Source organism: Schistocerca nitens, chromosome 3 (genome assembly GCF_023898315.1).
Source record: "Schistocerca nitens isolate TAMUIC-IGC-003100 chromosome 3, iqSchNite1.1, whole genome shotgun sequence".
Taxonomy (NCBI): Eukaryota; Metazoa; Arthropoda; class Insecta; order Orthoptera; family Acrididae; genus Schistocerca; species Schistocerca nitens.
In genome coordinates, this window is record NC_064616.1 from 268200268 (window position 1) to 268272356 (window position 72089).

At 41.8% G+C, this 72089-nt stretch overlaps 1 protein-coding gene across 1 annotated transcript; it reads left to right on the forward strand.

The window, feature by feature from the left end:
• The first annotated feature begins 1412 nt into the window (after positions 1 to 1412).
• LOC126249173 (uncharacterized) lies at positions 1413 to 59745 on the forward strand. Its single transcript, XM_049950829.1, has 2 exons — positions 1413 to 1476; positions 58531 to 59745. Exon 2 carries the CDS (start codon positions 58540 to 58542, stop codon positions 59743 to 59745), a length of 1206 nt encoding a protein of 401 aa, XP_049806786.1. The 5' UTR covers positions 1413 to 1476; positions 58531 to 58539.
• The last annotated feature ends 12344 nt before the right edge of the window (positions 59746 to 72089 follow it).

Sequence of the window (72089 nt, forward strand, 5' to 3'; positions counted from 1 at the left end):
ACCGCGCGACCGCTACGGTCGCAGGTTCGAATCCTGCCTCGGGCATGGATGTGTGTGATGTCCTTAGGTTTGTTAGGTTTAAGTAGTTCTAAGTTCTAGGGGACTGATGACCTCAGAAGTTAAGTCCCATAGTGCTCAGAGCCATTTTTGGAGAGGGAGAGTGTCGGTAAAAGGAATCAATTATTAATTTATTCATGTTGTTAATCATAACCTCTACCTATAGTAACTCTTAGGAAACGTCTATTTCATTTCCACTACAAGGTAAACAACAACTAATGGCAATGGACACTATATCACTACCCTTTCAGAACACTGTTAGGTCCGCTGTAAAAAAATCGGCTGAAGCTTTAGCTAGATTTCAGTACTTAAAACGATTTAAATTTCAATGCTTTCTGTTAGCGCTCGGACGTCTGGTACTTTATCAACAGAGCTACGACAGTTTACAAGTACAATACTGGTTGTTGGTAGGTCTACTCTCGTCCTGTGTTTTCCCACCACCGTTGTAGACTGATGTTCGTTCTATAATTTCCTGAGACCGTCTAACCGTAAAAGCCTCCCAAGTGGTTCAAATGGCTCTGATCACCATGGGACTTAACATCTATGGTCATCAGTCCCCTAGAACTTAGAACTACTTAAATCTAACTAACCTAAGGACATCACACAACACCCAGTCATCACGAGACAGAGAAAATCCCTGACCCCGCCTGGAATCGAACCCGGGAACCCGGGCGCGGGAGAAAGCCTCCCAGTCCATCCCACTCGGCCCCTGCAACCCGTGTAGTCTGCTACTGTGTGTAGTGGACTCCTTACCAATGAAACGGAACCCGAAAGCCCACCATCCTACTGCGCAAGTCAAAAATCTGCAACCTACGCTGTAGCAGAACCGTCTGAGCCTCTGATGCGGACTCTGCACTCAACTCTGCACCAAAGGTCCGCAGTCGGCCATGTCGACGATGAAGCAGATGATGAGCTCTCTGCCTTCATCTCGCGAGCAAGACAGGCAGTCTTTACCACCTGAGATAGCCACCCGAAAACAGGGAGAATCTCCTCTGATCCAAAGCGGAGCACAGCGGTAGCACCGACAGGAGCCACTGGCTGCAGGTGGCTGCACCCTGTGCTCTTCGCGGCACCGGGAAGCATCCGTTCCACTTCTGGTACGACTCCCACGGTACGCAGACAGAGCGCACACTAGACTTCTTCCCCTCCTCCTTCTCAGCTTATGGCACGTGCGGAAGTGGCGCATTTCTGGGACGCTCGTGTCCAGTGCCCTACGAGGCGCGCAGATTGGTTTTGGTGTCGTGTGAGCAGGTGTCGCGTGGTGGCGCCTTCGTGCGCGCTCGGCGCCGCTCGGGCGCGCTCGGTGGTCGTAGCCGGCACGCGTCGCCGCGCCAACGTTAGTCCGACGGCCGCGCCCGGCGTGAATCGCGCGCGAGTCAGTCCCACGTCCCGCGTCTCGCCCGCCACCGCTGCGCACCGGTCAGTACGCAGGCGACTGCCCGCATTGCTCTCTCTTTCTTTCTCCCTTCTACTAACACTACCTCCGCGTATTTCTCTACTTTTTCTTATCTTTTTTGGTTCCGACAATACTCCGCCCGCCAGTTAAGGCAGACGGAAATCCTACCACTAAGAGAAAAACTTCTCTAAAAAGCTGGCAGTTATTTGAAAAAAAAAAAAAAAAAACAAAAGGCCAGTATAAGCTACTGTTCGTACTAACTAGAGAAATAAACATGTTCTCAAAATTTTAAAATCCTTTTCATTAGGGCGAAAGTAGTTTCGGCCTCTATGTATTAAAAACAACTGTGGTCGGTCGCCGTCAAAGCCCGTAATTTTGTCGAAATATCTTTTTGTACCTTATATCCCATTTGTTTTTTACATTTTTTGCTATAAATTGTTTGCCGATCTCGAAGGTGATCATTTAATTGCTCAATTGGGCAGACTGTAGCACTTCGTAAATGTACACAAATAATTCGTCATATTTTAAATACTGACTCGTCTTGTAAGCCTATTCAGTAATTAGAAAACTATACATCACGCTGAAAATTTGTAAAATCGTCGGATCAAATAATTAATGTCAAAAAAAGGCAAATGATTTCGTTTGCTGTGGTATCGAGTAATTTATTACTTACAAAGACGCTCTTGTCGTATCATTCGCATTTGTGTGACTACTCTTAAAACATTTATTCTTCGGTTTGCTTCATTAAGAGTGTACTCGTCCCTGCCAGCTTGTACCTAAGTTCTCAGCTTGGTGCAACTTGGCGCCCTGGGAAGAGGGACAGTGCCGTACTGAGCGGCCGCTCATAAGCGGTCGGCTAAGGAGGCGGGCAAGTGAGGCGCGCTTTGACGGCTCTCGCCACGGGGGGGCCAATTTCCTGGCGCGGGAGCAGTGTCGGAACGCAGATGTCAAAGACTAGCGTTGGCTCTTATCGGCTTTACGCGACCCCTCATCTGCAGAGTTTGCCGCCCTGGGAACACGACCTGTCGTCCTTCCTTCCGGCTCCTTTTCTTTCTGGCTTCTCCGATTATCGGACCGTTCACCGCTGTTCCTGCAGCGGAAATAGTAGCACAGGGGATCTGCTTGTGACAGATTTCTCATTACGACCTACAACACATCTAAGGCAAAGTTATCAGTGTCAGGGTCTCTCCATCCTTCATTCACTCTTCCGACGTCTGACAGCCCGTTAATCGGAGTACTTGATTAAATTCTAAAATGTAAATTTCTCAAAGTATTTGCGTTAGTAACTGTGTATAACTCGATGTTCAGTTTTACAGATATTGTAATTCTTATATTTCTACAGTATATGTTTTATTAGCAAAACTGCGCCAGTTTGTATTTCTGTTTTTACTGGACCTACAGGTATTTCAGAGCGAATGTTCCATCCGTAAGCTCCACAGCTTTTAATGAAGGGCTAGTGAAACAGCCAAACCTGAGTGGGCCATATTAATAGATAAATAACAGTTTATTGTGACAACATGTGTGTACTAAAGACTAATACAAAAAAGAAGCAGTCATTCTTATAATAGCGTTTAATGGTATTGTAGCATATTTTTCATAATTATATTCTTAGCTTTTATTTATCGACGTAATCTCTCTCACATTTGACTGCTTCACTATGCTATTACGATGGAGAGGCTCAAAATCCGTGAAACATGAAGGTGAAGCATTCACTCTGACACGTACATTTTTTAAAAAGCTGAATTGCAGATGATTAACGTTGTTTCCAAATATACACACATGCTCAGCTGGATGTTAGCCAAGTGAAACCAATATGCATTCTTTAAAGAAAAGAAAAAAAGAAAGAAAAAGGCAATTCTACCTTACTCGGGATATTTTCTAGTTAATCGATAAAATTTTCGAATATCGCATTTTGACCAGCCTGTGGGTTTACTCAGGAATAACGATACGAAAACATCGTCGATAAGAATTTCCCAGTAGACCCCTTACCGTCAATTTTAATAACTTTTTGGCTCTGGAAGATTCAAATAACACAAATTCTACAAATGTATAGTACCAAACAAAATGCAGTGTTGCTAATCTAGTTTAAGATGAGACGGTGTTTTTTTATGAGAGGTGTACTGAATACGTACTGGTATGAAAGTAGTGATATAAGTGAAAAAATTGTAGAAAAAAATTTGTGTTATTGATTTTTCAGTTTCTATTTGCTAAAACAGTCTGCGTAAGGAAAGCACACCCTGTTTAACTAAAAACATGCTTAAATACAATTTGGCTTGGAATAGAAGTTTCTGCTTTATCGTAGTGTACAGATTTAATGAAATGAAACCAAAATCTATGTGATATGAATCAACAGAATATTTTTGTATGTATTTTTAAGTGTAATCAGGTTACCTATAATGTAGTAGCGGTAAAGTAATATGAAGCTAAATGGCAGTGAAAATAAAGTTTAAACTTTTTGGTCCTGCCAAAACTGTAGGAGAGTTCCGTATAGAGTATGAAGACTGAAGTCTGTACAGAACCACTGTATATTTCCTGAGCGGTATGTCGGTATATAGTGCCAGAACAAATATTTTCGAGAGCTGTAGGATACAACTATGTTTTCTGTCAGTCTGAAAGTAAATAAGACCGTCTATGGGAACCACTAAGGATTTTCGAAGCAATTTGCAAGATTTAGCTTCACTCCGCAATGATTTGCAACAAAGTTTGTGGATGTCTTGAAGTCATAATTGTTTTTCGTCTCGGTGTAAACATAAACGAGGCCGCTGGCTAAGGTATTATTTAATCAGATATAAAATTATTAGTACCTTAAACCTTTCTATAAAGCTTTTTAAAATTTTCACTAATTTTCTATATATTGTTCCCTCGCATTTAACATTAATTTTTTTTCATATTACAAACAAAGCGATGACCAGTTTAGGTAGCCTAAATACCATCTTCAGATCTGAGAACAGACAAACCAAAAGAAAAATTTTCTTAAGTAACAACTTATGAAAAAATTACTGTTGACTTACTTTTAAAAATCTACAGGGAAATAACATATGTAGCATTATAAACTCAAGTAGTAGCGTACATCACCGTTGCATCGCTCAGAACTTTCTAATATAAAATCATCAGGTAGAATCTCTCATGTATAGCCGAAAACGAACCTAAGGGCAAATATATTATATTCTGGCACATAATTAAGAATAATACATAATTATTTAGACGAAAGACCAATTCGCTGAACGTACCACGCTGTCTGTGACAGCAATGAAACAAAGAGCAAGTGCAGCGTCGTAAAAATTTTATACACTGAAACGCATGTGTAGTTATTATCGTTACGGCCAGTAATTGCAAACAGAGATTTGCCTAAGAAAAAGAAGAACTGAGTAAACAATATTTGCTTTCAGTTACCTGAGTGCAAAAGTAATATCATTATTCAGCATAGCAAAATTTTAATAGTGAAACACACCATATACACTTCGGTTACACGATAAGTCAGTCAGATCTAAAGGCCGTAAATTCAACTAAATACCTACGAATTACAATTACAAGCAACTTAAATTGGAAGAACACACATAAAATGTTGTGGGGAATGCAAACAGACCTACTAAAGAGACGGCCTACACTAAGATCGTCCGCCCTCTTCTGGAGTACTGATTACCAGATAGGATTAACCGAGTACATTGAGAAAGTTCAAAGAAGAGCAGCACGTTTTGTATTTTCGCGAAATATGGGAAAGAGTGACATTGATATGATACCGCATTTGGGGTGGACATCATTAAAGCAAAGGCATTTTTCGTTGCTGCGGAATATTCTCACGAAATTTCAATCACCAACTTTCTCCTCCGACTGCAGAAATATTTTGTTCACGCCCTCCTACGTAGGGAGAAACGATAATCTTAAAAATAAAGGGAAGGGTGTTCGTTTTTTCCACGCCCTGTTCACGATTCGAATAATAGAAAATTATTGTAGAGGTACTTCGATGAACCCTCTGCCAGGTGTGATTTGTGGAGTATCCATGAAGATGTAGATGTACTTGAAATCAGAAGTAAAATATGAAATACATATTCAACATCGTCACACTTGGTAACTTGTCGAAACAGTAAAGGTGTATGTACACTGGATAACACAAGACCCACACGTACTCACAGTTACAGCTGTAATGACATGAAACTGGCACGTTAACAATTACAGGAAGTGCCCGTAGTTGGCGTTATGGCATGTAAGCGATAAGTGTGAGAAAAGATTTTTCGTTTCCTTCTATTTTAAAACAAAGTAATTAAATTAAAATTATTTTAAAGCATACTGCAATGGATAAAGAATAGAGAACTACATCACAAGATTTGCGCTTAATCAAGTATATAAATTTCGTGTAAATAAAGTAGATGAAGTAAACATGGGCTATAATTTACCCGCACTTCTTGCAACTTCTGACTTGCCATTTTCATGTAAACACAACGTTCAGTATTGTTGTAACTATGAGTGAGTGGGGGTCCCGTGTCACCCAGCGTGCATAATTGTATCTTTACTGTTTTGACAAGTTAACCAAAGTGATGATGTTGTGTATATATTTTATGTTTTAGTTTTGACTTCAAGTTCAACTTACATGGCATTTCCACTACGAATATTTTACTATTTTGAATAACCATGTTACTTTTATGCCCTGTTAACTCAAAGCAAACAGGTAGTTGCTTCTTCTTTTTCGTAGACAAACCTCTGTTTGCAGTTACTGACTGTAACGAAAATAATTACACAGGCGTTCCGATTTATAAAAATTTTACGACCTTGTACTGAGTCGTGGTTCCAATTGCTGTCATAGTTATAGCGTGGTACGTTCAACGAACTAGTTTTTCTTCTAAATAGGTGTTGCTTATTCTTATGTTTTTGCCAGTACATAATATATTTGCCTATATGTTCGTTTTCGGCTGTAATAAGATATTTTGCTAATGATTTTAAATGTTCTGAACAATGCAAAAGTGTTGTACGCTGCGCCCGCATCTCGTGGTCGTGCAGTAGCGTTCTCGCTTCCCACTCCCGGGTTCCCGGGTTCGATTCCCGGCGGGGTCAGGGATTTTCTCTGCCTCGTAATGGCTGGGTGTTGTGTGCTGTCCTAAGGTTAGTTATGTTTACGTAGTTCTAAGTTCTAGGGGACTTATGACCACAGCAGTTGAGTCCCATAGTGCTCAGAGCCATTTGAACCATTTTTTATTTGTTGTACGCTGCTAGTTGCACTTAGGACACCGCATGTGGTATGTTAATACACTGGAAAATTTTAAAAGTAAACCGATATCTACGTTTACATAACTTGTTACTTTAGGCATTTTTTCGTTTTGTTTGCCTGTGCTCAGATCTAAAGATGGTAGTTAAGCTACCTACACGGGTCATCAATTTGAAAAAAAAAATTAATTTTAAATGCGATTGAGACAATATATAGAAAACGTGTGAAAATTTTAAAACGTTTTGTAGAAGGTCTTCAAAATTTTTATAATTTTGTATTTCATTATCTGCTTAAGATCGCCTCCTCCTTTTCTGACAATGTCAAATATATTCTTTATTGAGGTGTTAATGTCGTGTCGTCATTATTAAGTGCCATCGGAAAACTAGCGTACTGTATTTGTAGATACTTGTGTGCCTGGAAGAGTCAAAGCGGAGGAATTTATATGAGGGCGATCTGAAGAGTAATGCCTCTGAATTTTTGTCTGAAAACTCTTAGAGTTTTTAAAATAAAATAAATGTTACTATCATTTTACATTTTTATTTTTGATATCTAGATATTTATTTCTCATCATAGTCAGCCTGGCGACGAACAAATTTCTCCCAACGAGAGACCACTTCGTTGATATCGTGACTGTAGAATGTATGAATTTGTTGACGGAGCCACAACCTTACCTCTGCCTGCACCGTTTCGACACAATCCAAGTGAAATCCTCGAAGATGTTCTTTAAGTTTTGGAAACAGACGAAAATTGGTTGGGAACAGGTCGTGACTGTATGGAGAGTGACCAATGACAGTGAATCCAAAGCGTCGGACTGTTGCAAACGACGCAGCGCTCAGGTGTGGTCTGACATTGTCATGCTGAAGGACAGGGTGTTCCATATGTGGACGAACTCTTTGAATTCGAAACTCGATTACAGCACGCTGTTTGCACGCACAGACATAGTACTTTACAAGCAGCTATGTCGTACGGTACAATTCGGAGCACTCTACAGCACAGAGCTGCAAATTTATAGATTTGAAGAATAAACATGTAGAACATTGGTAACGGTTGTTATATCTAAAGAGCTTTACGAGTTTTCACACACAGAATTCGGAGGCATCGTTATTTTTTCAGCATGCCCTCGTACAAATCGCCAGTTCCACGCAGTTCGTGCCGTATACTGTCCAAGTGATTTACACAACTCCTGAAAGCTGATACACATCACTGTTACGGACACACATAACGGTGACATTTAAGACCAGACAGAGCTGATTTCCCAAAAGTAAAATAATTGTGAAATAGTAGTTACACATTTGCAACAGGGAAGGTAGTGCACAGCTTGACTCCTGCGAGTATGGAGGGAAAAAAAAGCCGTTTCAGAGCCTGACCGAAGACTACAGCATGCTAATTCGTACATAGAGGGCATGCGGCGCTTTGAGCTGCGGATTTCTCTTTGATGTAGCATTAGGCTGCCTGTGACCCAAGCGCAACGCGGTCCGCGCCACGTAGCAGACATGTGTCATAACCCGGTAAGCTTAAGGAGCTCTCACCGAAACAATTCACTCACAGTGCCGTACGTTCGTACCCTGCTGTTGCCGTGTTTCATAATGTATTAAACTCATGTGATCATCCGTTGTGCAACTGAAATTCGTGACATATATTTTCGCCAGATATTTTTCTATTTCTACTCTGAAAACAGTCAGCAGCGACTCTGAATTTCACTGTATTCCACAAATTGCCTATTGGCTCCCGTCTTAGGTTCCTCCACGCAAGTTCGATTGACAATTTTTCCGACGTTCGATCAGCGCGACTGACGGGCATTGTCAAAGCTTCATCGTCCATTACTAGTGGTGGGCTGGAGCCGAGCCCGCGGCCGCAGATTAGGTGCACCCGTAGCGCTAATGCCAGCTCGAAGGTCTACCGAAATACACGTTGTTTTCCGAGTACGGACTGTAACCGCACGGGCAGATGCCGACTACTACCCATTGGAATGAAAATGTGGTCCTAAAATGAAGATGTGCTCCCACGTCCCATCTAATTAAGAAAACGGCTCATAGAAATGATCAATTTTTTAAACAAATCTTCCTGTATATTGCTGTTAATTTAGTTTTCACATTTGCTTTTGATCAACGTTCAGGAAATGACACCCATCTTCTACAAACCTCCCATCATATTCAGTTAATTATGCAAAATGGACTGTTCCTGTGATAAGTCTTTGGAATCGTCTGTTTTATTAAAGACAGATATCATGCACGTTCTGTACGTCAGGTACCTCATAAAATCAGTGGCAAGCAACCATTAGGTGAAAATTCTTCAGCTTGTCAAACGCACTTTTAAATTAAAGAAGTCGAGAAAACTCCTCATGATACTGGCAGGTGCTTGACTATTATTTAGAAATTGAGCTACATTCTACTGCGGACAAAGTAATTCAAACTTGACTTAAACACAAAAAGAAAGCCCAGAATGCGAAGTAAACGCGAAGAACGTCACAGGAAGATAACTAACGTGCTCAGATCACACAGTGTGGAATCTAAATGGTAATGCTGCATCATTTTAAGTTGGATGATAACTACAAATTAAAATACGTGATCTCTTCTCGAGCGTTGTAGTTAGTTTCCGAATATAAGTTGCGACCACATTTATTAAATGTTACACAGAATTTCACTGCAACTCCACATATTGGAGATTACTGTAGAAAATAAATTTTTGTATGCTTGTGAGATATCTATTGATTATCTGTTCAAGGATATACATGAATCTGCAACGTCCTGAATAAGTTAACAAATTGTATTGAAATAAGTGCCGCCTAATCTAAGAGTGATGGAAAAAAATAATTTTCGGCCCAACAACCTGTTACACGCGCAGGTGACAAAAGTCATGTGATAACGATATGCACAGAAAACGATGGCGGTAATATTACTTACACGGTTTGTAAAGGGGCAGTGCATTGTCAGAGCTCTCATTTCCACTCAGGTGATTCATTTGAAAGGTTTCCGACGTGATTATGGCTGCACGACGGTAATTGACAGACAACGAACGCGGGATAATAGTTGTAGCTAGGCACAATATTGTGCACCACGTCATATTAAGAAAGTGCACCGTCTGTCTCTCTGTGTTTGCATTTCAGAACACAATATATGCGTCGTCATTTCAATGGCTCTGGGTTGTAGATGCGGCGTTTGTGTCTGTATTACAACACTATAGCATGGGACATATCATTTCGGATATCTTTAGGGAGCGTCACGATTGTGCCGAGAATATCAAATTTCATGCATTACCTCTCACTACGGACAACGCAGTGGTCGACGGGTTTCACTTAACGACCGAGAGCAGCGGCGTTAGCGTAGAGATGTTAGTGCTAACAGACAAGCAGAACTGCACGAAAACCCCGCAGAAATCAATGTGTGACGTATGATGAACGTATCTATTAGACCAGTGCGGTGAAATTTTGCGTTAATGGGCTATGGCAGCAGACGACCGACACAAGTGCCTTTGCTAACAGCAAGACATCGCCTGCAGCTCCTCTCCTGGGCTCGTGACCATATCTGTAGGACCCAAGAGAACCGGATAACCGTGGCCTGATCAGATGAGTCCCAGTTTCAGTTGGTAAAGAGCTGATGGTAGGGTAGACCACACGAAGACATGGACCCAAGTTGTGAACAAGGTACTGTGCAAGCTGATGGTAGCTCCGTAGCTGTGAGGGCTGTGTTTGCATGGAATGGACGGGGTCCTGGCTACTTTCAGCCACTTGGAGACCGTTTTCAGCCCAAAGAAAAATGAAATTTTTATGGATGACAGTGCCCATGTCGCCAGGCGACAGTTGACCGTCATTGGTCTGAAGAACGTTCTGGGCATTTCGAGAGTATGATTTCGTCACCAAGATCGTTCAACATGGATGCCATCGAACATTTATGGGACGTAATCGAGAGGTCAGTTTGTGCACATCCTGCACTCGGAACACTTTCGCATTTATGGACGGATGTAGAGGCAGCATGGCTCAATATTTCTGCAGGTGACTTTGAACGACTTGTTGAGTCCATTCCCCGTCGAGTTGTTGAACTACGCGGGGGAAAATGAGACCTGACACGATACTGGAAGGTATCCAGTTATTTTCATCACCTCAGTGTATAGGAATAAATATTTGGCAGTATCACCTAGTGACCAATACAGCCAGTAGAGAAGCTCTAACGCCAGGGTTGTGTGGGTTGAGGAAGACATCTGTTTGAAAGATGTTCAACAAGAGAAAAATGTTATAACGTACATCTTACTGTTGGAGGACGGAATCCACGAACAGCTAGTCAGTCACATAAACATCCAGTCACCGCTAGTAAAGTTGTGTGTCATGGAGTGGTTTCGTGTATCGCTTAGAGCAGCTATGATATTGGGCTCACCAGAGGCACAGTATTTTGGCACCACAACATATTAAGAAAGTACACCGTCTGTCTTGCTCTCTCTCTGTGTTTTGCCGGCCGCGGTGGTCTAGCGGTTCTAGGCGCTCAGTCCGGAACCGCGGGACTGCTACGGTCGCAGGTTCGAATCCTGCCTCGGGCATGGATGTGTGCGATGTCCTTAGGTTAGTTAGGTTTAAGTAGTTCTAAGTTCTAGGGGACTGATGACCACAGATGTTAGTCCCATAGTGCTCAGAGCCATTTCTCTCTGTGTTATCATTTCATAACACAATACATGCGTCGTCATTTCAATTTCTCTGGGCAGTAGGTGCGGCGTTTGTGTCTTATTACAACGCTTTGCCGATATTTTACTCGTCATCAGGATGCAGGAGTGTCTTCTCTGCTGAGGTACTCTTCAGCCTTAATGGAATAAGTTTAGAGTTGCAAAGCTAGCCCAACAGTCGCTAACTAGGCCTACATCTGGGTCACTTGTCACACATTAGTTTTAGATTTGGAGACACCAAGGCGACAACTGAAGGAAAATCCGCTGCCTCTTTTGATGAACTGATAAACAATAAATTAACCCTATTTTAAAACAAGATAGAGTTCATCTGTCTTAAAACACGCTTAAGTTTCTACACATCCTGTAAACTATTGTTAAGCATTCCCTCAACTCCTGTGTCTGGTGTTCGTTGTTTCTAACAAGTTCATTTTCGCAAGTTCATATCCTGTTAGCAAGTAGATGTACTTCGATGTGAAGTGTAAGAGCCCCCTCGCTCGTTATACACCGGCCGAAGTGAGCTTCGTGAGATAACATAACGTATGGCGCAGATATATTACTTTGAGCCTAAAAATATTGTGTGTGTCTGAAATGATCTTCTCCACTGTATTATCTCATAAGACATCAAGGAACCACAACACGTAATCAAAGAAACACAGGCATCTTCTTTCTGCATATTCTGCATTCTCGGCTATGTGATAGCGGTCCCAGGGTGGAAGTACCTGGGAAAAAAGTTTCGTATTAGTAAACACAGTTTAAGATTTAAACGTAGTCAAGTCGGTCTTCCCGCAGCTGAATACAAGCGGGACGGAACAGCGTCGTCTTCACTGGCAAACTCTTTCACGAACGTTCAAAGATGTAATATTCGTGACAAGAGAGAAGTGTGATGGGACCTGGTTTTCGTTGATATTAGTACTATTTCCGTTAAGCTATACGAGCACCCTGCTCATTATTTCCACTTGCCTTTAGCGGGAGCCACCTCTTTCAGTCTCTTCTGCAAACCGTCTGTGAAAGACAGTGTCTGCGTTCAGTTTTCGCTCATGCAAGCAGATGTAAACTATCACGAATGTTGCACGCAGATAACATCGTGATAGCAAATAAGAATCTAAATCCCTTACGCTAGTGGATAAACTGATATTGCAGAAAAATTTTTCTGTAGGAAACTCTATCCTCATATTCTATCGCGCTACACCTGTACCCTTCGCACTCGTACTGAACTCGTTGACCGAGGTATCGGATTGACTAACAACTAACTTAAATTAACGACATCTTTTTGTTTATTTTCTGTATGGTCATTGCCGCACTATTCAGTAAAATACAGAGTACGAACATAAGATATCACCACAATGAATATCTAATTTTAAAATATAATTGACAGATGTCTCATTTGTCACGAGGAAGTCCACTGACCAGCAGAACATGATGTTACAGACCACTCCTCTACAATATGTTTGATGTTCTGGTTTGGAGCGCCACATCTGCATCGCTCTCAGCTTAGTCCACATCCGCCACCCCGTCCCCCTCCGCAATTCGAGATATAAATAAAGAACTTGTCCAACAGATGTTGTGTCATGCATCTAACACGTCTCACAATTAAACGTAAAGGGGGTTAAATTTATAAACGTGAATGACGTTTGTTTTAATGGAAGCACACATCGCTGGTGTATCTGCGATATTACTCGAAGTTCCCTTCAGTGTGCGCGCTTGGGAAGCCTTGGTAATTATTATCAGAAGGGCAATTAAACAGTGATACAATGCTTGGAAGGCTACTGATAACTTACTTCTTTTCAAAAAATGAAGGCTAGAGTTATCAGATACAAAAAATGGAAGTGTTTAGAACATAATTTTTCTATTATGGACAACTTATTTTCGGTTTAATTTATCTTCTCGCATGCTTTTACAAAGTTACGTGACACTATCAAACACTGGAATCAGTTTTTCGTGGGAGCAACGATAACAGTGTACGGATAGTTAATTTTTCTAAAATATCTCCTATGTTTGGATTTACGGCCATCGATTTGGTAGGCGGTCAAACTGTGCACTGGACCGACAGAGAGTTCGCAGTAGAGACGCTGCATCCGCTATTGTTGTAAATCAAATATGTATTCCGTATTTCGCCGTCCGGTGTGGCATGGCGGTTCTAGGCGCTTCAGTCCGGAACCGCGCCACCGCTACGGTCGCAGGTTCCAATCCTGCTTCAAGCATGGATGTGTGTGATGTCCTTAGGTTAGTTAGGTTTAAGTAGTTCTAAGTTCTAGGGGACTGATGACAGATGTTAAGTCCCATAGTGGTCAGAGCCATTATTATTCAATATTTCTTTTCCAGAATCTACCGCTTTCATTTGGACCCATGACAACCGGTCACTACAACCTAAAAATTCGATGATTTTTTTTCACAAATTACAGAGACGTGGAACCAATAGCAGTTCGTGATTGATTTTTTCGTAAGACAGATTAGCCCTAAAGTGAAAATCAAACTCTGCTAGGTACCTGTCAGAGTGTAGCCATTCTCTTCCGGGCCAATGAGCAATTCTAGAAACCAACTGAGACCGGACTTGAGGCTGTGTTTGTGTAGTAGTCACCTGGCATAATCTGTCAGGCCGCGACAACTCAAGTGAACAATGCATATTAATGTAACGAATCCTCTTAACGAGGGCTGTTAGCGCTTGCCAGTAACGCAGAAACCAGTAAGCAGCCCCTCATTTAGCCGTTACACTGCAGTGAACACCGCATCAACAGCCTTGTAGCGTCGTAGTAATCTCAGTTCACCTCTGACCTTTTGGTAATGGTGCATGGTTATGCTCCTGAACTGATTCTCGCAGATGTTTTTGGATTGGTTTTTAACGCTCGCGAACAAGAGCTGTTCCCAGATAAAGCTGCACGCTTTTAACAGCTTAGTGCTGTGTGTCGCAGTGAGGCGTTTGACGATGCATAGAAAAACACTGTGGCGCCGAGCCTCTAGGAAAGTGTTTGGTGCCTACCGCTACTCCTCCTTTCATTTTTGTTCGATCCTCGTGAAAGAAATGAAGGCTAGCCGGACTGATCCCGAACTATTTGTCATCGCGTGTTAGTGCGCTAATGTTCTTCGACCTCGAGCTGTGTACTTCATTTGGAACAGATCATATCAAAATCTATTAACTACGTGCGACTTAACTACAGATTTGTTTGTGCACTACGGCGAAAAATATCGTGTACTAGTTCAGAGAAAGAGAGACGCACGCTTCAGATAGTTGTAGTTGTTAAATTCATTGATGAGCCTAAACATTAATGCATAAGAGAATGTCGGTCCATCTATGCAAAGCAATACAACAGACGTTTTCGTGGCACTGATGTGAAAGCAAAGGGACCTTCACTGCCAAGTTTAAGCGTAGCCGTAACCTCAAAAACATAACTGAAAGAAGCCACAAATAGCTTAAGGAGAGCCACGCCTGAAGTGTTGAAATAATTATAAAGTGAAATTCTGTCTATCAGCTTCACAGTAGATATTGCGGATTTTCTCAAAACTAGACGTATTCGTTTTCGCTGAATTACTGCATTCGTTACTTACAAAAAAGTGTCCAATTTCAAGCTCCGGATTGCTTTTCTGTATTTCAGTACGACCGGTTTCGGGCCAGCTGGTCATCTTCAGATCTGTACTTTTTATAATCACAATTGGTTCAAATTACAAATGGTTTATAATTTAAGTTTGTAAATTTTAGCCGGTCGGTGTGGCCGAGCGGTTCTAGGCGCTTCAGTCTGGAACCGTGCGACCGCTTCGGTCGCAGCTTCGAATCCTGCCTCGGGCATGGATGTGTGTGATGTCCTTAGGTTAGTTAGGTTTTAGTGGTTCTAAGTTCTAGGGGACTGATGACGTCAGATGTTAAGTCCCATAGTGCTCAGAGCCATTTGAACAATTTTTGTAAATTTTAAAGATTCCGAAGAAATTAGTTAAAATACAAATTTGTGCAATAAACAATTTCTTACAGTTACAGACTAAACTGTCGATTATGGAACTGGAAGTTCACTGTCATAACTAGACGTACACCAGCTTGTGCGGCTTTATAAATAAATTTTTAAGAAACTTGATTGATGCAACAAATGCAGCGCTGAAAAGCGCCCTCTCTAAATAGAGTGGACTCACGTAATTCATAATTAATGCTCCTAAGTATAGCATGAAACGCTGATGTGAAATTTAATAGCATTAAAATCTTTTAAAAGGACTTTATGAAACAATTATCCAAATTTTTTTTAAATATTTTTATATAAGGATCTTAATTGGTGCGAAGTTTGTAGCGCTCGGAAGTGTTCTCTATGGGCTGATTAATCCATAAAGTATGTTCCTTAATGTAACAAACGAAACAACGATGGGGACTATTATTATTATTATTATTATTATTATTATTGTTATTATTATTATTATTATTACTAAAAACTTTAAAAGAGCGTTAAAACATTGCAAAAAACTTTCTCTTGGTTTCGTTTGGCAATTGTAGAATCTGCAGCGCTCATTGACTGTGGACTAAAATAATTCATGCATAAAAATGTCCCCAAGCATAACATATAAAAAATTCAGGGCATTATTATCATTAATCAGGTATCCAATTACGCCTATCGGCTGAGGCTGACACGGAGGTCAGTCAGTATAGTTGGGCCATCCGAGACCTGTTCGAGAATGGTTCAAATGGCTCTAAGCACTACCGGACTTAAAATCTGAGGTTCAAAATGGTTCATGTGGCTCTGTTCACTATGAGACTTAACATCTGAGGTCATCAGTCCCCTAGAACTTAGAACTACTGAAACCTAACTAACCTAAGGACATCACACACATCCATGCCCGAGGCAGAATTCTAACCTGCGACAGTGGCGGTCGCGCGGTTCCAGACTGAAGCGCCTAGAACCGCTCGGTCACAGCGGCCGGTGAGGCCTGTTCGGACGGAGTTTTAGCGCAATTACAAATGTTAAAAATAGACGTAGAAACGTCAAAAGTTGTCTTCTCCTCCTCTTCTTTGGCGGTCGTACTAATGCTCGAGGCCAAACACGGCGCCACGCTGAAGTTCCCTCATTTAACAGACGCCAGGGTGCCGAGGACCGCCGCATCTGATGTTTGGTAGAGCGTCCCACCTCATCCCAAGGCAGTGCTGCAACAAGTCTTTGAAAATTTCATGTTAGCTACTATGCATGAAGTCACTTTGCTCATTAAGTAGTTTCTCTCGGTCTTTCACCTGGTGGGCGTAAATTTCTGTTCCTGAAGCACATTCAAATAAAAACTCATCTGAGCACTGTGCAACACTTCCATTTCCTCGCTTATTGCGCAGACCTATCTTTGAAATGCGCTCCAAATCCTGTCCGATTACCGTGACTCCAGTGTTCCTTGTATCGGATTTCGAAGTTTCGGCACGTCTGTCCTATGCAATTCCTGTCACAGTCCTTGCATTTGATTTTGTATACTACAGAGTTGCAGTGTTTAGTTTGCTTCGTAGATGTTGGTTTATGGTTTAATCTACGCGCCATTTCTGAAATGCCACTTGCCCTTAATTTTTAAATGCCACGGATATGTTTCTTTTCGGAAAAACTTTAGCTGTTCTCTCCGACACACACCCTTGGCAAGTGAAAGTGTCGAATTTCTTTTTCATCTTTAATATTGCCATTCTCTTCACTTAAATCAAAAACAAGTTTTCCTGTAAAAGTGAGGATAATCGTAAGTTTAAAGTTAAGAAGAAATTCGGCACTGACATTAAAAATGCGTGGGTCAGAGAGAACCTCTGAAGTTTTTCCAAATAAACCTGGCCGTGGCATTTAATAATCAAGGGCAAATGGTGCAGAGATTAAACCATATGTCAGCTGCGACGAAGCAAACTAAATGCTGCAACTCCGGAGTATGTAAGACCAAATGCGTGGACTGTTACAGTTATTACATACGTCAGACGGAGCGAAATTTCGAAATCCGATACAAGGAACGTTACAGTGACAGTAACTGAAGAGCATTTCGAACCCATGTGAAAGATAGAAAGCGTGAGGTTAGCGCAATAAGAGAGCAACTGAAAGTGCTACACAGAGCCGAGAAGAAGTTTTTATTTGAATGTGTTGGAGGAACTAGAAATTTACGCCCACCAAGTGAGAGACCGAGAGAAATACTTAACGAGCAAAGTGACTTCAGGCATAATAACTACTACGAAATTTTCAAAGACTTGCTGTTGCCTTCCTTTGGGACGAGATGGGATGCTTTACCAATCATCAGCTTTAGCGGCCGTCAGCACAATGGCAAATTGAAAACGGCAAAGGAAAGTTCAGCGTGGCCTAATGTTCTGCTGGAGCAGTGCTAACTCTACGACCACCACATTAGAGAAAGCGAAGAGTACTTTGGGACTTTCTGTGCTTCTTTTAAAGTTTTAATGATATTAAAATTCAGTCCGAAGAGGCGTCGAAAGACCTAACGGCACCGACCGACCGACCGCCGCATAATCCTAAGATGATAGGTGTCACTGGTGCGGTTACGGAGAGGCATGTTGTCAACACACTGCTGTTCGGGCCGTATTCCGATTTGGTGACCGGATTAATGATACTAAAGCCCTGATTTTATGTATATTATATACAGGGACTTGTTATGTATGAATTATTGCATGGCATAGAGGGGACTCTTGTGCATTATAAGTTCTGCGATCGCCAAATGAAAGCAGGAGATTTTTTTGGAACGTTTTAAAGCACCTTTAAAGTTTTTAATACTAATAATGTCCTCATCAGTGTTTCATTTGTTACATTTAGAAACATCTCTTATATAATACATCAGTTCACAGAGGTTACTTTCGAGCGCTTCAAACTTTTCACCAGTTATGATTCTTATATAAATATATTTTAAAAATTATGGATCAATGTTTTCTAAAGCCCTTTTAAAAGATATCAGAGCTATTAAATTTCATATCAGTGTTTCGTGCTGCTCTTAGGACCATCTCTTATGAATGCTACAAATACAGGGTGTTACAAAAAGGTACGGTCAAATTTTCAGGAAACATTCCTCACACACAAATAAAGAAAAGATTTTATGTGGACATGTGTCCGGAAACACTTAATTTCCATGTTGGAGCTCATTTTAGTTTCGTCAGTATGTACTGTACTTCCTCGATTCACCGCCAGTTGGCCCAATTGAAGGAAGGTAATGTTGACTTCGGTGCTTGTGTTGACATGCGACTCATTGCTCTACAGTACTAGCATCAAGCACATCAGTACGTAGCATCAACAGGTTAGTGTTCATCACGAACGTGGTTTTGCAGTAAGTGCAATGTTTACAAATGCGAAGTTGGCAGATGCCCATTTGATGTATGGATTAGCACGGGGCAATAGCCGTGGCGCGGTACGTTTGTATCGAGACAGATTTCCAGAACGAAGGAAGACATTCGAAGCAATTTATCGGCGTCTTAGGGAGCACGGAACATTCCAGCCTATGACTCGCGACTGGGGAAGACCTAGAACGACGAGGACACCTGCAATGGAAAGGCAATTCTTCGTTCATTTGACGATAACCCTAATGTCAGCGTCAGAGAAGTTGGTGCTGTACAATGTAACGTTGACCACTTCACTGTATGGATAGTGCTACTGGAGAACCAGTTGTTTCCATACCATGTACAGCGTGTGCAAGCACTATCAGCAGCTGATTCGCCTCCACGGGTACACTTCTGCGAATGGTTCATCCAACAATGTGTCAGTCCTCATTTCAGTGCAACGTGTGAACGTTTGGGCAGGCATTGTTGGTGATGTCTTGATTGGCCCCATGTTCTTCCACCTACGCTCAATGGAGCACGTTATCATGATTTCGTACGGGATACTCTACCTGTGCTGCTAGAACATGTGCCTTTACAAGTACGACACAACATGTGGTTCTTGCACGATGGAGCTCCTGCACATTTCGGTCGAAGTGTTCGTACGCTTCTCAACAATAGATTCGGTGACCGATAGATTGGTAGAGGCGGACAAATTCCATGGCCTCCACGCTCTCCTGATCTCAACCCTCTTGACTTTCATTTATGGGGGCATTTGAAAGCTCTTGTCTATGCAACCCCGGTACCAAATGTAGAGATTCTTCGTGCTCGTATTGTGGACGGCTGTATTACAATACGCCATTCTCCAGGGCTGCATCAGCGCATCAGGGATTCCATGCGACGGAGGGTGGATGCATGTATCCTCGCTAACCAAGGACATTTTGAACATTTCCTGTAACAAAGTGTTTGAAGTCACGCTGGTACGTTCTGTTGCTGTGTGTTTCCATTCCATGATTAATGTGATTTGAAGAGAAGTAATAAAATGAGCTCTAACATGGAAAGTAAGCGTTTCCGGACACATGTCCACATAACATATTTTCTTTCTTTGTGTGTGAGGAATGTTTCCTGAAAGTTTGGCGGTACCTTTTTGTAACACCCTGTAGAGGGTGCTTTTCAGCGCTTTATGGGTTGCACCAATCAGGTTTTTTTCAAAATTTGTTAGTAAAGCCACAGCAAGCTGGGATATAGCTAGTTACGACAGTGATCCGTAGACGTGCAACGCGTTTCGTTGGAAGTTCATTTAGTAAGCACGAAAACGTCAGTCCGTGCGGTTATTGGCTTTGGGGTTACCTGAAGTCGCAAGTGTATCGTGATCGACCGACATCTCTAGGGATGCTGAAAGACAACATCCGACGCCAATGCCTCACCATAACCCTTGACATACTTTACTGTGCTGCTGACAACATTATTCCTCGACTACAGCTAATGTTGAGGAATGATGGTGGACATATTGAGCATTTCCTGTAAAGAACATCATCGTTGCTTTGTCTTACTTTGTTATGCTAATTATTGCTATTCTGATCAGATGAAGCGCCATCTGTCGGACATTTTTTGAACTTTGTATTTTTTTGGTTCTAATAAAACATCATGTCATTCCAAGCATGTGTGTCAATTTGTACCTCTCTGTCTACATTATTCCGTGATTTATTCAGTTTTCAAATTTATACTGAATTTTTGATTACCCGGTACATAAATTTACGAAAACACGTTGAGTAAGTTAGAAATCACTAGTGTGCACAACAAAATATGCTCATAGAAGTCACTTTTTTGCAGAAGAGCTTGATCAACGGAAACTAAACTAAATACTGTGTATTAACACTGTGTACTATGACAGTACTGGGAACCGAAAATCTCCTGTGTGGGAAGCAACATGAGTTCCAAAAACAACGATCATATGAAACCGGCGCCCAGGTAGATGTCGTGGTGCTCGACTTCCGTAAGGCGTTCGGTTCAGTTCCACACTGCCGCCTAATGAACAAAATACGAGCATACGGAATATCAGCTGCTACTCCGAGTATACGAGCGTTGTATCCGACGGTTACGAGACTTTGCTTCACAGAGCAGGCAAGCCTCTAACTTCCACTTTCTGTGACGAGGCGTTGACGTCAACACTGAGGCGCCTATTCGTGGCCTCACCGTCCTTCAAGCACTAACCACAGATACTCGGACACCAGCACGCGAAAAGCCGACCAGATTCGCCGTTTGCGAGGTTCTTGTTCTCACTCGCCGGGCCATAACAGTCTGCCCTTTATCAGCGTTGCGTTTTCGCCATTTACGGCCTGTGTCGTCGCTATAATGATTCCGTATTCGTTTCTAGTCACCACACCTACTTCCCATACCACATTTTGTGTCCACAACATAACCAGGTGGCATTCATTCTCACGGTGGACCGTATTCGTATTGTTTTGGCTGACGAGTGGATGCTTAATTGTTAAAGTCTCCTCAAAATAGGACCCCTTTTTTGTGTTGTCAAAAAACTTTACTAATCAATAACGATTGAGCAGTCTTTTCGCGTGTGACCATCATTATACCTCTGACAGAACGACAGAAACGAGAGATGATGTAGAAAAATTAGGAAACAATGATTGTATCTTGCATTATAGGCGAAAACTCTTGTTTTATTGTACTTATCGAGCTTCGTTAGTGGGTCGCTGATGGTGATAATACATGAACTACACTGATCAGCCAGAATATTAGACCACCTACCTAATGGCTGGTATGTGCACGGGTGGCAGTGGCGACGCATCGTGGCATGGAAACAATGAGGCCTTGGAAAGTCGCTGGAGGGAGTTGGCACCACATCTGCACGCACGAGTCACCTAATTCCTATAAATTCCGGGGAGGGTAGCGATGAGCTCTGACGCCATGTTCAATCTTTTCCCAGATGTGTTCGATCAGGTTCAGATCAGGTTGTGACTTACAGCGCCATCTATCACAAAGAGAAAAAAGTGGTCCAACTAAAACATTCATATTTCTTTACGTACTACACCAATATGTAATAAAAAATGGGGGTTCCTATTTTTAAAAAAACGCAGTTGATATCCGTTTGACCTATGACTACGCCATCTAGCGGGCCACCCATAGCGCCATCTGGTTTCCCCCTTTAAGCTAGACAAGTTTCGTTCTTTGTAGTTTTATCGTTTGACTCTCATTTCGTGAGATAGTTGGCCTCGTCACGATCAATGGACCACCCTATATACAGGGTGTTACAAAACCGTACGGCCAAACTTTCAGTAAACATTCCTCACACACAAAGAAAGAAAATATGTTATGTGGACATGTGTCCGGAAACGCTTACTTACCATGTTAGAGCTCATTTTATTACTTCTCTTCAAATCACATTAATCATGGAATGGAAACACACAGCAACAGAACGTACCAGCGTAACTTCAAAAACTTTGTTACAGGAAATGTTCAAAATGTCCTCCGTTAGCGAGGATACATGCATCCACCCTCCGTCGCATGGAATCCCTGATGCGCTGATGCAGCCCTGGAGAATGGCTTATTGTATCATAGCCGTCCACAATACTAGCACGAAGAGTCTCTACATTTGGTACCGGGGTTGCGTAGACAAGAGGTTACAAATGCCCCCATATATGAAAGTCAAGAGGATTGAGATCAGGAGAGCGTGGAGGCCATGGAATTTGTCCGCCGCTACCAATCCATCGGTCACCGAATCTGTTGTTGAGAAGCGTACGAACACTTCGACTGAAATGTGCAGGAGCTCCATCGTGCATGAACCACATGTTGTGTCGTACTTGCAAAGGCACATGTTCTAGCAGCACAGGTAGAGTATCCCGTATGAAATCATGATAACGTGCTCCATTGAGCGTAGGTGGAAGAACATGGGGCCCAATCAAGACATCACCAACAATGCCTGCCCAAACGTTCACACGTTGCACTGAAATGAGGACTGACACATTGTTGGATGAACCATTCGCAGAAGTGTAACCGTGGAGGCGAATCAGCTGCTGATAGTGCCTGCACACGCTGTACATGGTATGGAAACAACTGGTTCTCCAGTAGCACTCTCCATACAGTGACGTGGTCAACGTTACATTGTACAGCACCAACTTCTCTGACGCTGACATTAGGGTTATCGTCAACTTCACGAAGAATTGCCTCGTCCATTGCAGGTGTCCTCGTCGTTCTAGGTTTTCCCCAGTCGCGAGTCATAGGCTGGAATGTTCCATGCTCCCTAAGACGCCGATAAATTGCTTCGAATGTCTTCCTTCGTTCTGGAAACCTGTCTCGATACAAACGTACCGCGCCACGGCTATTGCTCCGTGCTCATCCATACATCAAATGGGCATCTGCCAACTTCGCATTTGCAAACATTGCACTGACTACAAAACCACGTTCGTGATGAACACTAACCTGTCGATGCTACGTACTGATGTGCTTGATGCTAGTACTGTAGAGCAATGAGTCGCATGTCAACACAAGCACTGAAGTCAACATTACCTTCCTTCAATTGGGCAACTGGCGGTGAATCGAGGAAGTACAGTACATACTGACGAAACTAAAATTAGCTCTAACATGGAAATTAAGTGTTTCCGGACACATGTCCACATAAAATCTTTTCTTTATTTCTGTATGAGGAATGATTCCTGAAAGTTTGACCGTACCTTTATATATATATATATATATATATATATATATATATATATATATAATATGTGTGTGTGTGTGTGTGTGTGTTACAAAAAGGTACGGCCAAACTTTCAGGAAACATTCCTCACACACAAATAAAGAAAAGATGTTACATAGACATGTGTCCGGAAACGCTTAATTTCCATGTTACAGCTCATTTTAGTTTCTTCCACCTACGCTCAATGGAGCACGTTATCATGATTTCGTATGGGATACTCTACCTGTGATGCTAGAACATGTGCCTTTACAAGTACGACACAACATGTGGTTCATGCACGATGGAGCTCCTGCACATTTCGGTCGAAGTGTTCGTACGCTTCTCAACAACAGATTCGGTGACCGATGGATTGGTATAGGCGAACCAATTCCGTGGCCTCCACGCTCTCCTCACCTCAACCCTCGTGACTTTCATTTATGGGGGCATTTGAAAGCTCTTGTCTACGCAACCCCGGTACCAAATGTAGAGACTCTTCTTGCTCGTATAGTGGACGGCTGTAATACAATACGCCATTCTCCAGGGCTGCATCAGCGCATCAGGGATTTCATGCGACGGAGGGTGTATGCATGTATCCTCGCTAACCGAGGACATTTTGAACATTTCCTGTAACAAAGTGTTTGAAGTCACGCTGGTACGTTCTGTTGCTGTGTGTTTCCATTCCATGATTAATGTGATTTGAAGAGAAGTAATAAAATGAGCTCTAACATGGTAAGTAAGCGTTTCCGGACACATGTCCACATAACATATTTTCTTTCTTTGTGTGTGAGGAATGTTTCCTGAAAGTTTGGCCGTACCTTTTCGTAACGCCCTGTATATATATATCTCCATGACCCATGGACCTTGCCGTTGGTGGGGAGGCTTGCGTGCCTCAGCAGCCTTTTCAGTAGTTGCAGGGGCAACAGTCTGGATGATTGACTGATCTGGCCTTGTAACACTAACCAAAACGGCCTTGCTGTGCTGGTACTGCGAACGGCTGAAAGCAAGGGGAAACTACAGCCGTAATTTTTCCCTAGGGCATGCAGCTTTACTGTATGGTTAAATGATGATGGTGTCATCTTGGGTAAAATATTCCGGAGGTAAAATAGTCCCCCATTCGGATCTCCGGGCGGGGACTACTCAAGAGGACGTCGTTATCAAGAGAAAGAAAACTGGCATTCTGCACGAATCGGTGCGTGGAATGTCAGATCCCTTAATCGGGCAGGTAGGTTAGAAAACTTAAAGAGGGAAATGGATAGGTTAAATTTAGATATAGTGGGAATTAGTGAAGTTCGGGGCAGGAGGAACAAGACTTTTGGTCTGGTGAATACAGGTTTATAAATACAAAACCAAATAGGGGTAATGCAGGAATAGTTTTAATAATGAATAAAAAAAAGTGCGGGTAAGCTACTACAAACAGCATAGTGAACGCATTATGGTGGCCAAGATAGACACGAAGCCCACGCCTACTACAGTAGTACAGGTTTATATGCCAACTAGCTTTGCAGATGATGAAGAAATTGATGAAATGTATGATGAGATAAAAGAAATTATTCAGGTAGTGAAGGGAGACGAAAATTTAATAGTGATGGGTGACTGGAATTCGAGAGTAGGAGAAGGGAGAGAAGGAAACATAGTAGGTGAATATGGATTGGGGGAAAGAAATGAAAGAGGAAGCCGTCTGGTAGAATTTTGCACAGAGCATAACTTAATCATAGCTAACACTTGGTTCAAGAATCATAAAAGAAGGTTGTACACATGGAAGAATCCTGGAAATACTAGAAGGTATCAGATAGATTATATAATGGTAAGACAGAGATTTGGGAACCAGGTATTAAATTGTAAGAGATTTCCAGGGGCAGATGTGGACTCTGACCACAATCTATTGGTTATGAACTGTAGATTAAAACTGAAGAAACTGCAAAAAGGTGGCAACTTAAGGAGATGGGACCTGGACAAACTGATTAAACCAGAGGTTGTACAGAGTTTCAGGGAGAGCATAAGGGAACAATTGTCACAAATGGGGGAAAGAAATACAGTAGAAGAAGAATGGGTAGGTTTGAGGGATGAAGTAGTGAAGGCAGCAGAGGATCAAGTAGGTAAAAAGACGAGGGGTAGTAGAAATCCTTGGGGAACAGAAGAAGTATTGAATTAAATTGATGAAAGGAGAAAATATAAAAATGCAGTAAATGAAGCAGGCAAAAAGGAATATAAAGGTCTCAAAAATGAGATCGAAAAGAAGTGCAAAATGGCTAAGCAGGGATGGCTAGAGGACAAATGTAAGGATGTAGAGGCTTATCTCACTATGGGCAAGATAGATACTGCCTACAGAAAAATTAAAGAGACCTTTGGAGGAAAGAGAAACACTTGTATGAATATCAAGAACTCAGATGGAAACCCAGTTCTAAGCAAAGAAGGGAAAGCAGAAAGGTAGAAGGAGTATATAGAGGGTCTATACAAGGGCGACGTACTTGAGGACAATATTCTGGAAATAGAAGAGAATGTAGATGAAGACGAAATGGGAGATAAGATACTGCGTGAAGAGTTTGACAGAGCACTGAAAGACCTGAGTCGAAACAAGGCCCCGGGAGTAGACAACATTCCATTAGAACTCCTGACGGCCTTGGGAGAGCCAGTCCTGACAAAACTCTACCATCTGGTGAGCAAGATGTATGAGACAGGCGAAATACCCTCAGACTTCAAGAAGAATATAATAATTCCAATCCCAAAGAAATCAGGTCTTTGACAGATGTGAAAATTGCCGAACAATCAGTTTAATAAGCCACAGCTGCAAAATACTAACGCGAATTCTTTACAGACGAATGGAAAAACTAGTAGAAGCCGACCTCGGGGAAGATCAGATTGGATTCCGTAGAAATATTGGAACACGTGAGGCAATACTGACCTTACGACTTATCTTAGGAGAAAGATTAAGGAAAGGCAAACCTACATTTCTAGCATTTGTAGCCTTAGAGAAAGCTTTTGACAATGTTGACTGGAATACTCTCTTTCAAATTCTAAAGGTGGCAGGGGTAAAATACAGGGAGCGAAAGGCTATTTACAATTTGTACAGAAAGCAGATGGCAGTTATAAGAGTCGAGGGACATGAAAGGGAAGCAGCGGTTGGGAAGGGAGTGAGACAGGGTTGTAGCCTCTCCCCGATGTTATTCAATCTGTATATCGAGCAAGCAGTAGAGGAAACAAAAGAAAAATTCGGACTAGGTATTAAAATCCATGGAGAAGAAATAAAAACTTTGAAGTTCGCCGATGACATTTTAATTCTATCAGAGACAGCAAAGAGCAGTTGAACGGAATGGACAGTGTCTTGAAAGGAGGATTTAAGATGAACATCAACAAAAGTAAAAGGAGGATAATGGAAATGGAATGTAGTCGAATTAAGTCGGGTGATGCTGAGGGAATTAGATTAGGAAATGTGACACTTAAAGTAGTAAAGGAGTTTTGCTATTTGGGGAGCAAAATAACTGATGATGGTCGAAGTAGTGATGATATAAAATGTAGACTGGCAATGGCAAGGAAAGCGTTTCTGAAGAAGAGAAATTTGTTAACATCGAATATAGATGTGTCAGGAAGTCGTTTCTGAAAATATTTGTATGGAGTGTAGCCATGTATGGAAGTGAAACTTGGACGATAAATAGTTTGGACAAGAAGAGAATAGAAGCTTTCGAAATGTGGTGCTACAGAAGAATTCTGAAGATCAGATGGGTAGATCACATAACTAATGAGGAGGTATTGAATAGAATTGGGGAGAAGAGGAGTTTGTGGCACAACTTGACAAGAAGAAGGGACCGGTTGGTAGGACATATTCTGAGGCATCAAGGGATGACCAATTTAGTATTGGAGGGCAGCGTGGAGGGTAAAAATCGTAGAGGGAGACGAAGAGATGAATACACTAAGCAGATTCAGAAGGATGTAGGTGCAGAAGGTACTGGGAGATGAAGAAGCTTGCACGGGATATAGTAGCATGGAGAGCTGCATCAAACCAGTCTCAGGACTGAAGACCACAACAACAACAACACACACACACATATATAAGCTTGTGAGGCAAATGTTGCATGTGACAACGATCGCCATAATATGACGTTGGTTTTTTGTTGCTAAGTGGGGTCGCGTCAGAGATATGAAGGTCTACATTTTTTTTTCAGTGGGATGCTATAGTTTGGTAGTTATTTTCTGATAGCTGCTACCGAGACGAATCCAATGATGTGTAATAGTAAGATCTTTGACGGTAAAAAAGGTGGCATCAACGTCCAACTACAGAAGGTGTTCCAAGTGATGAGCATTGGTATCAATGCAGTGCTGCAATCTTCTTACCATGGATGAGTGATATTCCTTATCACTTCGGCACTTACTTAAGCACATGCTCTGATAATTATCTCTCGTATATCGTGCAAGTAGTAAATACTCGCCGAATACGGCGTATCCATCTAACGTGCCATTGACATGTAAACACCATTCGATGGTTTCGCGATACAACTCTGATAGCACGGATAAGACTAGTATCAATGAAGCGAATGTGAATGATGTATTCCTTTGAACAACAAGTCGATATGTTTCTCATTTACGGAGAATCCCAACGAAATTCATTGAAAGCTAGAGACTTATACACTGAAAGCTATCCTCAACGTATTCACTCAACACGTCGTACATTTAAATGTGTATGATAAACTGAGAACAACTGGATCTTTAACGCATCGGAAACATATCCGACAAAGGAAAGTCACTAAAGAGGAGACGGGAATTGCTACTCTTGCCCCTGTGGTTCTTGATCCTTGTATTAGTTCGCGTCAAATCGCAATGGAATCTGCCATGAGCCAGAGTAGTGTTGCTCGTGTTCTGCATCGCCATAAATATCATCCTTACCATATCAGTCTCCACCAAGAATTAACTGGTACGGATTGTATGCGTCGCATTGAATGCTGCCTTGGGCTCAACTTCAGATTCAAAGGGATAACGCATTTATTAATTTGATTTTATTTACTGACGAGGCTACATTCACGAACAATGGAAATGTTAATTTGCCTAACATGCATTATTGGACAACTGAAAATCCATGTTGGCTGCGGCAAGTTGCACACCAAAAATCGTGGTTGGTGAATGTATGGTGTGGGATTCTGGAGGACAGAATTTAGGCCCCTATTTCATCGAAGGAAATCTTAATGGTAGGAAGTACACCACATTCCTGCAAGAAACCTTTGGTCTGTTAACGGAAGAAATATCTTTAGGAACAAGGAACAGAACGTGGTATCAACACGATGGGTGTCCGGCACATTTTTTCACTGATGGCTAGAAATGAGTTCAGAGACAATTCCCAAATCGTTGGATTGGACGCGAAGGAGATGTGTAGTGGCCGGCTCGTTCGCGAGACTTGACGCCTCTGGATTTTTCTTGTGGGGATTCGTAAAAGACGTTGTTTATAAAGACGTTCCAACTACTCTTGAAGAAATGCGAGAGAGAATTGTAAGATCATGTGCTTCGATAAGTGCCGATGTGATAAGGAATACTACTCAGTCAGTAAGAAGAAGATTGCAGCACTGCATTGATACCATTGGTCATCACTTCGAACACCTTGTGTAAATGGACGTTCATGCCACCTTTCTGATCTTCATTGACCTGTTACACATCACTGGATTCGTCTCGATAGCCGCTATCAGAAAATAAATACCAAACTATAGCATCCCATTACAAAAAAAAAGTTGACCTTCATATCTCTGAAGCGACCCCAACTAGCAACAAAAAACTAACGTCATATTATGGCCCCCGTTGTCCCATGCAATTTTTGTCCCACAAGCTTTTCAGCTCCTATCATACTTTCGGAGTTATCGGTCTCATAGTCAAAATAACTGCTGCAGACAAAATGTGGAAATGAAAAGTGGTGGGAGATCATGCGTTTTACGCCCGTTCGACGGCGGAGTACTGCACAAGGGAAGTACACACAGTGTATGTAAGTTACTATGACGCATTTAAAGTGTTCTGGGGAGAAATGAATAAGTAGGAACTCCTTCCCATAAACGTATCGTTTCCGTGGTTCGGCCGGCCAGTGTGGCCGAGCGGTTCTAGGCACATCAGTCGGGAACCGCGCGACCGCTACGGTCGCAGGTTCAAATCCTGCTTCGGGCATGGATGTGTGTGATGTCCTTAGGTTAGTTAGGTTTAAGTAGTTCTAAGTTATAGGAGACTGATGACCTCAGATGTTAAGTCCCATGGTGCTCAGAGCCATTTGAACTTTTTTTTTCCCGTGGTTCAAGAACGAACATGTAATACAATGTAGGTCACTCTGGCATATTTGTCCGCAGCTCGTGGTCATGCTGTAGCGTTCTCGCTTCCCACGCCCGGGTTCCCGGGTTCGATTCCCGGCGGGGTCAGGGATTTTCTCTGCCTCGTGATGACTGGGTGTTGTGTGCTGTCCTCAGGTTAGTTAGGTTTAAGTAGTTCTAAGTTCTAGGGGATTGATGACCATAGATGTTTAGTCCCTTAGTGCTCAGAGCCATTTGAACCATTTGTCTGGCATATTGACTAATTGGGGAAGAATACTCAATATTATCCGCTTGCGCTGTGACCACATTAGTTAGTATTAACTATCGGATGCATAGTTGTTAAATACCAATCTTTCACCAAGCAGACGTGGAAGTCTGAAACATAGAAGAGGCAGTGAAAGAAGACGAGAGATATGGGAGAGGGCATAAGTAAACTCTTTATTTCAAAAGTTATCGCTGTAACTGTTATTTCGTTTATCCCAATGCAAGGCAAGACGGCTAATGCCTTTACGGAAAAACGTTTTCGGTCGCGTACGAAAACATGATTGCACCCAGGTGTGCACCTCTTCGTCCGAAGCAACCGAAGGCCACGAAAAATATGGATATCGAGTGGAGAGAGATTGGGACTGTATAGAGGATGTGTAAGGGCTTCCCAGCGAAACTTCTGCAGCGAACCCGAAACAACCAGGGCAATATGGAGCAGTTGTTTTGGAGCCGTGAAGAAAGTCATTAGTGTCCGTCGATTTGCTTCGGACAATCCTGATTCCGTAGGCAAACGCAAACATTTTCCCTGAAAGCTTTCACCGTCATGTCTCATAGTGGGTTAAATGTATTAACAGTTGTTACGATTATTTTTGAGATAATAAACAGTTTACTTACTTTTTTCCATTTGTCTCGTTTTAATTTGACTGTCCCTTGTATTTCATTTATTATATTTGTTCATGTGAACTGTACACTTCCAGGTACGATTTCCTATTTGTAATGACATCTACAATATCCCAGCGACAAGTCATCATATTATCGACTGAGAATTTAGAAATATACTATATGTTTGGGGATATACCGTTCGCGAGCAATGGACTTCCCAATCATTCTGAATGTGTCGAACAGTTTCATAGTGATGAGATAGAAAAATTGTATCGAAAAGAGTGTTGAAACTGAAATATCACCGTCATAGTTTAATATTACCACCAAAAGCAGGCATCTCAAGAAAAAAAAATTAATGAACAGTTTTTGTCAACTGAAAGGATGACGTTCGTCTTAACCCCGCAAGGAAAAGTTCCCAGATTCTAATGGTGCCCTTACAAGAACAGCTGATCGACAAGAACATTGTTTCTGCATATAACACAATATATTTTAAATTGGTGATACAATCTTTATTAATAGGAAAGTTGCTTTCTGTGCGATTAGAATGGTCCTTTTAAACAAGCTGGGGTCAGGGAAAAATTAAAATCACAAATGACTGATAAGGAGAACGGCCAGGATAAGACCTTAGATTACCGTTCGGTTCCTTTATGACCCTATCGATAGATATTTGTCGCTAAAATTGAGGCACATGTTCGGTGAATTGTATGTGTAGACACGGTTGGCAGATAATTGTTGCCAGTGTAATTGAGCAGGCTGTTAGAGGGCAGGAAGGCGCAGTGGCGGCGGCGGCAGCGGCGTCTGCTGGATACGCGAGGTAAGGCTATCCGGCCACCAGCAGTCCAGTTGTGGCACAATCTGCGCTCTCGAACCCAGGACACGTACGGAGGCGAGTCTCTGCTGATGACGCTGCGCTCCGCCGGAGTTTCACAACGGTTGCGGTCAGGCGTATCTTCTCCCATGCTTGGCTGCTGCCCGTATTGAATGGCGCGTTGTTTCCGAGAACTGCCCGCCAGGCCAATGCGTCTTACTGCCGCAGCTCTCCCTCTGAGAACATTTCGTTTCCTCTGCCCAAGTCGATTACGCATACTTCTCTTTCTTTTGCCAGTATCGAAAACATCCGTCTCTGAGACTACTCACATGACTTCCGGGTGAAGTGCTATAGTGCCTGTCGGTGAAAGACTACGTTTTTCAGCAAATGTCGCAGTTGCGAGTGTTTTTGACATCAGTTATATTACGCGTGGAAATCATACCTACTAAAGACACATGAAAATTTCTGTCGGACCAGGACTCGAAACCGGATTTCAGTCAGGAACAGACGTAATAATATACACTACAAAAAAATGGTTCAAATGGCTCTGAGCACTATGGGACTTAACATCTGTGGCCATCAGTCCCCTAGAACTTAGAACTACTTAAACCTAACTAACCTAATGACATCACAAACATCCATGCCCGAGGCAGGATTCGAACCTGCGACCGTAGCGGTCACGCGGTTCCAGACTGTAGCGCCTATAACCGCACGGCCACTCCGGCCGGCAATAAACACTACAGTCTAGAAGGGCAAAATGGGGAGAATACAAATTCTGAATACGTTTGTTTCATTAACTTTGTTGCGAGAATCCATTAAGTTGTGAGCAGTGGGGGCCTAAACACTGTGGCATATGAAGGTTTGGATTTGTGCCCGGATTTTAGGCAGGAACAGACATTGTCATAATAAATATTACATCTTAGACGGACAGAACGACGATAGTACAAATTTACTGGAAGCGTGCACGGATAGAAGTGCTCGCGATAAGCAGAAAATCCAGGTTCGAGACCCGGTCTGGTAATGTCATTTATAGGTAGCATATCTAAATCTAACACGGCTGACGGAAGATATTCGCAATTAAGTTATTAAATCATATGCCCGGACCAAAGCGCTGAATTAAATACGACTGAGCATCGCTGGATGGATTTGTGTTACAGGTTAATTACCAGCCAATCTATATCATTTTGCTCTGCTAGCATTACACTAATGCGAAATATACAATGGAGGAGGTAAAATTATTTTACAGTCTGTATCGACTATCGGTTCTCTAAATTTAACCAGCAGGGTTTCGCGAAAACAACACTACCATTATTCAAAAGATAAAGATTTAATTTATCTCTGTGAAACCTCCATTTCGCTATACCAATCTGGTACGATCCTAACAGTGCGTCACTTATTTTTGTTTAACGGTTGTTCTCTGGAATACTGCATATGGACACCGAAAACACTAGAGCAGGTAGCACTTCCGTCTTGCTTGTGGCTTCCTAAACAGGTGCACTACACTGCCTTCGAATACACCCAACAAATCACGCTCTTCATTCATCTCTTCTACTGCGGGTTTCATGTGCTCGTTCATTCTCATCTCACTTTCTAGTATTAGTTCTAGTTACTTAAAAGATAATAAATTGGCTACTGTCTGAGTTTTTTCCCGTATAATGATTCTAGTTTATAGATCGCACCATGTTGTAAATCGAGGAACCGTTGTTGTAAGTGGCTTTCACTGGGGTATGTAATTATTTCTCTTATTTATGGGCATTATTTTGCAGCTGTCCACATTTAGAAAGAGGTATCATGCACTAAAAAACGGTCATAACCGAAAGGGCCTACAGAATGTTTCTTTTGTTTTATTTTTCAATTGCTTATGGATATTTGGTAACATAGCCAACACATCTTTGAGAATACTCTTTACGTATTACATTATATTTAGAAAGTTTCTTCGATTCAGTGATACAGTCGAAAAAACTGCCCAACGTTTAACGAAAGAAACAAAAATTCTTTATTATCAAGGAGCTGTAGGCTCATGGTCATGAAACGGGTCTATAGCCTGAATGGTATTCTTGAAATTAGTAGAACAAACATTGTGACCAGAGGAACAGTACAGTATAACACTGACGTTGTCATTTTATTTTATACTTCGTAGAAATTTGAAACGAAATTTCTGTAATCCATCATACCTTAAGTTCCAAATCTTTTTCTAGTAAGCGATATAAACGATTTTTTCCTGACAAAATGATGGACGAAAGGAACAGTGAACCTCACGGCGCATATTATCTGTTAGAAACTGAAGGAGATGAGTTTTACTACAAAACATCCAATGATAAGGTGATTAGTTTAGTAACGTGTTCAGCGATTTATATGCATAGGTTCAATGAAATGAATATAATTATTTTGACACTGACGTGTTGAGTAACGCTCAAGAAAAGAAAAACATTTTGTACGATAATGAATATGCTCAAAAATTAATTTTTAGTGTTACTGTGAAGAAAAACATTCTTACAACTACTATTTCAAGTAAATGCATTATTTCCAATTTAATGTTAAAGTATTTATAATTTTCATTTAACAGTTAATCTCTTCGTTTCCAAACTAGTAGAAAATAACTTCTTCCTATCATGAAAATGGTATCCCTTGCTCATTGTTCCCTTGTTACGCATAGTACGTGGAAATGAATTTTTTTCCGGTCGATGAACAAGAAAAGAAACGTGAGAGGGGAGGGAGAAGGGGCGGTGGGCTTAACTTTTCTAGGTTTTATATTTTGAGGGAAGTTATCAAAGACACTATGACTTGCAAAATTCAGATGTTATTTTCGTCAGTCATTCATATATTAACAACCACAGACTAGGACTCGTCCCCGGTATTTAATTAAACTGCTGTAGAAACTATTATGTACGCTTGATAATGTTAATTAGGTGAAACAGTAAATGCAAGCACTAACATTTTTTGATAGCCGTTAACGGAAATTATCATATTCGAAAGTTATGTAAGCTCTTCCTTCATCTAACTACAAGAGCTGAAGCATTTGTAACTGAACGAGGTAGCACAATAGATAAGGCTACAGACTCGCATAGGGGATGATTGGGGTCATATTCACGTCTGTGCATCCCATCTGTGTTTACTGTGAATTCCGCGAACAATCTAAGGCAAACGCAGGGACTGTTCCTTTGGAACAACACGCAGCCAGAAGAGTAAGTAAATAAAAGTTCCTGTCGCAGGCAGACACTCTCGCCCTGTGTTGGTTTCCTCGCCATTTTGCTTTCACGTAAACGAAATCCTCTGAATCTTTTTCACGTCAAATTCCCCACCCCTTTGCAGTGACACCGTATTAAAGCTTACGTGCCATGTGTCGCAATAGATATATATCCCAAATACGGTGCGTCGTTTATCACGCCACGGAATGAGCTAGCTGCAGCCGCGTGGTAATATTTCTTTTTCAGAAGCAATTCATCTGTCTCGAAGTTTCACAATATCCGATAAGGAAACGTAGAGTCGAAACCTAGAATCGCAGAAAAATGTCCAGAATTTACCCGTCATTCTCGATGTCTTATTTGAAATTTACTAGGGACATCTCCATCTTGTCTTCCCGAAGATATTATTTATTCACAATCTTACGCTGACATTTCAATGTCACATTGGTACTTCAGTAGCAGTCGAATGTTTGTCTGAAACGCTGTGGAGGTCCTGCTGGTGCTGGGAGTCGCTCAAGTGCCGAGTGGGTGTTACAGTGATTACGTTGGACTAGAATTCGGGAGGTGCGAATTTCATTATATGAATAATATCATCATTGTCCGGGTGACCTGACTTAAACGTTTATAGAGGTTTGCTTGAAACATTTTAGGCGAATACCAGGATCGTTCCCAGAATGAAATTTTAACCCTGCAGAAGAGTGTGCGCTGATACGAAACTTCCTGGCAGCTTAAAATTGTGTACAACGCAAAGACATGAACTCAAGTTCTTTGCCCAAAATCCTCCTCACAGTTTTACGTCCGCCAGTTTGGAAGGTAGGAGATGAGGTACTGGTGGAAGTAGAACTGTGGGGAGGGGTCGTGAGTTACGGATGGGTAGCTTAGTCGGCAGATCACTTGCCCGCAAAAGGCAAAGGTTGCGGGTTCGAGTCATTGCGCGGTACACAGTTTTAATCTGCCAGCAAGCTTCATACCAGTATCATTCTTTCAGTAATTACTCAACCGATTTAGTCATTCAGATTTGCTTAAACTGTAATGATTAATTTGTTGTCTGGGGTAAAATTGTACACGTCCTCCCTTTCTGTCTTTAGAGAATTGTACATGATGTTTTTGTGGATGTTATTGGCAGTATTAGTACAAACGAAATTGCTTTATAAGTATAGCTCATACACCTAAATAGGATGCAAGGCATTAAGTTAATAGGAGAAAGCTTGAGCAGTCAAAACGCTATGACAGACACCGTAAGACGTTCTAGCTCAGCTATTTTTGTTGTAAAAATGATTTTCAACTTCGGAATCAATCAATCATTCATTTGACTTATTTTCATTTATCATTGTCCTACGGAATAATATGTTGTGATAACTCCTCACTTAGACAATAACCTGTAGCATTTGTAATCATGTGTGGGGTTCCAAGGAGCATTTTATAGGTATTTGTTTTAACAAATGGGAACATTAACTGTGGCCCTACACATTTATTAACCGATGAATTTTATTTTCGGCGAGCCATTTGAGTTTGTGGGTAAAATAAATATCCACAATAACAGTAAAGTTCCGCGTTCTGGCCCTAGACGGGGCAATTGGGTCCGACCGACCGCCGTGTTATCCTATACCAATGGCACCATCGGAGTCAGTGATATGAAGGAGTCTGCAACCGCTTAACCAGTTGTCGTCGGGTTTATTGAACTTGGAAATGCTAATAATCGATCGAGTAGCTCTTCAGTTGGCCTTAACGAAGCTCTACCCGGTTCTCCTGCATGGCAGTCATCCGCGCTGTTTACTCAGCTGTGGAGGCGAAAGTCACCAACACAATACTAAGAGGCATAATTGTCAAATTCTCTAGTCAACTTCTCCTGTAGAATACGATGGAGGTAATATTCGAAAGCTTGATGTTTTTCGCAGAAGTGACACGGCCAGAAGAACAAAAATGTTTTACTCAAGAATGTTGTCTTAGACAAGGAAAAATGAATTACGGTACCGTCTCGTGACCAACTGTGGCTACTAAAGGAGTGAAGTGTACAGCTGTAAGGCTTTTAGGCTCACTATCAACGGAAATAAATTTTATGACGGCTAGAAAATGTATTTTCAAGTGCAGGTTGCAGTTGTTCACACCGAACGATTACTTTTATACTCGAGAGAAATTCCTGAACAGAGAAAAAGGACAAATGCAGATACGTTAAAGGCCATCGTCTAGCCTTATAAACACCTATTTTCAAGTATTACGTGCAATTTCGACTGACCTGACATCTTCTACATAACGTTATTCGCGGATATCATGTATGGAACACAAAAGTAACAAATAGACCACGGGTACTCATCATTTCCGATTTCGTGCAAGGTTATGATGTACGTTGAACTTGGCCAGAAGTGAAAGCGACAGAAACGGGAATTCCAGACGGCAAAGCCTTTAGAAAAAAAATAGCCTTTTTGGCGGGAGTGAGGCAAGGAACGAGCCATTCATTTTAGCGTAGTTTTCAGGCAGCTGCTCGCGCGGCGGAAACAGTGCAGAACTGTAGTCCGAAGGTAGTGGGGACAAGTCCCTACGCAGATACTTCTTTTTTATTTCCAATTTTTACGTTACTTACACTGCAAATAAACCGGAGCAATGCTCAATATATTGTATTTATTAATATTTGCACAAATCGGTGAAAAGGAAAGGCGAAGGAGACTTTGGAATTGCAAATAAGTTTCCAAGGAAAGACTTACAGTGTCCACGAAGACTCTGCAGGACTTCGTATCCCGTTAGTTTCGTTTTGACCTGCCGGCAGCCCTTGGCAGTTTCACGCCAACAATACTAAGCCGAATAACGTAAATTTTTCGGCAGTATTGTAAGAACACACCGAGAGTATTGTTTTTCTATAGAAACAATAAAACAACCATCGAACATTTTTTAATTATTTCGTGATGCCTTCAGCTGTCCTCTTTATTTCATGTACGATTGTACATGAGTAACGTGCTCCTAAAACAGCGAAAAGTTTTTCTAATTTATTTTATGACCGTTACATGCAGTCACGGGAACAAGAACGTACATCGCATGAAACACTACTAAAGAATCGTCCATAAAATAATTGAAAGTGGCCTAAGGCCGTAATTGTACAGTCGTACATGAAATGAAGAGAACTGTAGCTGAAGGCATAACGAAATCATTCAAAGAATACATCGCAGCTGCAGACCCTATCTCACTGCAAACTATAGAGCCATCTAACCATAAAAAAGCGGTAAGATACTGAGAAAGTTACTGTTTCCCCGTTTTTTTGACAAATATCACCGCAGCACATACAAATCATCGGCTGTAAAATAATGAAAGTATCTAGTTTTTTTATACGAAATTGTCTTTGACACTTTACCATCGCTTCCTGTAAATGTATTTACAATCCCAAATTTCTTTTGCTTTCCTTTACTAACTTTTATGGAAATATTAATAAATTAAAATATATTTAACATTATTTTGTTTTCTTTACTGTGTAAGTAACGTAAAAATAGCAAATAAAAATAAGTTTCCTTGTAGGGACTTGTCCACACTACATTCGGAATACAGTTCTGTACTGCTTCTGCTGCGCCAACCGCTACCTGGAAACTACGCTTCTTGCCTCAACCGACTAGCGCCAAAAAGACTAATTTTTCATAAAGACTTGGCGATCAAGAGTTCACGCTACTATCAGTTTCATTTCAAGCCATAAATTTGGACGATATCGGTGACGAGTGGACGCAGTCCCTTTGTAAGAGCAATGTGTGTAACCATTGAAGATAATTTTATATACAGATTCGCGATGTGTCAGCGTGAATGTGTTTGTTGGCGGAACGTTTAATTCGTTCTGTTAGGAACAGAGGGATGAATAAGCTGTAGAAGTCTGTTACCATATTGTCTGTCTTCCCACCATGAACGTTAAAACAAATAAATATGTTACAGTGTCCGCTACAACTTATTATTTATTGATAACCTGATTTACTTTTTATTTTGGCAACATATTGCGAGGTGCAGACCCTATCATGAGGAAACTTTGACAATACAAAAATATTTTTGGTGCACATAGAACGATTAAAATAATGGTTCAAATGGTTCTGAGCACTATGGGACTTAACTTCTGAGGTCATCAGTCCCCTAGAACTTAGAACTACTTAAACCTAACTAACCTAAGGACAGCAGACAACACACAGTCATCACTAGAACGATTATTCCACGGTATTATTTTCTCGGCGGTTTCCACGGAATACATTGTCAGATTAGAATGTCATCGGCCGGCCTTAGTGGCCGAGCGGTTCTAGGCGCTACAGTCTGGAACCGCGCGACATCTACGGTCGCAGGTTCGAATCCTGCCTCGGGCATAGATGTGTGTGATGTCCTTAGGTTAATTAGGTTTAAGTAGTTCTAAGTTCTAGGGGACTGATGACCTCAGAAGTTAATTCCCAAAGTGCTCAGAGCCATTTGAACCATTTTAGAATGTCATCTAGAGTGACGGGAAAAGGTAGCTCACACAAGGAAACAGCTGAACCTGACAAAACATAGAATTCCACAGTACCTGCTAGGGCAGTAATATCACGGAAATATGATTTTACAATTCGCATAAATGTTTTTGTTTCCTCGTAATTGCCTCAGCATGAGGTTTACATATCGAAATATGTTTGCAATACAATATCCGAGTCTCTTTACCTCTCTACGTGGCTCAAAATTCTTAAAGAGGACATCAATCTCGCGTAGCAGTAAGAATGAAGACAAAAATCACAACAGGTTCCATATCTAAAATTTCAACTAATACGGCTATATTGAATGGAAAAATACAGTCCATTGAGTGGAGAACAATACAGTGGTCCGTAGCTTCCATCAAGTTCGAATTCGAGAACAGCAGACGTAATCTAAATCTGTCAATGTAAAACTGAGTGTGTACTTAAAGCCAGAGCACGAGTTCGAATACTGGTGTGGAGCAGAGTTTCAGTCTGTCACCAAGTTTGACGCAAGATTATTCTATCAGAGTGCATTCCATTGTGGTTCATGAAAATATGCTTGAAAATTTCTTCTGTGAAGTCGTTCCGATCACTCAGTATTCGTAACGGTGATAATTGTCAATCTGACGTGGTGCTTGATATTTAGCGGTGACGGGGAAAATACACGTTAAACATTCACCGCTACTGCCCTGACTACGGTGAACCCATGTAAATCAATGGCTAACGGGTAAAGTAGCTGTCAACAGCAATAAAATGGTTCAAATGGCTCTGAGCACTATGGGACTTAACATCTGAGGTCATCAGTCCCCTAGAACTTAGAACTACTTGAACCTAACTAACCTAAGGACAGCACACACATCTATGCCCGAGGAAGGCTTCGAACCTGCGACCGTAGCCGTCGCGCGGTACCTGGCTGAAGCGACTAGAACCGCTCGGCCACACCGGCAAGCCAACAGCAATACGCACATAGTATACTTTCTCTCTCTCTCTCTCTCTCTCTCTCTCTCTCTCTCCACTTGCGTAATAGGAGACTAAGGTGTCTCGATACTAATCGCGTTTCGACTGTTCACAATAACATATAAAAGAATCTGTATTCGATCAGAACCTAACAATACATCTGGTTAATGGACAACGCCAATCGCTTTCCAACTGTATTGGATGACGTCTGCTTAATCTATCCCTAATTATTTCACCATCGACAGAACCAAAGATCAGGCGAAAAAAGTAAAGGTTGTAAATAATTACAGCTCAGATTTCACTGTCGGTTGTACACCCGTTAAGCTAATTGTTTGATACAAGGCTTTTTATGTTCGGGAGTTCATTATTATATCAGTATATTATGGCACAATGAGGACAGTATCGTTTTATAGGATACAAGTAAGCTGCCATTGTATGAAACTCGTGATTGTGTGTGAATGGTGGTGGAGGAGGAGGGGACACCTAACCAGCGTTTTGTAATTGCACCATGTTGCTACGACATCGTCTCTCATGCAGTTTTTCATTACGAAGGACTTAAGATTAAAGTGCTATGGGCTGGTGCATTTCCATTAGATAGAGACAGGGTGGCATTTAATTTTGATAAAAACTCTTTTGTTAAAAAAAATATCTCGTCCAGTAATCCTATTAACGTCGTGCGTATATAGCGTCCGTTGAGATAATGTTCCAGGCCTCTGTCGAGGGCTCAAGGAGTAATATCACTATTATGCGACTTTCTCGTAGGCAAGTAAAAAATTTGCTAGTGATGTGACGTGAACTGAAAGACTAAAAGTCTCATTTATAGTTTTTCACTCGTGTTTTAGAAATATACTGACCCATCGATGTTGTTATTAGTATTAACAAAACGCTGTTTCCTAATGCGCTTAGCTGCTAAGGAGACTGTTCCATTTTCCATCACCTGTCTTTTCACTCTTTCCTCTTTAACTACGTAACAACACATGCATACACGCGAAGTTACAACTGAAAGCATTTTCGTACAGGCCGGCAGACACATTAGTTCTACTTTCTGTTTGAAAATCAAAACCTGGTCATACTAGTAATGCAAAGTTAAAAGCAATCAGTAAAAATAATAGTTTTTGGGTCAGAGATGCACTTGTTCTGCTATCCAGTCCCCTTGTAGCTCAGTCCACTTAGCAGGTTATATTCGGGAGGTGCGATTGTGGTGCGTCTTGAGAATACCAGACTACGGTATCTGTATGCTCTCCAGCGGACTCGAAAATGCTATAGCCGTAGGAACATTTGAAAATCAGAGTGTATCAAATTTGATGAATTGGTTAAGTGCATCAACAATTCATATTTAATATTTCTCAGATTTCCAGTCGCCAAGCATCTTCGTGGCAGGTGCATGGTACTGATATGATGGGTTCTTTTTCTATCTAAATCAAGCCTTTTCTAACTTTTCTTCACTCAGTAGACCTGCTCTAGTTGCTCTGATTGCTGTTTAGTTTATGGTGTGAATTGGACAGGAACACATCGCATTCTGAGAAAAAAAAAAGAAAGAGGTGGCTGTAGAGTATTACAGGTAATGCAGCAGAACAAGACACTTGCGAAAATTTTAAAATACTGTATAAACAAAACAATTGCGCAGATAAACGTGAAATTTGACGTACGTCATTTTTAAACCTGTAATAACATGTCCGATAACTTCTTTAACGACGTGTAGAAGGGCTCTGGAATGTACAGCGCTCATTGCTGTTTCTATGTATTGCCCCTTGATTTCTGTTTCACACCAGCAGTAGTACACCCGACACTGGTCCATAATGTCCTTCAGAAGTTAATACATACCGGCTACAGGCCCGTATAGAAGAACCTTGTGGCTAACAGGCTAGAAACTTTCTACATTCCTCTCTCATTTAATGGCTTGATGTGTGACCACGTCGCAGCTTGACAGGGAGGTGGGTTGAAGGAGACGGAACGTCTAAGCACATATTTTGTGTTGTATTGTAGTTACATTTGTTGGAAAAGACGCTTTGTCAACTCACAATTTTTTGAGAGTAACAAACATCTTATGCCGATCTGATACCTTTCAGATTGCCAATACATAGAAAGAAGGATCCTTTATTGTATGATTATATGATAGCGGAACAAACACTGGTAGCAGTTACTTTTGTAAAATATCTGGGAGTATACGTGTGGAGCGATTTGAAGTGGAATGAGCATATAAAATTAATTGTTGGTAAGGCGGGTGCCAGGTTGAGATTCATTGGGAGAGAAAATGTAGTCCATCAACAAAGGAGGTGGCTTACAAAACACTCGTTCGGCCTATACTTGAGTATTGCTCATCAGTGTGGGATCCGTACCAGATCGGGTTGACCGAGGAGATAGAGAAGATCCAAAGAAGAGCGGCACGTTTCGTCACAGGGTTATTTGGTAAGCGTGATAGCGTTACGGAGATGTTTGGCAAACTCAAGTGGCAGACTCTGCAAGAGAGGCGCTCTGCATCGCGGTGTAGCCTGCTGTCCAGGTTTGGAGAGGGTGCGTTTCTGGATGAGGTATCGAATATATTGCTTCCCCGTACTTATACCTCCCGAGGAGATCACGAATGTAAAATTAGAGAGATTAGAGCGCGCACGGAGGCTTTCCGGCAGTCGTTCTTCCCGCGAACCATACGCGACTGGAACAGGAAAGGGAGGTAATGACAGTGGCACGTAAAGTGCTCTCCGCCACACACTGTTGGGTGGTTTGCGGAGTATAAATGTAGATATAGATGTTGGTAAATTTGTTCCGTTGTCCAAACTGTATATTCCCCAATATTTTCTATGTCATATTGTCAACACTACTTTCTTTACATAACGCTGCTATTGCCGATCACCGATGTTAACAAAAGGTAGCCAAAACAAAACTGGCCCAGAATATATATACACGGCGGTGAGAAAAGTCGTGGAGTAGCGATATATTCAACGTAGATGGTCGCAGTATCGCGTACAAAAAGTATAAAACAGTTGTGCACTAGCGGAGCTGTCATTTGCACTCAGGTGATTCATGTGAAAATGTTTCATGCGTGATTATGGCTGCACGACGGCTATTAACAGACTTTAAACGCGGAATGGCAGTTGGGGCTAGACGCATAGGACATTCCATTTCGGAAATCGTTAGGGAAATCAATATTCCGAGATCCACATTGTCAAGAGTGTGCCGAGAATACCAGGTTTCAGGCGTTACTTATCACTCCGGGCAACGCAGTGGTCACGGCTTTCACTTAACGACCGACAGCAGAGGCGTTAGCGTGGAGTTGTAATTGCCAACAGACAAGCAGCATTACATAAATAACCGCAGAAATCAGTGTATCCGTTAGTACAATGCGGCAATATTTGGCGTCAATGGGATACGGTACCAGACGCCCGATGCGAGTGCCTTTGCTAACAACACGACATCGCCTGCAGCGCATATACTTGACTCGTGATCATATCGATTGAACTGTAGACGACAAGAAAACCATAGCCTGGTCAACTGAGTCTCGATTTCAGTTGGTAAGAGCTAATGGTAGGGTTCGAGGTTGGGCCAGACACAATGAAGCCATGGACCCATATTGTCAACAAGGAGCTATGCAAGCTTATGGTAGCTCCATAATGATTTGGGCTGTTCAAAATGGTTCAAATGGCTCAGAGCACTATGCGTCTTAGCTTCTGAGGTTATCAGTCGCCTAGAACTTAGAACTAATTAAACATAACTAACCTAAGGACATCACACACATCCATGCCCGAGGCAGGATTCGAACCTGCGACCGTAGCGGTCGCACGTTTCCAGACTGGAGCGCCTAGAACCGCACGGCCACTCCGGCCGGCCGATTTGGGCTGTGGTTACGTGGTCATGGACTGGGTCCTCTTGCCCAACTGTACCTATTATTGACTGAAAATCGTCATGTTCGGCTACTTATAGACAATTTGCAGCTGTTCATGAACTTAATGTTCCCAAACAACGATGGCGTTTTTATGGATGACAATGCGCCATGTCACCCGGCCATAATTGTTCGCGACTGGTTTCCACAACATTTTGGACAGATCGAGCGAATGAGTTGGCCACCCATCGAACATTTATGGGACAAAATCGAGAGATCAGTTCGTGCACAATATCTTTCATCGGAAATACTTTCGCAGTTATCGACGACTCTAGGGCCAATATGGCTCATAATTTCTGCGGGAGACTTCCAGCAACGCGTTGCGTCCATGGCATGTCGAGTTGCTGCACTACGCCGTGCAGAAGGAGTTCTGACACAGTATTAGGAGGTACCCCATGACTTTCGCCACCTCAGTGTATTTATTACCGCTTTTTCTGGTGCTCAAACTCTTTTTTTAGGCATTTACGGTTTTTAATCTCTACAGAGTCGGTTTCACCTCCATTTTGCCACTAAATTTTTCTTTTCAGATTTTGCTGGAGGTATTTCCGAAACACTTCCAGTCTTAAACTCCTGTGAAAACAGTTGCACACAGGGTACCCACTAATGAGCTTCGCAAATAACACTCGAAAATGGACACGCGCTTTTTATCGTGGGCACCAGTTTGTGTTGCATTCAGCTGGTCAATAAACATGTCTGCTCCTCTCACTCACTCAAAACTAACGACACAGTGAAGTACTCAGGAAAGAGCATGCGGGAGATGTACATGCGCAGAAATATGAGATCAACCGATTTGTGCACCGAAATCAGGGTTTCCAGCATTATCTGTTTATTAAAACCTTTATTCCGTGTCAGTCTCATATATATTATTAGGGCCAGTTTTATTTGGCCCACCCTGTGCAAAATGCTGTCATGTCATTAGCGTCAGCAACAAGTAAAGATAATGATTTTATTTTACCTGGCTCGCTATTGCAGCTTGTTTTCGTAACACTGTAACCTAGTAGAGGAGATGAATTAGCCAGTAGCAAAGTTTCTGTAAGGTAGTTTGCAGACTCATGGGTGCCTGAACAGAAGTGCTCCGACCACTGGCTGAGTTTAAACGACCGCCGGAATCGCCTTGGGTGGCCAAGGCATTAGCAGACGGCTAACTCGTCGCCTGCAGCGGAAGGACGCGCTTCGCACCAACTCCTGTGGCTGTGTTTAAGCCAACACACTCAATTCCGGCTGCACATTCTTAACTGGACATAAGTGGTTTTCACTACTTAGCTCAGAAATTAAAACAAAAGCTACATACTTGAGTATTCAGAGGAAGTCTCTCTCTCTCTCTCTCTCTCTCTCTCTCTCTCTCTCTCTCTCTCATTTAAATCAATCACATACAATCCATGAAGCCTCTTCCTACTACGAAACACCAGCGTGAACATACAACCTCATTCTGTGCTAGAAGTATTGCTGGGTTCACGAATCCAAGTTGCGCTCTTACCACCCTTAAGAAAACGCGTTATGAATGAAAGAAACTGTGAACACCACTAGATGATATCGATAAGTAATGCCGTGTATCGGAATACTTTTTATTTCATTTCGTTATTGGATTTTTTTTTCATTTGCTAAACCGCTTTCATCCAGTTGTTAATCACGAGCTCCCAATGACCTGTGTCATTATTGTTATCAAGTGTAAGAAAGCTGACTGTCAAGTTGTGTCGGTGTCGCAAGTTATTATACACTGAAAGACATGGTCCAATAACTATGAAGACGTGAAGTACAACGGTATAATGGGAAATTACCATAGACTGGATGATTTCGAAATTTCGTTGCATATTTTCTAGTATAATTGGAAAGTAACGACGTAACAGTTGTGTTGTAGCTCTCTGACAGCAATATTTGCGCAGCGTCAGTGTGTTAACGTGTTTAAAAACCAAGCTCAGTATTCTAGTCACCATTAAATCATTTAACAGTAAATAAATATATCCAAAAACGGCAGTTTTGCTACGATGTGTCGAAGACATGAGTGTTTGCATTTGACCAGAACAATAGTGCGCTTTTCAGACTCCGCTTTCTTCAGCTAAAATCTTTTCGTATCACATGATCACATGGGATTAATGAAGAAAGAAGATCTTGAAATTTTATTTCGGTGTCCGAAATGTGATATCAATTATGTGAGTAATATATTGCTTGATCGACACTAAGACACTGATTCGCCCAGCAAAACTCCAATATGAGGCTCTACCATACAGGCATTCCTTTAGCGGTGACATGTCAACTTCCTGCAAGATCTCATGAAAAGACTACGAGACTAGTAAAGAAACTACACTGGATTACTTTAGCGGTGACGTGACTACTTCCTGCAAGATCTCATGAAAAGATTACGATTCTAGTATATAAACTACACTGCAGGTTACCGACAACCTTCCCGCGAACTATTTCCGAGTGGAACAGGAGGGGGAAGTATTGAGATTCATGGTACATCGCGTAACCTCCGTCATACACCATTTTTGTTGTGGGATACAGTGGAAGGTGTACATGTAGACATGGTGTAACAAAAATGTATGGCAGAAATTGGAGGACACGTTCCTCATACACAGACGAAGAAATTATGTTATATGAAATAGCATGAAAATAGGAAGGAGGTGTACTGAACTGCGAAAAACGAAGCAGAATAGAAACAGTGAACGATCCAAGCTCAAGATGTGTAACATGAATTACAAGAACCACGCCGTCGTGGTTGTGTGGTCACGGTGTCGGACTGCGAAGGGGGTTATCCGTGCTCAAACCAATTTTTTTTTCCACAAAATTATGAACTTTCCGTCTGGTCATTTGACATGTCTGTTTTCCCCTCTGTAATCTTGTCAGTTATCATACTGTACATTGGTTATAGAATAGGGGTAATGTGGGTAATGCCAGCCATGGACGGATGGCTTCCCACAATAGCAGTTCTCAATATTTGTTCAGTGCAAGGAACTTTACTTTCAATGTATTGACCTGAAATGGGACTACGCCGCCCGAAATAAGCACATTTTCAACTTAAAAAGGCAGTCTTTCATTGCCTGGTTTATAACTTTTCGTCTTGTTTCGTACTATCAAGAACAGAGAGAGAAAGGGGAGAGAGAGAGAGAGAGAGAGAGAGAGAGAGAGAGAGAGAGAGAGAGAGAGAGAGAGGTCCGTAGGCTGAAGAGCAGACCGTCACTTTGTGTAGGCTACAGCCAGCGAAAATAGGGAATTTTGGAATATATATTCACAGACTACATGTATGAATGAGTGCATGAGTGAATTTGCCCTGCTGCCGAGGTCGGTTATGCTGTCTTGTACGCTGCCACTCGGCACAAAGCTATTTTTAGTACTCGTTGGCAGGAAAAAAATCTGATACGTTAAGGATGAGAGACTATGGTGTATACTACCTGACTATCAGTCTCTGCACCAATGTCCTCGGTTAAGTTGGACTCGTCTCTACTTTATTTCATTGACTGAGGGCGTACTCGTCTGTCAGTGGCCATCCCATTGGATGGATTTGACCACCTCCCAGAACGTATTGTTTAACGTATTGGGGCTAACTTCCATTAATTCAGTGACCCAATGTAGTCGCAGCGCGAGTCTGATAGGTATTTCCATATGGATAAATGTTTTAGTACGGAATATACAAATTTTCACTAGTAACAATCTCGCAAGTATTTCATTCATTACTCTGATTCGAGTTATTTGACAGCGACAACTGCCGCACGGGATTAGCCGAGCGGTCTCGGCGCTGCTGTCACGGACTGTGCGGCTGGTCCCGGCGGAGGTTCGAGTCCTCCCTCGGGCATGGGTGTGTGTGTTTGTCCTTAGGATAATTTAGGTTAAGTAATGTGTAAGCTTAGGGACTGATAACCTTAGCAGTTAAGTCCCGTAAGATTTCACACACATTTGAACATTTTGACAGCGACAACTGTTCGGATATTTGACTATATGGTTTTTAATGTGACTTTCATTTACGCTGCACTTCATAATGGCCAAGGAGGACGAAACTGGTTATGCTAAAATGAAATAAGGGCGTTTCTTCAGAATGTCTTTCATTAAATTCATTAAAGACATTAGCGACTTCTGTCACGGAAATTTCACTTATTCATTAAACTTAGGAATTAAATGCGTTGTTACCAATAAAGCTAAAGTAAGGAACGAGAAATGGACAGTAACGTGCTATTGGAATTGGTAAATTCAGTGAGAAACAGTCTGTATGAATCTAATAAGAAACATTATTTACTCTTCCAGATTTCTGTTGATAACGAGATCGTACTGAAATGACAATTATTGATGAGAATGCACAGCCAGCTTCGTGTGTTTCTCTTTTACTCAGTGGTACTTCGTCATGCTTACGTTTTTGTTTGGCTCAGACGAATTCGAGAAATAAGGGCTCTTACGGGGCTTTTAGACAGTCGTTTTTCCCTCGCTCTATATGCGAGTGGAACAGGAAAGGAAGCGACTAGTGGTACAAGGTGTCCTCCGCCATGCACTGTGCGGTGGTTTTCGGAATGTGTATGTATTTGTAGATGTAGATGTAGTAGTGCCTTTAATGACGTGTTCGTTAGTTTCAGTTACCAATTTCCAATCAACCTCCAATTACCGTAATCATAACCTGTGTTTTCGCGCAGTAAATGTTCTCATGTAACGGCGCTGAATGTGATGGAGCCATTTAATGTCGTAGCATCATTGTACGCTAAAACAGGCCTTCACTAAATGAATAGCAGTAACACAAACTGTTCAAAAAAGACTTTTTTCAGGTACCAAAAATTGTAGATTTGACAGTGAAAATGACTTTCTCCTTCGACAATACTTTCTTTGTTTTAAGTGTACCGCCTTATTTCAAGCTGTACTGTAGGTCCCCCTAAAATAGGTTAGGTGCACAGGAGCTCAGGTCAGAAGCATGCCACGATGTCCATTCGTCCTACTAAATGCCATTGTATAGTTAAGAACAGGTATGTTAAAACTAGCCTTCCAGTTGACTACAGCTTTACTGTATTTTCATATATCTGCTTCGAAGATATATAATGAAATCGTGTTTCGACGTTTACAGTAGCTAGCCACGAGAAATGCTGACACGTGTTCTACCTCGATTTTAGCTTCTCATTCTCGATAGTTTCTCTACGGCAGCAGATAGTTTTCAGTTTTCATCACGTGAGTTTTACCGATGAATTGTGCACAATACGACAATAATTTTTTCAGCATTTTTAAAGAAACAAAGCTGTTGTAAATTAATCATCCAGTCAGTGCGAAATAAAACAGGAAATGAACGACAGAACCATTTTCGCACACAGCAAGCGTTATTGACGTACTGCCAGTCGGCTATACAGGGTACAGAAAAACTAATTTTACATATTTGGCAGGTTTATTAGCTACATCACCTAATCATACAGATATACCTAACAAAATACCAAGGAAACACGTTGGATTTCTCTTGTAGGCGTAGTTCTTGGCAGTCTTTACTTCCATATTTGATCCTAGTGAACAATTCTCTTTAGTAGTACTAGAGATGTTTGGCTCAAACCAAAACTGGGGAGACAGTACAAGACTTCGCAGTCTCGCGTTCCATAGGCTTTCGAAATCCTCAGCTACCTGGCATACATCCATCGTCAAGTTCGACTGACCCTTCTCAGCAGATATACTTCCTGCTGAGTAAGTGAAAGTGTAAATACTGTGCCCAGCCTACAGTAACAATGGGTCAGTAATAAAAATGACTCAAAATGTGACGCTTCGTGTTATTATTTCACATTGCTCTATCACTTTTGCTTGTAGGTTCCTAACGAAAAATCTAGTTGTTTTCGAACCTTAATTTCTTACTCAAGTTGTTTTCATGTGCTTTATGGCACATAAAAGTTCTGCACCCTGTAGAAGCCCATGAGAGCTGCACCCGTAAATCCATGTTCACTGAAAGATGAGGGAGATTCTTGCGTGAAGATCTGGGTCTGTCTGCGACGCAGTCTATTATAAATACAATAGGGAAGGTGTTGCGTTAAAGAAGCAAGGAAACAGGTACCGACTTGGATTAGTAGCGTATAGTTCAACCCAGCACACAAATTGCTGTGCGTAGTTAGTTTTATTCCGGATTCATATCTCCTATGGCTGCCTTAAATCGTCTGGGACGAATGATGAGATGTAGCCTTCGAATATATTACCTAATCAGTGCTGAACAAGGCAAGAGACACTGACGTCAGTATGACAACTCGGCCAGATGCTTCATTTGCTTACGAAAAATTTTCTTGCTCTGATGGTGGAAAATGGAATATCAGCTCCAGTGTAGAGTTGTTCTTCCGAGTACTTCATTCACAGAAAAAGTACAAGTAAGAGCTGATATGGTGCTGTACCTTCAGATGTTACAGCTGTAGCGAGCACGAGGTATCTCTTAGCACGTCTGTCCTTATCTCGGCACCAGACGCTGAGCGTGTTACTCAAACCACTTAACGCTGTGAAGGACGACAGCTTCTTCATGTTCACTCGTATCGCTGGTCCGCCTCTATCAGGTGCACGTCGCAGTATAAAACTGACAACTGTGTTTTGCATTCGTGAAGAACAAGGGCCCAGTACCAACTTGGTTGAATTCGTTTATAGAGTACAGTGTCATATATATATATATATAAAAATATAAATATATATATATATATATATATATATATATATATATATATATATATATATATATATATATGCAAGCAATCTGTACGTACTTCCATTAACTGTGGCCGTTTTAATTATCCAGAATTTGCGGTTGGTTGCTGCATCCTGTGAGTTTGTTTTATTACACTGTATGTCATTAGTCTGTACGACAGTTTCCATTGTGCACGCCGTGAAATTGTAGTATTTAGCTGTGTAGCAAGCGTTAATGACATATAGCTCACATCGGAATTTTTATTCATTTGTTACTGAAAGATTACTTATGAATGAACTTAATAAGCAAAACCTTCGTCAAGGAAGACGTCAGTTATATAGAATGCATTCGCGAGACGACAGCAAAAATACAGTATGTCGGCAAGACATCGATGAAATTATGGAGAGTGTAGGTAATTAACAGCGAAAGCCTGAAAAGGCTGCAAATATACGATCAGAGAAGCAAAAGCAGTAAATACGGGGCTGCAAAGGATCCTTCTGCTTTATAATTGTGAATGTGTGCCACTGACTTCAGTATGGCCTGCCGGGGTGGCCGAGCGGTTCTAGGCGCTACAGTCTGGCACCGCGCGACCGCTACAGTCGTAGGTTCGAATCCTGCCTCGGGCATGGATGTGTGTGCCGTCCTTAGGTTAGTTAGGTTTAAGTTGTTTTAAGTTCTAGGGGACTGATGACCTCAGATGTTAAGTCCCATAGTGCTCAGAGCCGTTTGAACCATTTGAACTTCAGTATGACACAGCGTACAAATGTATTTGAAACGTAAACTAGCTAGGTCCCAGTTTCACTCATTGCCTACCTCAAGAATAAATACTACTTCAGCGCACTCGCGTTACAAATGTACTGTACTCTCTTACCAGTGAATGAGATTTCCACACAAGTAAGAGAGCATTTGGAGGCTATATTGCACTCGTCTCTGCGGTGACTTAATAAATATTTTAAACACCCTCCAATTAAATCGTAAATTTTGACAAGACTGCACAAATTGCTGCTCCAATTCTGGAACCTTATCAACGAGTTTTTACACGTTAGACGTCGTCTTCCTTCAGCAGTAAAATGTGACGGGGTCCCATCATGCATGCGAACGCAAAATTAGAGAGATTCGAGCTCACACGGAGGGATACCAACAATTGTTCTTTCCGCGTACTGCAGGAAAGGTAGGAAATGGCAGTGGTATGTAAAGTACCCTTCGCCATAATATGATGAATGTAGATGTAGACGATTGTTATCCGATCATTGCTAACCATGGGCCGTGGGTGAAATTTGAATCAAATTCTGAGGGACTTAATGTAACAGTTTACTTTTCAAATTCATTTGTACTACCTGGGTTACTGCTTCATCCTGAGGCTCATATACACACATTCGCGATTATTCCTCGTACAGCTAGTTTGCGGCCTGGTGTATACTGGGATATTTTTGCTTCTGTTGCCGCATCCTTTCACCTGTTCAGCTGTTGATCATAATACACCTTACATGTTCAGCATTCATTTGTAGATGTGATTCACACACATGTGATACTGATAATTTGCTGGTCACGTGCAAGTAACAATACTGTGAGTACTATTACGTAATTGTACCATAAATAGTAATGAACATTTGCAAATTATTCTTGAAAGTAACAGAACGAGCGACAGTCGATAACATTTCGCCGTTTCAGTTTGGACAGCTTAGAGTCGACACTGAATCCCATTGTTTCTTGTGGAAATGCTTCAAAATCTGAAACTATAACGGATTTCACAACTTCTTTATCCGACAATGTTTAATCCTATATATTCCAAGAATAGCTCTTCTAATTCCTCTTCTTGAACTAGGGATTGCTGTTTGAAGTAAGCCACTTGTTAGTCTAGTTCTGTCAAGGACAACAGCGCCGCTTTAGTGTGTAACGCTGCCAAATAACCTGGGTACGAATAATGACGAGGCATGAGCGAGGCCAGTTTTTTTAGCTCAAGTATAAAATTTGGTTTGTATATGTAACCTCCTATAATGGTGTTATACAAGGTGTTACAAAACTCCTACTACAGCCTTCTATCAGTTGTAGAGGGGACTTATCCAGACTCAGAAAAGACACCAGCTGTTAAACCACGCGCATGCATACTGCGACAGTAACTGCGCGCAGCAGTGTAAGTTTAATGATGCACGTTACCGTATAACGCGTAGTAAACTGCGTCATCGCTGCGTTGACTGACTTTTAATTACGTTCCCAGAACGTCGTGGCGGTGTCGTTAAGCATACTGAAAGGTAGCCTTCAGCCGTATTAACGATGTGTTTATATTCTTTTTTGACGATTGTTATCCGATCTATTTGCTAGTTGTATTAACTCCCCCTGAAGTTTATTTAGATGCTAGCTCCTTCTGTAAAGTCGAAGTTTGGTATTTTTTCTTTTTTTTTAATTTGTGGGAAGTTCCTATGGGACCAAACTGCTGAGGTCATCGGTCCCTAGGCTTACACACGACTTAATCTAACTGAAATTAACTTACGGTAAGAACAACACACACACACACACACACACACACTCATACACACACACACACACACACACACACACACACACACACACACACACGTCCATGCCCGAGGGAGGACTCGAACCTCGGCGTGAGGAGCCGCGCGAACCGTGGCAAGGCGCCGTAGACCACGCAGCAAAGTTTGGTATTAAAAACCCTTGCACCACCTTCACCATCACTAGCAGAGAGGTTTTTACGGATCGTAGTCAACAAATTAAAACGAAGAGGGTTCTGTTTTATGTAAAATGCCCTAAAAAGCCACAGATAGGTAATATGGATATTGGAAAAATGTATAGAGTACGATATACCTCGTCTGTTAAAAAAATTCGCGAGGGGAGTTCTAATTGTGATAAGGGCGGAAATCCCACCAAAGCTGGTGAACATTAATGTTACTGAAATTTATAATCATGTGATGATACATATGTAAAAACTTCCAGATTAAAATTTTCACTCTGCAGCAGTGTGCGCGCTGATACTAATCTTCCTGGCAGATTTAAAATGTGTGTCTGACCGAGACTTGAACTCGGGACCTTTGTCTTTCGCGGGTAATTGCTCTAGCAACTCATCTACCGAAACACAACTCACAACCCGTCCTCACAGCTTTCCTTCCCCAATAACTCATCTCCTACCTTCCAAGGAAAGGTCGAGAATTTGTGTCTCTGTCCGGCACACAGTTTTAATGTGCCAGGAAGTTCCGAATGTAAATACTGTTTTGATAAACAGTGCTTTCAGTTCATCATCCACGATGAAAGGCGGGAATTTTTCAAAGAGTAAAATGAATTTAATACGGAGTTCAAGCAACATATCAATGTAATTTTTTTTCCAGGTATGCATATAGCTGCCGCATAATACATACCTAATTTTAGTCCCCTTTTTTTAGTCAGAGTTATATGATTTCAAAACGGTGAGGTCTTTTAAGACTCATTAACATCGGTTGATAGAGAGATCTCTCGTTGTCTTATTGATCCAATGTTTATCGTGTTGTTCAGTTTTCTTGAGGCAAACGCTCACAAAGTGCACACTGACTCGCTAGCCCTCTCCGAGTCATGCAATCAAACAATGACAGAAACCTTGCTTACATGAAGTGTGCTACCAACATTCTGATTTTGGCTTCTTTCTAATTAGAAAGGTATAAGAGTCAAAATTTACAATCATTTAATAGAGCATACGACAGAGAAGCATTTTCACATAACACTACAGGAAATGCATATAAACGCGTTTGTATTGACATTAATGGAGAACTTGCCATTAGGTATGCATATAGTACTTAAAATATCGGACAGGAATCAGATTTATCACCTAAAAGTAATAAGTAAAATCAATATTAGTTGCGCCCGTGAACGCTCAGTATCGAAGTTATCAACCCCCGACTCATAGTATGTAAATTAAGACAACTGTGCATTGCTCTTATCATGTAATGTATGTTATTTTAGGAGTGAGTGACAACATCCTACACAAAATTTTAAAAGTGCCCATTTTTCACCGGAATACATTTTTCAGCTCGCCCCTGCAATGGTTTCCGATTAGCCTGAAGTGTTCTTACCATGGTGCGTACTCTCTCATGCTCCGCCAACTTGTACAATAAAGGCTGCATCATCACATACACAAGTTTGCTTAGCCATCAACGTAACACACGCTACACACGAAGTCCATTGTGCTTACACTAGATGGTCAGCTCGCCTCGTACCGTGCGTGAAGTATAGCCCTCTGATACGTACAAGCGTTCTATCTTCAAAAAACGCAGGTCTCGAATTCTTACGACATAGTCAAAACACGCATAGAAATGAGAAAACGTAGCCGTACTTCACTGTTTCGCAGCTCGAAAACTGAATGTTTCTAGCTAGAACCATACCAAAAAACTGTTCTTACTTTCACGTAAGGAATCCGATCCTTAAGAATTGTCCACTATTTTAGGTACTCTTAATATATTTAACAGCAAAGGCTACCTTAGCTTCAAGGAACGAGCGGTTTAAGTGAAGTACTGTTGTTTTATGTGGAGATGCCATTCTGTCATGTGTTATGTTTTTGTTAATTTCGATTCCTTGCGCCTTGGTAACAAGTACAGCACTGCTTTAGGAGCGTACTTCTATTTAGTGCTGTGAAATGTAATATCATTAGCGTGGTACATCTACATTTACAATTTCAAGCCGCAGACCATCGCTAGAATTATAGAGGAAGTGGAGGCAATCCAAAGACGAACAGCGCGTTCATTTACTGAGATCGAAAGCTTTACGGAGACGATCGTTCCTCTCCAGTTTCAGACACTAAAATCGCGACGTTGTTCGTAATGGTATGATCTACCACTACATATCTTCTTCCTACTTATGTCTCGCGAAAAGACTGCGAACGAAAAATTAGAGATATTCTAGCTCACACGTAGGGATACCAACAATTGTTCTTTGCGCGTACTACAGGAAAGGTAGGAAATGGCAGTGGTACATACAGTACCCTTCGCCATAATATGATGGATGTAGATGTAGACGATATGTGACAGAGCGTACTTGTGTTTCAGTTTATATCCGTAACACTAACGGGTAAGTCTGAACTAACATGTTCGTATTTGAAGCCCTAGTACCTCACATATACATTACCGATAGTTAGTCATCTACTTGTACCTTCTTAAACAACTGCTTGAGTTATCTATTAATTTTTTGGCTAAAGAAGTGGAGTGTAACGTCGCATCATATGTGGTGATGTCTAACAATATTAAATCTGATTCGTTAGGATTCGGGCGAGCAACTTCAGAAGCTCCGTTCCTTCAGTTGATATTTCGGCCGAAAACTGTACGACAGAAATATCAGTTCAAGAAATGGAGTTTCTGAAGCTGCACGTTGAAATCTGTGGAGTCAGTCAGTACTCACTAAAAATATGAAGATGCTCGTCAATATAAAATACTTTTGAATATTTACACACGTTGGTATATTTGCTTTCATTGAGTTAAGTTGGCTGCCAATCTTCGTACGAAGCACTGGAAACACTGTATACGTTGTTCAGCATATGTTTGGACGCTTTCGTACAACTTAGTCCTGTCAGAAATAGCGTTGCTTAATCGTTTCCAGCAACATGTAAACAATCTATACAATACGCCGACTGGTCACTCGTAGTATGCATAAACACTATCATTTTATTCGTATACACATACGTCTTTGCGTGGAACAAAGCCGAGGAACAAGCGAATGTTGAAAACAGTGACTGTTACTGTCACTATGTTCTACTTGCTTAAAGACATCTTTGTCTAAAATTAAGGGTAAACATACCTGTCGGTCCAGTGACTTGGGAGCATGTTACTGCTGACAGACTTCGTCTTAATGCTTATGCCGAACGCAGTGCCTTCTGTCCAAAGTTGTTCGTTGGCTTAGCCGAACAGTGGATTTTTCTGCATAATTATATCAGCTTATTGTCCCACATGTAGCATGTTTATGGAAACTAATCGTTTCATGACTCTGAAAATATAAGCATCAAGGTACTCGCGTTGCAGTGCTGCCGTCTGCTAATTACGACCAATAGATTCACAATTATCATAAACGAGATATTATTTGGTATTTGCAAGACAAAATATATCTTTACACACGCAGTAATTATACATTTATATTTCCAAAAATAGAACTGACTGTGTTGTCGTATGTTCTTACCTTCTTGGTCAGAAGAGCTGACGTGGAGTGTTGATATAGCGATTAAAATATAGGGGGCGGAACAACATGAGTACATCATTTTCGGTGTATACGCACACCAGTGGTCTAATAACAAAAGCTACTGTCATGACATTATCTAAATCTTTGTCCCCAAATATTCTATTCCACTGCGTTTCAATCTCTTAAAACTTTATCTCTCCCCTTACATCTACATATGCATGATCGCTATGATGTTCACACTCAAGTGTTTTGGCAGACGATTCATGTGGAAAAAATGAAGACCTAGCTCTTTCCATGCGAGCTCTCATTTTTCTTATTTTATTACGACGGTTATTTCTCCCTCTGTAGGATGGAGTCAGCCTAATATATATACATTCATAGGAAAAAGTTGGTGATTGAAATTCTGTTAAAATATCTAGCCGCTACGACATTTTTTTTTCAATGATTATTACGATAACTCGTTTATCATACTCGTGACCCTTTCTCCCCTCTTTCACGATAAAACAAAACGACTTTCCCTTCTTTGAACTTTGTCGATGTCCTCCGGCAATCCTGTTAGTTAAAAATCCCACACCGCGCAGCAATACTTCAGAAGAGGACACATAAGTTTATTATAGGCAGTCTGTTTTACTCGGTTTGCTGCACCCTGTTAGTGTTCTGCCAGTAAAAAGCAGTCTTTGATTCTTCTTCCCTACAACACTCTCTCTATTTGTGATGGATCCAATTTAAGACGTTTGTAATTGTGATCCCTAGGTATTTATATGAACCGATAGTGTGTTTCGTTAATCGTCGTTTAACCGAAACATAATGTAATTTTTAGCGCTCGTGCGGAAGAAGTCATGATTTTTGGGTCAACTGAAAATTTTCGCACCGTATAGAAATCTTGTCTTAATCGTCTTCTAATTCGTTTTGATTCTGATGACTTTTCTAGACGATAAGATGCAGCATCACCTGCAAACAATCTAAGACAGCAGCTCCGATTGTCTCCTAAATTTTTCATATACAAGGGCTTTTCGTTTATTTACGCCCCATAGGTCGCAAAATGGAAACCACAGTGAAAATCAAAAATGTTTTAGTTTCAACAGTTAACTACCCTTTCCAGCTACCTGTCTACACACTCGCCGCTCCGAGTTAGACATTTTTCGTAGCGATGTACCAACTCTCCAATACCTTCTTCATAGAAGGCAGCCGCCTGTACTTGCCGCCAATTCATTACGCTGGTTTGTAATTCGTTGTCTGTGCCAAAACATTGTCTTCATAACCAGCGGTTCATGTTAGCAGAGATGAAACTGAGAGGGAACAAATTATGGTGGTGATCAAATACTTTCCATCGAAAACGCTGTTGGAACTCTTTCGGTGCCCCTGCAGTGTGCGGCCAAGAATTGTCATGAAGAAGGTAATGCGTGACCTTTACGTTATGTGGACTGCATGCAATCAGTCTGAATCTCGTAGCACGCCCTCACACTTTGCGGGAGGCACTGTTTTCTAGGCATTTTTACATGCTCAACGTATGCTCAGAACTGAAAAGAGTGACATGACGCAATCGACGGGTATATTTAAGGTATTATCCAACATAACATCACAAAGCTTCGTCGTATTTTCTCAGTGGTTTCCATTTCGCAATAAACCTTGTAGATTAAGAACAGAAGAGGGTCTATAACGCATCCTCGGCGGACCTCCGATACAACTTCAGCTTCACGTGACTTCCTGTCACTCATTACGAGCAGTGACAGTTCTGACACGAAGCTAATTGTGTAGCCTTGTAGCTGTTCTACGTGTACGAGGAGCCAATGCATGTCCACCCGCTTTTTTTTTGGGGTTGTAAGCGGCTTCCTTAAATGACTTCAGGAGAATTCCCGGCAGCGGCCCTTTCCTTCCCACATCCACGTCCAACTTCCATTAACGGTATCTGCTTTAGTGTGGGCGCCTCATTCTAGAGCAAGGTACATAATTCGAAACATTTCTTGGTCGGTAATAGTATTAGTCAGATATAGCTGTCAATAGCTGTTACTCGATTATCCTTGCAAGGCGCACACCTCAAAAGTATTTTCCGTTCCGGAAAAGTGTTTTACCGACTAGAGCCAACGCTACATTTTTGTATTTGTGATGTCTTTGTTACATGTTCTAACATATTACGGTTTAAACAGCTCAGAGTAATGGAGGAAGAAGAGGAGGACGTTACAGTGCAGTCGCGAGCGAGGAAAGAGATCATCAGTGCTTCGAGCCGCTCGGCTTCCAGCACAGAGAGGGGGGAGACAGAAGCAGCAACACTGACATCGACCATCAGCGTGCAGTCGTCTAGCCAGGCCAGCATTAGACAGCACGGCGTGATTATTACTCAGCAGCAACCCTCCGATGACGATTCCGATACAGTAGGGAACTCTAGCGACGGCGACGGAGGCGCCACCGCACTGCCGGAATTCGAACCCGACACCGACGTCGCTTCCTTCTTGGGAGCGCGTCAGTCTCGCACCACATCCACCAAAAGCTCGCTATACTCCTCGAAATCGACCGAAAATGTGGTGTCGTGGAAGACATCCACTCAGCTGACGTCGTCATCCAAATCCTTCCTGATGTCTCACGCTAAATCCGAAGAAACTAGTCCGAACGCCTCACCGACGAGGGCTCCAGGGGGCGCGTACAAACCGGGCGGCGGCACCATCTACAGCGCCCGCTCGACCGAGAACGTGGCTAGCTGGAAGGAGACGCAGCAGTTGGCCGTCCGCTCCAGCTCGTCCAAGGGGTCCTCCCTGTCGTCGCAGGAGGAAGCGTCGCCACCGCGCAGCCTGACGCAGGCGCACTCCGTCGAGACTTCGAGCGTCGGCCAGGAAGGCCGCCAATGGCTGTCGGCGGCGGCGAGCCGCGCGGAATTGGCGCGCTCCATGGAGAGCCTGCGCACCGCCGTCACCCAGCAGCAGTCCGGCAAGCTGCAGGCGCACCACCACCACCGCCAGAGCTTCCTCACGTCTTCGGAGCGGGACATGCGGCGCGTCGTCGCCACGTCGGTGGAGGCGCGCTCGCTCGAGTCCCTGGAGCGCGAGATCCGACTGAAGCGGCGCGCCGTGTCGGGGGAGGAGCCACCGTCGGCGTCGGCGTCTGGGGGCGAGGAGCCGCTGTCGGCGGAGCGGCGGCGCGGCCTGTACGCGGTGGGCGGCGAGCGGCGCGCAGCCGTGCCCTCGCACCTCTCACTGCTCACCACCCCAGTACCTCAGGACCGTCGCCTCACCATTCTGTCGCCGCACTCACCCATGGCGCCCCCGGACCTGCTGCAGCTCGCCTCGCTCAAGAACCGCCGCAAGAAGGCCGTCGTGCTGCCCAAGCTCATTCTGCCGCGCAGCGAGAGCGACGTCTTCATGGAGTGAGTAGAGTGACTCCTTCCTGTCGTTATACGGGGTTTAACACTTCGTGTTACACAAGGGTAGAGATTGTAGAGGGGACACGGTAGATAGAGTTTTACATAGAAACCCTTGTCCGGAAACGTCATTCAGCGACGCTCCAGAGTGTCAAAGTTATGGGCACCAGCGCCTGTAAATATACAGGATAATTCCGTGATTATGTTAAAGATTGTCAAAAATGTTGGAGAACGATAAATGTATCAATATTAGGTAACTGTCCCTGTACTAGAAACGAAGGAGTCGAAAGTTATAAGCGAAAATCGTTCTGATACTTCTGATATTGGAATAGAGAAAAGGTACCTAATATCAGACACACTTTTGTAAACCCATTTGAAAGACCTAAAAGTAAGTGCAACTGTATTTTTTATGATGGTAGTAAGATCTTGCATTATTTAATTTTATCATACAATTATCGTAGTTGCAGTAATAAACAATCTTTCAGCGTAGTTATTAAATCTTCACAAACAAGGCATTTCGTAGGAATGAGATCAAGGTTTCCCAATATGAGACAATAATAATATTTTGCTTTAATTATTTTATTACGTTACAATGACATATGAATATACAATTTTTACATGATCATTCATTTCTGTTATCCTTCACTCATTTCACACTACTTAGGTTTATATTTACGACATCCGGGGCAAACAAAATTGTCTTCTGTGACACCGTAATCTTCATGAACCAAGCGATAACATTTCGTGCACTGTGCCCATTTCTCCCCGTGTTTGCCTTCAGAAAAGCGCCCAGTACAGAACAGACAATCTGCGTCATCGTCATCACTGCTGTCTGAATCCACACTGTCATCAAAATAGACATCGGATTCCGAGTCACTACACGATTCTTCTGCTTTAGGTCTACGATTGGAAGATATTCCACTCTTCTCCCCAAATCACTTTCTCGCTGCTTTCTTAGCTTCAGCCTCTGACTTCTTCTGTTTAGATTCTTGCAACTGCTTCACATAAGGAGTTGAAGTTAGTAACGCAGCAGAGCACTAACGCGATGTTTGACCTATTTGACTAATTCCAGCTGGTTTTGCGATGTGTGGGAGAGGTCTGATGTCTGCCGGGCTGACAGCTTGACCATCACCATCAGCAGTTTCCAAAATTTTACTACAATAAATGATGAAATATTGTTATCTCATGATAGTATTGCGTAAATTACATATAAACAATCGTGAGAGAACGAGTTACCCCAATACGCGATAGGTATCGTAATACGCGACACTGTCGCGTATTTGGATACCCATACTATCGCATATTAGGAATTTCGCCATCTTACACAAAGAATCACGCACTTGTTAACAACGTTTGTTGGAAAATGAACCTAATTGTCAATAGTTATAGGTAATACCATTACAAATAACAACAATAAAAGAGTACAGTAATATCCGATCACCTTTAAGCTGAAATATTGTCTCAACAACGATGTCGCAAAAACTGCAAACACAAGAAATTTTGTATCAACCTCTACGTACTGTGTCCGGCTCAACTACGGCGTCCTACTCGCTGTATCGTCGTCTGGCACGCAGTAGAAATGTTTAAGAAACTCTCCACCAGAGTGCAACCCCTAACATGAGCACAGTTGGGGTGTCTCATATTAGGGAACTATCGCATAATAGGCACCTTTCCTCTACATGTACCGGCACTTTTGTTGCTAAGATTGTAGGGTAGGCAACTTTCAGAGGTGGTAATAAGCTTCGAGACTAGAAAAAATGTCCAGTAAACATGGGCTCCAAAATGCTTATGTGAGGAGCTATGAGCGCTTGTTCATCTTAGCTAAAACACGTCTCTGTGGAAGAAGCTGTCATAGTTGCAAATGCATGCATTTTAGAACCCGTATTTACTGGACACTTTTTTCCTTGTTTTGGTCCATACTACCACCTTTAAAAGTTGCCTACCCTACAATCTTAACAACAACAGTAACAGTAGATATTCCACTGTCAGAGGTATCAGAACGATTTTAGCTTACACCTTTCGACTCATTCGTGTCCGGGACAGGGACCCCAACCTCAAACTGATACATTTATTCTTCTCCATCATCCTAGAAAGTTTGTGACATCATCAAGGAATCACCCTGTATGCACATATTTACAGGCGCCGGCGCCTATAACTTCGACGCTGTGTAGCGTCGTTGGATGCCGTTTTCGGACATGTGTTCCTATGTATAACTTAATCTACTAAGTCCCTTCTACAACCTCTAGAAGTGTGTAATACGATTTGTGAAACACCCCGTATGTCACCCAACAGATCCTCCAGTCGATACCTCTAGTTTCGCTAGGAAACGCAGTAAAGACGCTCCTATGCGCGAAATGACATACTGCTATCCATGATCTAAATTATCATTCTTACGATGTTAGAATAATCTCAATCTAAAAAAATCTTTTTAAAATACATTTTAGTAATTATCAAATCACAATTCACTGATCTACATCATTGGACTGCACACTTACGTACTATTTTACGTTACTTTAATTTCAAACCGTGTGCACAGACCCAGCTGTAATAGCGTCCTTAGCCACCTCTGGCTACACAGCGTGCAACAGAAGATATTTTCCGTATTCAGATACATGACAGGGACGACCGTTCGAAGTGAAGCCTCTAGTAAACATGGGCTCTACAATGCATACCTTCAGAGCCATGACAATTACTTCATCTTCCATACTGTGAGGCAACTCTTTTCTACTGCAAGCTGCTTGGTTTTCATATTTTGGGAGGCTATAATATGGACCCAAACAGGAAAAGATCATACAGTAAACATCGGCACTAAAAAAATAAAAAACGCAAGAGGGGACGTTCATGAAAGTGACCAAAATCTGCACGGTCCTAGGAATTGCAACTTATGATGCAGTTCAGGCATGTAATGATGGGAACGTAGGGAGGAAGAATGTATTAAACGGAATGGGAGAATGGCATTTAAGATGAGAAATTTCACTCAATACATGTTCAGAAACATAATTTACAGCGCCTTTCTGGCGCTGAAAAATTGGTTGAAGACCTCGTAAAAGAGAGAAGGCAGAAAATAAGAAACCCGAAGAGAAGCCTTGAAGGGAAAGAGGACCATGAGTCCAAACCTTGGGCCTTCTGAAGAGGTGACACAAGGAAAACGTAAGGTTGAACTTTAAATTGTATTTCCTGAAAATTATATATTTTAGAGTTTATGCACCTTGTTCTCAGAATCTGTGAACGCTAAAATTATGAAATTTTGGACACTTACGTCTGTAAACCCAGTAAATGTTTCCTTAAGAGTAACTTTTGAGATTCTGAGTGTGAGCTGTGATATGGAGCTAAGTGCACGGAATTCGCATGAATTCAATATTATACTTGCAGAATTATAATTAAAAATTATTAAAATTCTCCTACTCGATATATTCAAGAAAACCTCACCCGAGAAGCTTATTATATGCAAAGAGATTAAACAGAGAAAATTTTGTAGATATCTCTTGAACGGGTTCTGAGAAAAAGGTACGTATATCCATTTTCCAAAATAAAATTTTCAAGTCCCATAAAAAAGTTATATGTATATAATGCAAGGAAGTGGACAGTAAATGTATTAATTTCATTTAAAGCAGTGTACAAAATTTCATTGCCGTATCCTTAAAATTGTGGGTTTGGTGCATCCCTTGAACAGTGTGTCTTTTTCATGAACTTCAGCCTCTTTAAGAGCTATGAGCACCACATCATCTCCCATACTGTGAAACAAATCTTTTCTGCTGCAAGCTCTTTGCTTTCGATATTTAGGGAGACTATCTACCAAAACAAACAAAATATTTCTAGGAAACATTGGATGTGAAACGCATACCTTAAGTGCTCTGTGCACTTTTTCACTAGAAAAGATGTATTTCACAGTAGCGATGATGAAATAGTGCTCAGAGCTCATGTTTATACGATTTTTCTTTTTTTGGCCCATACTACAGCCTCAAAACATGGAAAGAAAAGAGCTTGCGGTAGAAGACTTCTTTTTCACAGTATCGAAGATGAAGAGGTGCTCGTAGCTCTTAAAGTATGCATTCAGAGACCATGTTTACTATGCATTTTTTGCTTCGAATGGCCGTTCCTGTCATATGCCTGAATGTTGACCATTCCTCATGGTACACCCAGTACAAGGACTTCAAATGGCCAGCTCCAGTCAATTCCGTAGTAAAGGATTCGTGGAAATGTTGGTTCAAAGCACGAGTTGGCTCAGTCATCGGCTAAGAAGTTTTTATTGCCTCCCTTGAAATCTTTATATTGTGTAGTTAAATTTTTATTTGATTTATTAATGTGATGATTATTATTCTTCACTTCAGTGTCAATTTTTTCATAGGCAACTCATAATGACAATTTCGGTTTATACGAGCATCAACTGAAATAAACTTTGTAGTGGAAAATAAGATGCGCACTGATGCTCTTTGTCAGTACCAGAGCCAATGTGCGGGTATCCATACAGCACTTCTTCAAAAGCAGCCGCCTTCTGTGAAAAATATTGTTCCACGTACCTTTATGGTAAATTATTTTAGAATTTCTAGTGACGTTGCGTTGCTGACGTACTATACATAAAATACTGCTATCTCCAGGTAGAGAGAAATCTCCGAAACTGATAATGACAATCATGTTTGCCTTTTCTGACAACGTAATACACACACACACACACACACACACACACACACACACACACAGAGAGAGAGAGAGAGAGAGAGAGAGAGAGAGTAAATTTTTTTCAATGAAGAAATCGCACAATAGTTGCTAAATCAACAATATTTTATTTACGGATCATTTAAGGTTCCTACATCTGATGTAAACTGTTATAATGGATTTTATGTAAGTAATGCCACAAAATACGTTATTTCCCTTCCCCTCTTCATTGTTTTACATGTTTTTTTTTTTTTTTTTAGATTTTTCTAGGTCCCCCCTTTTACCCCGTTCCTTACAGAATTTTTGTTCAATGAAATCAACGGCGTGAGGACGACTTCAGACAGTTAAGTAACGTTCTGTTCTCTTTTTGAATTTGTTTCAATTAATTTTAGAAATTTTAGCCGCATTGTTCCTTATCTGACATTTAAAATTTGAGGATCTGAAGATCCCCTCCCACTCTACTGTAACATTATATTTTCACTATTACAGTTTACACCAGATTATGGAACTTAAAATAATCCGAAACCATTCGTGTATACAATAAAAGATTGTTGATTCAGCAACTTTTGTGCGGTTTCTTTATTTCACAAAATGAATTTATACAGCTTCGTCTGTCGCACAAGAACACACACTACAGCTTGTGCGATTCATCCCACAATGTGGAGTGTTCTACGTCGCTGTAAACGTCGACAATGGGTTTAAGAAAGCTTTGGTCTATGAAAAAGAACCGTCTAATAAGAAATCGTTGCAAGTTTTCCATGTAGATTTAGTTCTGCCATCACTCATGAATTCGTATTGTTAATGAAGGTGAACACATTGTGATCTGCACGACTTACTGCCTTTCTTCTATTTTGATGAAGCTCAGTGATCACTGCTCAAAAAATTCTTTCGCGTGTGCTTGATGATGATGACCACAGCATATTTTAGTGAGCATCTGATAGAGGATCTTCACCATTCGTAATAAAGTAACACAAGACGACTTGCGTTAAATTTTGTAAACCAGGTAAAAATATCCTCTAAAATAGTGTACAGTTGTATGTAAAAAACACACACAAAATGACATAAAAAACAGCTGAACCATCCATACATAAACTAATCGAAATCCCTAACCTGAAAGCTTATCTTTATCTTCAAACAGACCACAGGTACACAATTTATTCAATATCTGGAACATGCATCCCACAAGTACCTCAAAATAGGTGGATGTCTCGAAAGCTCTAAAAACTGAGCGATGGAAAACAATGGTCCATTCGGAAATGAATCAAATCAAACTTACCCGATGAGCTACAGGGAAAAACGACCAGATAAGTTGCTTTAACTTAGTACAGATACTTTTCGGCCCTTCCCTGTCAACCTATACGCTATCGACGGACGACCCTCTGATTTAACGCAAGCACAGTTCCTCTTTGTATCCCCTGTAAATGTTCAGGGCGTAGTTTGGAAGAATTCCCACACAGAGGAAAATTATTGAAGGATGATGCTGAAAAGCATTTTATAATTGCACTTTTCTCTGAAAATCTCATCTTATATTTCATTGTGAGTGGACACGTGAATGAGTATAATCGTACCTTTGATTCCCTCAAGGGTTACTATATCAAAGCACATGCCCTCACCTGTTCCATCCTCTGACCCCCGCCCCCCTCCTTTGACACAAATGACACTTTCCAGTATGAGCTTGTCGTGTATCGAATAAAACCTAGAACCCAATCACTCTCGTATAAAAAATACTGTCACTTTCCCAATATTATTACTCACAAATAGAGAAGGAAGACTTCTACATCGTTTTTCGCATGGAAAATTTCCCCGAATACCTTTCCGCCAATTTATCTGAATTTTATCACTGGCCTTAAAGCCCTTCTGATGATCTTCGCCTTGACCACTGAATCCCGAACACAACAGCCACCGCTTAGAGCATTCGGCTCTTTTTGTGATTAACTACCAGTATAAAATCTCATTTTTTTTCATGGCACACCATGTCAATATGGACTCCCAGTCTCATGTACCAATGAGCCACCTGTAGTCTTTGGTTTTTCCCCACAGGTCTGTAGTCAAGTTGAAAACCTCTTCCTAGCAGTCCTAAAAGACCTACAATGACAGCCTCTGGAGTAGCAGATGAAACAGCAACGATCACCTCCCACAGTCTATTTGTGACTATACATGACTGATCAAAACCTTCAACCTAAATCTAGAGTTCGCTCGACAATCAGCTTCGGGTATGTCAAGAGCCGCGTCTCCTTTCTGCAGCTACTGAAGATGATTGTGTTATCATCCAAGCAGTGTTCTGCAGTCAGTCATCTCTCCATCGCCGGCCGATGTGGCCGTGCGGTTCTAAGCGCATCAGTTTGGAACCGCGTGACCGCTACGGTCGCAGGTTCGAATCCTGCCTAGGGCATGGATGTGTGTGATGTCCTTAGGTTAGCTAGGTTTAAGTAGTTCTAAGTTCTAGGGGACTGATGACCTCAGATGTTAAGTCCCATAGTGCTCAGAGCCATCTCTCCATCGAGGGCGCTGGGTCTTCACCAAAGCCAAACAGCTTACACGCCGTTATATGAACTAACATAGCATGGACCACTATGTTGGAACATAACAGCACATTGACAGGTGTGTATCATCTCCCAACCAACGTCCCATCAGTAATTTCGATTGTAGCCTGTTGTTGACGGTGATGGATGCAATGTTCCAGTTTACTTTTACGAATATATTACAAATATCCACCACCTCGGCAGAAGCCACCACTGGAGCACTAGCTTAAATTTTCCCATGTAAATGCCTCCCTATGGTCACAGTCTGGGTAGTGAGTTTCATTTCCGATCTCAGGTGTTGAATGAAGTCAATGCGCTGTGTTACCCGTCAACTGCCTTCCACCTCATTCTATCACTTTGCCAGTGGACCGTCAGAATGCCTTGTACAGAAATTCAAAATACACATGGCCAGGATCGTTCAGGATAGTAATTGTGAGACAGGTTTAACAAATTTCTTAAGCATATACTGTACCGTCAAAACAACGGGAAGAGTTCAGCAGAGTTTCTCCACGGACAGCTCTTTACCTCTCCCAAACAGATGGGCAACGACCGACATTGCTAGACTGGCATCTTTGCAATGAAGCCACGCTGGAATATTCCACGTTATTTGTTTCGACTATTCTTCGTAACTTCTATAACAGTAAACTGAACTGACCGTAGTAACACGCTCTATTTACTAAACCATCAATGTGTCTTTCCTCTGGTCGCCTCTTACCCCATCCCCAAAAGCAAAAAAGTCCTTTTTCGAAGAAAACGTCCCGTGACAATTTCCAGCTTTCTGAGCTGAACTGATTTGAGCCCACTTCGAAGACCCCAAATTTTTCTTGACGTTCACATGAGTATTTACACGCCTCACCAACTGTAACAATTTCATCGTAAAGGCCACATTTTTCTTCGCACAGTAGAAGGAACGTCAGAGCCGAACTCATGTGGATCTCGCAGTAATATTTGGACACACAACGAGAACAAAATTTGTAAGTTTCTGTTGTGTTAGTTGTCGAGTCATTCAAAACTCTTTGTGAAGCATGAGGAAGTCTGTCCGATAATTCCACAATACTCTATCATTGATTTTCTCTCTTGCCTTGCGTTTAACATAAGTTCATCACTGCCTCGTCGCGAACACAGCTTCGTCTGTTCTGAAACATGCAGCAACTTTGTCTGACAGACTATCAGTCTCAAAATTCTCTATATAAATTTCAAAAATTTGAAGGTAATTATCTGCAGATAATCTCTCTCTCTCTCTCTCTCTCTCTCTCTCTCTCTCTCTCTCTCTCTCTGTCCACCTCTCCTCAAAGAAAACGAGTCACTGTGCGTGCTTAACAGTGGGCGGGATATGCGATTTCAATGGTCTGTCCAAATCTGTCACACGGCACACAACGTCACAGCGATCATACCTTTCATGATACCTGACGGGTACCGACCTAAGTTCCCTGCGCATATCTTCTTTCCCGTTTGTTCTGCAAACGGAAGTTATTTTCCCAACTGACCCAGAATAACAGTTATTTCTTCTTAAGTGATATTTACAGAATAGAAGCCAAATGACACAGTAATGAAGAGCTACTTCGTTCACTTTGATACGTCAGTAATAAATCAGATACAACCCTATTAATGAAACTCAAGGTGACGTTAGTGTTGAGTGACAGTGTTCACTCCGACACGATGAAAGATTCTGCAATGTGTGAGCAACGTCATTCACCGGAATCCACGGCATGATGAATCATGAGTGTAGGAAATATGGGCAAAGCCATCTCAGAAACATAAAGTGTAATTACGCGACTCTTGAGTAGCACATCTACCGGTGTTCTTTCACGTACAAATTCGAAAAAAGTGTTTCTGTTGGAGAATGATATAGGTTGATTCCTCACCTGGAATATTGAGGGGTTATCCGGTAGAAATTGCTAAACAGTCGTAGGCTCAATTTTAGTCTTTATAAAGACTACAATTTCACGGTTAAATGTTTTCTATCTGTCGTATTACGAAAAAGCAAAATGTATATAATGTTCTCGGTAAAAATTTATCGTTGTAACGTTCTCAAAGAAGCCAAGAAAACTTTCTATCTCTTCATCGTGTCTTTGTGATTGCTGTAAACTGTCTCTTTTCTACAATGGTTATTCGGCGAAATTGAGAATTCACAGAAGCTTATTGTGTTAAGTTGGCGCATTTTCTATATCTGCATCCGCTTGTCTGTTTGTTGGTGGTGGTACCGGATAAAAGAAAGAGACTGTCTGGCGCCGCTTTTACGGGTCCGCTTCAGCGTCGCGCTCTGTTAAAGTATGGGCGAGAAATCCGCGAGGAAGACGTTTCTCGCTTTACCTCTCCTGCAAAGCCGCTCAGGATGAAGAGCGTATGACAGGTACGCTAGCTCGCACAGAAAGCTCGTATACACGCGCTTGCCACCGCCTACAAATATTGCTGTGTCAGTACCAATACGCTTTCTAAATAAGTTACTGGATTACGGTCTTAGATCATCCTTTACTTAGTACTCCCCTACACTGCACTGCCACTGTGGCCGAGCGGTTCTAGCCACTTCAGTTCGAAACCGCGCTGCTTCTACGGTCGCAGGTTCGAATCCTGCCTCGGGCATGGAGGTGTGTGATGTCCTTACATTAGTTAGGTTTAAGTAGTTCTAAGTCTATGGGACTGATGACCTCAGATGTTAAGGTTCCATAGTACTTAGAGCCATTTGAACCAGATCAGTAGCTATTCACTTGCGCGTGTTTACTGATAATCTTCATACAAAAGAACTCTACATGCCAATAATGGCTTCTAGTTAGGAAGTGTACTAATAGCTGTTATAAATTGCCGTTATCTTGTGTTCGCGGTGAGGAACAGATTATTAACGTGAAAACCTCACTCAATTTGTTAGACATTTTCGTACTTCCGTAAATGTATAGAGTAGTACGATCAACCGTCCATCTGTTATTTTCTTAACACAAACGTCTTAATTCATCATCGAGCTGTTTAGTTCTTTTCTAGTGCTGCCCTGTTACACTTGTAAGTGGGCTGCTTCTGTGTTGGCAGCGCTGTGGAGCGCTTTGCACTGGATCTGTGACTGCGCTTTCTTTGTGAGAGACTCTGTGGCTGGTTGGACTCGTCGTTGGAAGTTAATCGACAGTACTGTTGGGCAGTTGGAGGAGAACAGCCAGCAGTGATGGATGTTAAATGTGAGAAGATAGCATTGATGGAGGGTAGAGGTCAGAAGTGTTAGCGTAGGCTAACGATCTGGCAGTATCCGACTTGGAGATTGAAAATTATTCATGTATATATATGTTTGTACTGGATGTCAATGACGATTTATATTCGTGTTCGAGCTGGATGGCACATTATTAAGGTAAAAAATACATTATTTGGTTTGCAACAAAATCTTTACTTTGCTAACCACATGCCTATTAGTAGTTAGTGGCTTTAGTAGTTAGAATCTTTTATTTAGCTGGCAGTATTAACACTCGCTGTATTGCAGTAGTTCGCGTAATGAAGATTTTTGTGAGGTAAGTGCTTAATGAAATGTATAGGTTATTGTCAGGATTGCGTTGCGCTAGAATATTGTGGTTCAAAAATGGTTCAAATGGCTCTGAGCACTATGGGACTCAACTGCTGAGGTTATTAGTCCCCTAGAACTTAGAACTAGTTAAACCTACCTAACCTAAGGACATCACAAACATCCATGCCCGAGGCAGGATTCGAACCTGCGACCGTAGCGGTCTTGCGGTTCCAGACTGCAGCGCCTTTAACCGCACGGCCACTTCGGCCGGCTAGAATATTGTGGGGCAGTGTTGACATGATAAGAATAAGTAAAGAGAAAGTAGGTTCAGTACGTTCAGCTTTACTCAGCTGTTTCAAAATCAAATAACGTAGAAGTTTCATCTTCCCAGTCATTCAGCAATGTAAGTACTGGCACACACATTTAAATATTTAAATAAAGAAGTTTCACACTCTGACTACATTTTTTCTCCTGCTTACTCTCTAGGACAGATAAATTCCGTGTTGATAACACAGCCCGCTCGTACCCCGTCGGTTTTGGCTTCTCCCACTTTGTCCATTATTTTACACCACATTTTTGGTTTACTAACTTCAGGGGTTGATCGGCTATGAGAGGGGCGGGCCCCGTCACATGCATAACTCCAGGAGACTCGTGTCTGGCTCCACCCACCTGCTGACCTACTAATTTTTCTCACCTTGTTTTCTTATTTTCAGTCCAACTACCGAGAGGGGTAGCGCAGTGATTGGCACACTGGAGTCGCATTGGGGAGGATGACGGTTCAAACCCGCGTTCGGCCATCCTGATTCAGGTTTTCCGTGATTTCCCTAAATCGCTTAAAACAAATTCCGCTATGGTTCCCTGGAAAGGGAACGACCGCTTTCTTTCTCCATCCTTCCGTTATCCAAACCTGTGTTCCGTCTCTAATGTCCTCGTTGGCGACGGGACGTTGAACACGAATCTCCTCCTCCACCTAGGCCCAACTGATATCCATCACGCTTTTAGCCTCCTCACTTTAACTATTTCGAAGCTCCCGGCTAGATCGCCTTGTTTACTGTGTAACTATCTTTGCACTTAATCAGGTTGGCGGGTGTTCGGATGCGTGTGTGATTTCTCTCGCCACAGATGGTCCGGGGAAGCACCTCGTCTGCTCTCACCAATGTACCTGCCCGACCCATATACTTTTACTTCTCCTTAAATTATTTCTCAGCTCTGGCATAAATATTGCTTTCAGTGCCTCGATATTACCACTGCTACGCACTTTCATAATTCTGTCAGATTTCCGTCTAACGTCACTGACTCCAGATGAGCTGTCTCTCGACCGAGGGCCGGATGAACCCACTGTTTAGTCTCCTAATCCCCAACCACCCATTCATTTTGGATACATTTCTTCGACTATGAGCCACGGCTCGAGCAGAGCTGGGGCATTGCTGAAGATACTGCTTTGGCATTCGGGAGCACCAGGATTCCTGTCTTCTCCGATGGTCTTCATATAGATTTTCTAGATCGCTTTTTCCTAGATTGCTTCAGTTCATTTCTGGGAGACATCCCTTCAAAAGAACACCATCAATTTTCTTCCTCATTTGTGTTCAGTTTGACTTTGTGCTTCGTCTCGAATGACGTCGTCGTCGACGGTACGATGAACATACTCTTCCTTCTTTCGTTTTACGATAGGTTCACTGGCTACCAAAGGTTCTT

Excerpts from the sequence above, each read along its gene's own strand:
- LOC126249173 (XM_049950829.1), top strand. The coding sequence starts at position 58,540 with ATGGAGGAAGAAGAGGAGGACGTTACAGTGCAGTCGCGAGCGAGGAAA.